The sequence below is a fragment of the Mustelus asterias genome, chromosome 24 (assembly GCF_964213995.1).
Source record: "Mustelus asterias chromosome 24, sMusAst1.hap1.1, whole genome shotgun sequence".
In the NCBI taxonomy this organism is placed as follows: domain Eukaryota; kingdom Metazoa; phylum Chordata; class Chondrichthyes; order Carcharhiniformes; family Triakidae; genus Mustelus; species Mustelus asterias.
Window position 1 is genome coordinate 58429567 of NC_135824.1, and position 70696 is coordinate 58500262.

General features: G+C 49.8%; 2 protein-coding genes and 1 pseudogene across 12 annotated transcripts in view; 1 reads left to right on the top strand and 2 right to left on the bottom strand.

The window, feature by feature from the left end:
• Positions 1–10827, top strand: part of LOC144511405 (serine/arginine-rich splicing factor 5-like) — a 17139-nt gene extending 6312 nt beyond the window's left edge. For 2 of the 9 annotated variants that reach the window (XR_013500812.1, XR_013500813.1), the window contains exons 3-8: positions 97–167; positions 1939–2043; positions 3843–3912; positions 5207–6660; positions 8003–8113; positions 9128–10827. Coding sequence is in view for 2 of the 9 variants with exons in the window: in XM_078241728.1 (XP_078097854.1) it covers positions 97–167; positions 1939–2043; positions 3843–3912; positions 6587–6660; positions 8003–8113; positions 9128–9425 (729 nt within the window). In the remaining 7 variants the exon portion in view is untranslated. The remainder of the gene's footprint in view (positions 1–96; positions 168–1938; positions 2044–3842; positions 3913–5206; positions 6661–8002; positions 8114–9127) is intronic. The other 7 variants (XR_013500816.1, XR_013500815.1, XM_078241728.1 and 4 more) reach the window with 5 other exon arrangements.
• Positions 10828–19195: 8368 nt separating this feature from the next.
• On the bottom strand, positions 19196–55657 carry LOC144511087 (dynein axonemal assembly factor 10-like). 3 transcript variants are annotated; one of them, XM_078241062.1, is made up of 8 exons: positions 55132–55657; positions 45639–45739; positions 40818–40948; positions 35786–35887; positions 34855–34970; positions 24967–25101; positions 21792–21889; positions 19196–19489 (listed from the first exon to the last, which is right to left on the bottom strand). In XM_078241062.1, exons 1-8 carry the CDS (start codon positions 55318–55320, stop codon positions 19282–19284), a joined length of 1080 nt encoding a protein of 359 aa, XP_078097188.1. In that variant the 5' UTR covers positions 55321–55657; the 3' UTR covers positions 19196–19281. The 3 variants fall into 3 exon arrangements, with proteins under 3 accessions (XP_078097188.1, XP_078097187.1, XP_078097189.1); XM_078241061.1 differs by having other exon boundaries at positions 19196–19492; XM_078241063.1 differs by lacking the exon at positions 24967–25101 and having other exon boundaries at positions 19196–19492.
• LOC144511579 (U2 spliceosomal RNA) lies at positions 42994–43195 on the bottom strand (annotated as a pseudogene).
• Positions 55658–70696: the final 15039 nt, after the last annotated feature.

Sequence of the window (70696 nt, forward strand, 5' to 3'; positions counted from 1 at the left end):
TTTGAACTCTTGCCCTCCGGGATGTAATAAACATTAATTTTCTGAAGCTGTTTACTAATTTTGTTTTAATAAATAGAATTTTGTATTCTTTTTCAGGAATTTGATGATGCTCGGGATGCGGACGATGCAGTTTATGAGCTGAATGGGAAGGAGCTGTTCCGGGAGAGGTAGGTGTTTCAATCAATAAATACTTAGAATTCTTTATTTAAGTTTATTGTGTTGAAATAGGAAATGCATCCAGTGGCTTTCCAAGGATGTTCACAATTATATTTTACTAGAACCAAAACATCTAAATGCCACTTGGATACTATTTGGCTAACATTTTAACAGTCCAACAAAGAACAATGTAGCACATGCACAGGCCCTTCGGCCCACCAAGCCTGTGTCAATATATGGTTTCTATCCCTCTGTTCATCTCCTGTTCGTGTGCATCAAGATGCATGTTGAACATTGCTAGTGTGCCTGCTTCCGCCACTTCCACTGGCAGTGCGTTCCATGCACACACCAGCCTCTGTGTGAAAAACATTCCCCGCACATCTCCCCTAAACTTACCACCCCTCACCTTGAACCTGTGCCTCTTGTAGTCGACCCTTCCACCTGGAGAAAAAGCCTCTGACGATCTCGCCTATCCATCATGCTTCTCATAATTTTGTAGAGTTCTGTCAGATCTCCCCTCAGCCTCTGTCTTTCCAGTAAAAATCCAAGTTTATTCAACTTCTCCTCATACCTGAAACCATCCAGACAATCTCCTGGTAAACTTTCTTTGCATCCTCCCCAAAGCATCCATTTCCTTCGCCATATGTGGCAACCAGAACTGCACGCAATATGCTGTCCAACTAAAGTTTTATACAGCTAGATATTGCCTGCATGAAGGTTAATGCACAATTTTCTCGCGCTCAGTGGTATCAGTTGGAAAGTATTGGATTCGATTCTCAATTTGTTGATTGCAGTTGAGGCAGCAATTGGGTTAAAGTGGGGAGTTTTATACCGCTTGATTGTGATGTAAACTGCGTGTGAAGATATCGGAATATGGCTAGAAGGTTCTCAGTGAGAAGAGGAAGAAAAGTATATCAAATCTTGCTGCAAATTCTATCAGCCTCCTGAACCCTTCAGATCTGTGCGAACTCTCCCGATTCATAATTTGTGTAGGGCCAGGCTTCAAACTTAAATAGTAACAGTAAACTTCATGGTGCCAAAACGTTAACATCTGTGAAAGATGACAAACCCTCAGTAACGGAAGTTGACTGAAGCACCTGCAGAATTTATCAGGAGACAGATTCACTTTGCAATAGATTGTTTATGTGGGTAAACATTCTGTAAGCATGGATTTTAAATAAAGGAATTAGTAAAGCAAGTTGATATTCTAAAGCTGCCCAAAACCTTCGCAGTTACCTCTCTCCACATTATTTTTCCACTCGTTCTGTTGCATCTGACCCTTGGGTTGCATTTCCACTTGTATCTTTAGTCACCATTTACAAACTTTAAGCACCATTTGTTATTCCAGCTCGGCTGAACCTGGGCAGGGTTTTTATTCACTCAGCCTCATAGCTGAGCCCAATTCTGAACTCTGTGCCATTGTGTTTTCTAGCCATGGGTCTAGTCCCATTGGCTGGAATAGGCACGCTATTGGGCACCTTCTCGTTTGTATAGTCTGTGGACCTGCTGATTTCACCTGAACTCTTGGGGCCACTTTCATTCGGAATATAATTGTTGGAAATGATTGAGGATATATCTTAACTGTAACCAGTATCCTTTTATCAGTTATAACTTATCTGTATTCTGCTGCAAACAGTGATTTTTCAGTAAAATGTGTCTCGTTTGCACTTGAGGATTATACTTGGAAAAACACACACTGTACAATTCTGAGGTTGTGGTGCTTGCAGCTAATACATTTGTAGCTTTTCTGGTTTCAATGAATTGCTTTTTAAAACTCTCCAGGATCACTGTGGAACTTGCTAAGGCACCACCTCGGAGAGGAGGGGGCAGGTTTGGTGGAAGATTTAACTATTACCGCCCCAGAAGTGAGCGAAGCAGCGGACTCAGGTAAACGAAATGGATTGGGGAGGGGTGAAGAAGAAATCGCGTTTAAAATTACTTCTCTCAGAGAATGCAGGGGTTGTGCAGCCTGTCTGGCTGGATGTCACGGTTATTGGTGCAGTCTCCAAATTCACAAACAATGCTTAAACATGAGACTAGTGCTTGTGTTCGGGAAGAGTACAGACGGCAAAGGAAATCCACACCCTGTAATCCAGCCGGCTTCCCCTCATGTTGCTGGGCCACAGGAACTTTCTCCTTTGCTACATTTACCAGGTTTCTGGCTAACATTCTGCTGTAACCATTGATACCTATCCAGCACCTCACTCCCAACTCACCTTTCATTATGATTCACTTTTACCTTACACAATTCCCTCTTCTCACCTATCACACACCTCTTCTTGCTTATTTTCAGCCCATTTTTTCCCTGCCTCGACTTAGTCTGTTGATCCCGTAACACCTTCCAGTTCTGATGAAAGATCATAGAATCCCTGCAGCACAGAAGTGGGCCATTCGGCCCATCTGGTTTTCACCGACCACAATCCCACCCTATCCTCGTAACCCCAGGTATTTACTCTGCGAGTCCCCGACTCTAAGGGGCAATTTAGCCTGGCCAATGCACCTAACCCGCACATCTTGGGAGGGTGGGAGGAAACCCCCGCAGACACGGGGAGAAAGTGCAACTTGCATACGGACAGTGACCCAAGGCCGGAATTGAATCCAGGTCCCTGGTGCTGTGAGGCAGCAGTGCTGAACACTGTGCTGCCCTTTCAAATCTTGCACCTTGTCTCATGCCTTCCCATCCTTCTTAAAGTGTGGGCTGAGAATTGGACACCGTCTCCAATTGAGGCTGAACCAATGTTGTTAAAAAGGTTTATTATAATTCTTGTGCATTTACTAATAAAGCCCAAGATTCCATATGATAACCACTTTCGCAACCTGCCCTACCAACTTCAACCGCTTGTCTGTCCATCCCCCCCCCCCCCCGCGCCCCACTGGCACGTGCGCGCACACCAGCCCCGCTGCTCCTGTATACTCTTCAGAATTTTTATTTTGCGCCTCCTCCTTTCTATCAAAATGAATAGTTCTGTATTAAATTTCACTGCCACGTGTCTGCTCCTTCACCAGCCTATGGCCTCTTGTTAATCACTATCCTCACAGTTCACAATATGGAGTAGCTTTGTGTCAGCCACTGGTTTTGAAGTTGTGCCCCATGTACCCAAGTCCAGATCATTAGTAGAAGAAGTGGCCCTGACACTGACCACTGGGAATCCCGTTCCCCTTCCTCCAGTCTGAAAAATAACCATTTTTTAAATTATGAAAACACTTTTTCTCCTCCATTATATCTTGGACAGCATCTTTCTTGGTAAAGACGGTTACAGAGGTAACTCAGTCATCCGCTCCGACTCCATGCACCTTTTGTGTTCTTCTGAACCACCTTCCAAGCCACATTTACTGTTTGTCCACAATCGCTGGGTCAAAATCCTGGAAGTCCCCCTTCATTACGGACTGTAGCAGTTAAAGATGTGACTCACTGTCACCACTGTACGAGCAATTAGGGTTCAGCCATAAATGATGGCCTTGACAGCCATGCGGATATCTCTTGAATTAATTAAAAAGCGAGCTGGCCTCACCATCACCCCAGTGGAGATAGTGGATTCAACACAGACCAGAATCAAACCTGCAACCTGTGCTCAAACTTAGTACCTTTGCATTTAGATTGGAGATTATTATTGTGCATTAAGACCACTGTTATATTGACATTGTTTTGCTTTCAATTAATGGCTTCCTTTTTCTGAAATTCTCAGATATGGGCCTCCTGTTCGTACTGACTATCGTCTGATAGTGAAGAATCTCTCTTCCCGTGTTAGCTGGCAGGTGGGTTCTGACATTCTAATGTAACAAATCTACATGAATTTAGCAAACTAAAAAAATATATTTCTCCTGGATATGTGTGCTTAAAAACACATGGGTCATAACTTCATAAATATAACCCATAGCCTGCGTTAACCTGCATGTGGACTCTGTCTATTCGTATGTACATAATTATTCTATGGATATTGGAGTGGGTCTATTGAGTGTGCTCTGGAAGTTTGTCAGTGGTGACCGCTCTTTACAATTTTTAACCCCAGTCTCTTGACTCTTGTTTCCCAAGCAATAATCTTTTTAAAAACTCTCCAGTCTTTGTATCTGTGGCTTCTGGGATAAGTATGCTTTACGTTGTGTGAACCAGTTTTCCTGGACACTTTCCCCTGGATTTTTAGGCGGGTGTTTGTGATCTGCACCAATGAAAGGTGAGAAATTCGCTGAGATTGTTGTTGAAGTTATCCTCCAGTGGTTTATGCGATACCTGACTGTAAAGCGTTTCCAAAATGGAGTGTGGATCTCAGCCCAAACTCCTGCAGCTGGGTACTGATACGGCAGATGAATTAGTCTTAATCCACCTTGTGACGTGATATGTTAAAGCATCATTGTACTTTGATTAATTGCATAACTGTGCCTTTTATCTCCAATGCATTCCTGCATGTGGTCATCTGTTCTCATGCTTCACAATGTTTTGACCTCTTAGTCAGCGTGAATGGTATTCTCTATCTTAAGATTGGGAATTTGAAGTGAGGAAATCGTCTTGGTATACAAGGGTCGCAGAGCAAGTTCCAGATGAGGGCAGATTATCTCTTAACTATTGCTTTTCATTCCCCTGTCCTCCCTCACACCCTGCCCCCCCTCCAAGCATCCCAATAGTAGTTCAGCTGTTTCTTGAATGATTCTAGAAATATTGCCTCTTGATCGGTCGGTCGGTCAGTGCTCGGGACCATGCACCCTGACCCGCACCATCCCCCTCGCCCACGTTGTCATTTATTAACTGCCAGGTGGGCAGTCCCATTTTCAGAACACAGCACGCAGGCGCTCCCCGCACAGAATGTTGCATGAAAATTTGTGTTTTTGGGTTATTTTTGTGAAAATATGATCGAGGGAGGCACATCTGATTTTAATTAGCACTTTTATGATGAAATCTAATGGTCTTCTGCACCGATGTAATAACCATTATATTTCTGATTTAAAATATTAATGGAAAGTCCAGTGTAACTATGATGAATGTAGACTGTATGTAAATCTGATGGCTTAATGTTTGGAAATGACCATTTGACTAAATTTGAAAACCTTTGTTTAGCAGCTTGTCGTGAGGTCATTCGCATTTTGACCAGGAGTTCCCTTTTCTCGTGTTGTCGCGTCCTGTATCTGGAAAAGGTCCCGTGTTGACTAATTTGCCATCGGCTCCCACGATTATTCAGGCAGCTGGACGCGGGTTCTGGGTTGTACTGATCCTAGGGTCACCGATGGCGTCGACACCTGTCGCATCCCCCGTCCTGGTGTAAGAAAAAAAACGTGTCGATCTCGCTTGGAGGCTTGACAGGAGATTGACTTGTGAGGTGGCCGAGCCTTCACACAACCCATGATTATTGGTGGCACTTAACCCAGGGTGGCAGGCACATTCGGTGCCACTGAGGGAGGGCCATGTCCCAAGAAGCTGTATCGAGAGGGTATTGTATTGAGTGGGTGCACCCTTTGCTTAGCTGCATCACGTAGGGCATGGTCGGTTGCCTAAAGTTGTAAATGTTTGGGTAACCCAGCGCTAATTTAAAATGTAATTGTGATATTTTTAATGTATGGGATAGGGATGTCATGATATTGTACATAATGTTCAGGGATGTTCCGCAGGGATCGGCAATCTCCCTCGATGACCTTCACATGCCTCACTGTTTTAGCGGCTGCCTAGACTGAGGCAAAAGAGGGCATTAATGTTTCTAAAACAAGCTGAAACGAGTAGCGTGCGTGAAATTGAGTCAGGGTGCTAAATAGCGACCTCCCCCCTTCAACCCTCGACAAAATACTAAATGAGGCAAGATGCTCCTGGTGATCCAGATAGCAGTAATGAAGGATCAGTGCACAACAAACACAATAGATTACACCGACCGTGTACTCGATCAACAAGTGGGAGGAGGAGGAATTCTTGGCCTCTTTCCCCCCCCGTGGCTGGTGAATGTTTGTAAGTGATTAGAGCTGTCAGTGACCCAAGTTATTGTCCTCACTTGGTCGAGCATGAATTGAAAAGTCTGGTGCCCGAGCGGCTGATGTGAAGATGATCAGTTTGGAATTTTGAGTCTATCACCGGAAGCGCACACTTTCAGCATGGAACAATAGCTGTAATTAATTCTCTCTGGCAGCCTGTAATGTGCCGGATTATTTGTTGGAGGAGGGCAGATTCTACCCTGTGCTCTGAGGAATGGTTAAAGGGGCAAGTTTTAGATCTGGTTTTGTCACCAGGCAGTTGCCACTTGTTTAGACTGATGGGTAGAGTCGCTCCTCTGGGTATACGATCAGTGAGCAGTAGACGTTTCATATGTAGCTGCTCACACACTCGCTGTCATTCACTTAAACTAAGCCCCATAGCATGACATCCCAATTCTGAGGCTTGTGTTGTAACTGATTGATTGTGCAGTGTTTTAAAACTTTGTCTGAACTGCATTTTAAAGGATTTTCCTGTTTGTAGGATCTGAAAGACATCATGCGACAGGCTGGTGAAGTGACCTTCACCGATGCTCACAGAGTCCACAATAATGAAGGGTAAGAGTTGGAAGCAATTGTCATGAGAGTGGCAACTCTACATGTGCGATCTTTAGTGCCTCCCTTGTGCATTTTCCATTCAGATTGTTGACCTGGAATCTAGCCATCTTAATGGGCCATTGTTTGCAGCACTGCTGCCTCACAGCTCCAGGAACCGGGGTTCGATTCCCGGCTTGGGTCACTGTCTGTGCGGAGTCTGCACGTTCTCCCAGTGTCTGTGTGGGTTTCCTCCGGGTGCTCCGGTTTCCTCCCACAGTCCAAAGACGTGCTGGTTAGGGTGCATTGGCCGTGTTGAATTCTCCCTCAGCGTACCCGAACAGGTGTCGGAGTGTGGCGACTAGGGGATTTTCACAGTAACTTCATTGCAGTGTTAATGTAAGCCTACTAAAAATAAACTTAAAACAATCCTGCTGAGCTCATTTAATGGTGAATTATATAATAATGACATATATTACAAAAACATCCAAAGATCCCTCAGAAAGGAGTTTGTTTTACCAGGTGCTGTCTGATATCAGATGGGGTGGCCAAATGCTTGGTCAAAGTGGGTCGGTTTTAAGAAGGACCTTGAGGATTAGTGGAAACTGGAAGTGCTGAGGGAATTCCATTTTAGTTTTCAGTTTACACCCCCACCAGGAAGGTTGAGTCTGGAGGTGATGGGTGGACAAGATTGCAACAGAGGACTGAAAAAGGATGATGCTTGGAATAGCCTGTCCTTGTGATGGAGAAAATATGGAGTTGGACACTTAGTTCAGTCGGTTAAGGCAGTGTGATCTCTGATGTACTGGCTCAGTCTGAGACTGTGACCAGGGCGGAGAATGGAGTCACACAAGAGTACAAAGTTTTTATCAAGGGCTGGTGACCAGCATTGGTGAAACCAAAGCCCAACTGGAGGAAGTTGTGGCTCATCAGAGACTGGCTGCGATAACACTGGGCAGTGGAGATGATGAGTGAGGTAGTGGTGCGGGAGAGTTGGGTGGTGGTAGTATAAGTGTGAAGCTCATAGATTCTGGGGGTAACTGGCTGGGAAGTCTTTGCTGGAAAGCTCTGGCCCTCGCACGCCTCTTCTGGCTATGGGTAGGGCTGTTAGTGCAGCACGAAGATGAAACCATAATTGGAGAGATCTGCGCGTGAAATTGTGGGGAGATGACAAAGGCTGAATGGATTTGGGGTGATTTTGGAGCATCTCATAAACTACCGCTGTAAACAGCCTGAAATGCTCATAAATGTATGAATGATTTTGCTGCAATGAGTTCCTCCAATGCTGCCCCCTCCTGTGTCTGCAAGATGATTGCTGCCGTGTCTTACTCTGCTGTTCTGAGATTCTTCTCCTTTGTTTCTGCAGTATTGTGGAGTTCGCTTCTTACAGTGACTTGAAAAATGCAATTGATAAACTGGATGGAAAGGAGATCAGTGGCCGCAGGGTCCAGCTTATTGAGGAGCCAAGGCGTCACAGGTAACCGGCGTGGGTGAAATGAGAATTTGGACTCTGCTTGGCTGGATTTAAGTTTCTGAAATGGATGTTCTGTGGTTTTATTTCAATAAAAGGATGTTTGGAGTGTGGGGGCGAGGACTGTAGATGCAAGTTTATTAGACTGCATGAATACCTACTTGTTTGTGAAATACCTTGCATGGAATAGACAGGCTGAGTCTGTAGACTGATCTACGCCTCTTTATTCTGCACAAATGAAGCTGATTTTATATTTTACCAACCAGTTGTTGCAATAACTAGACAGCATTACCAAGCTGTTCAATAACCCTGTGCTTTCAGTAGCTGAGGAACATAACCCCACATTGAGTGTAAATCATTCTGACATTGTGTTTGCGTGTTCCTAACTAATTCCACCGCCCTGTAATCCTGGTGGTAACACCTCTATCCTCCCTGCTATTTCAAATATATATTTACTCTTCACTTCAAAGTTCCAGTGGTTTTACCCATGGCCATTCTGTGGGAAGTCTGTTAATTGTTTTTTAAGTTTAGGAGCTGATTTATTAACAGTTGTCTCAGGATTAGGATTACATTGTTTTTCTGTCTCAGATGTTTTTAGAAACATTTTGGGCTTGTAAACACAAGCATCCAGCTAGGCCTGTGGCTGAGCCTGGTTTGTGTGAGACATCTTCACTCTATGATCACCTTTCATCCATGCTCTTAATGATTATTCCAGGCAGGTGGGGGTAGAACAGTCTGCAATGCAGTCTTTATTTTGAATTCTTGTCCCAGCATCATCATCTACAGGGCATATCGTGTAGAGATTAGAGAAAGCTAGGTGGGTTTGTACCTTGTTATGGTTCCACACTCCTTGTACATGTCCTATCTAGAGTCTCCTTGTTCTAAACTTGCTGCCAAACCTGATATCTTCCTGTAGTTGTGGCCTGGGTTAATGTGAGCCTAGCTCAATAACCACTGTGTAGGGGAAAACTCTAGAATGGTGGGATTTCTTTTTTTTGACTGCCTCTTTTGTCTTTCCAGGTCTTGGACCCGATCTCGCTCCAGAAGCTCTTCGAGATCCCGCAGCTACAAGGGTTCTAGAAGTGCGTCACGATCTGCCAGCCGCTCGCCGAGTCGCAGCAGGTCCCGTTCCCGCAGCAGGTCGCCGGCCCGCGATACCAAGCGGCAGAGGAATGAATCGCGCTCACTGAGCCGCTCGCCTGAGGTCAAACGCCGTCGGAAGCCAACCCAGTCGAGGTCACGATCGAATTCTCCTGTTAAATCGACTCGTTCCTGGTCCGGCTCTCGGGAGCAGTCCCCTGTCAACAGTGCAGAGTAACCGCCGTGTTGTAGAAGTGTTTTTATAATTTGCTAAAGATTTTCTATGAAAGGTTGGCCTCATTTTGAAAAATTTTTTTCTGTCTGATGCTGGGTTTGGGGTCTAAGTACTTCAACTTTTATTTCACACAAACTTTGAACCTTATCCCATTCAAATGCAGACACCTGGTTTAAATATATCTTTAAGAATAATTTGAATAGAAAGACTTTAAGCAACATAATTTTGTCTAGTATTTTTTAACAGACTGATGGAGTCCATTCCTGTGTTCTGAGGGGCTTCAACCCCTCCACGTTCTAACAACGTGCAGAGTTGATCGAAAGTTTCCTCGATTGGAGCAAATTAGGGCATCTAGACAATTTGCATGATGAATGTGGAGTTTCAAATAAAATTTGTGCACAGAGAGGATGACAGATTTTTCAGGCCCAAGTTTGGTTGCGTGCTCCTGTTATAGGACATTAACTAACTGAAATTTGTAATTTAGTGATCCAACTAATTGGCCAGTCTTATGAAGTGTGGTTCTAATGAAATGGGTCTGTTGTAACTGAGAAAGTGCTTCCATTCATTGAGAAAACTGCTGAAAACCAAAAGTATTTTAACTCCCGAACTAGCTGCATCTAAACCCAAATCAAGCCTCTGTTTTCACCAGCACAAACATTTAAAGCTTTGTACAAAACAGCTGAACCTGTCGTCCTTTCCACAGGGGGATGGAGGGGGTTAAAATATTAAAAATGTTTTACAGGAATCCTTTCCAGGTTGGGTCAGTTCCTTCTTGAGTTGCTACTGGTTCAGGGACAAATTTTATTTTTTTCCTCTCTTTAATTTGGTTTGTTTTTAAAGCAGTGGTTTAGTTATTTTGAATTTTTGTGCGAATAGCAAGCGGCTCACGGTTGCAATCCGGCCTTTAGAGAACCCTGCTGTACTTGCACTTGGAAGTGGCTTTTAATGTGAAGCCCTGACTCATGGTTGCAGAGTAATGTGGCTTTCCTGACCTGCACTCTGAGTGGAGGGAGGCAGCTTGTGGGAGGAGGGCTGAAGTGTAGCAGGGATAAAATGTATATATAGTTTTTGATTCACATGTTAATAGTTCATGCTTTATTTGGTTCATTTCACATTGTTTTAAAATATATATAAATTTATATTTAACATGACCCATTCTCTAGTTACTAGAGAACCAACCTGGAATGTTGCTCTGCATTGGAACTGAATTTGAAGGAACAACAACGTACACCAATTATAGATGTTTGTACTTAACAATTTTATACAGAAACTATATCGCCCGATGTTCCATGTACCTTTACTGTATCCTGCTAGTTTAGTCTATAGTGTACTACATACAGGCTGTGTATCGCTACCATTCCTTGTAGCAAGAAATGGTACTGCATTAAAAATTAGTTACAAGTGTCCTCTGCAGAGTCTGTGTGTTTATTTGACTGGAGGAGAATTTAAGAATGTCCACAAAATGGTTTAAACATTGTGGATTCAGCATCAATCAGATCTGACGGGACCTAGAGCAATCTGAGGTCCCAGGGAAACTAGTGCAAGGATTACAGCAAAGTGCAGAACCTCTCCTTCCTTCCCTGCGTGTACACACAGCTCAGCACACTGACATTCTCCCACTCGAGTAGTTTAAAAAGTACAATTAGGGTAAATAAGATTTTGCTTAAATGGAATCCTATTAGAAGTCAGACCAGGGTGTGGATTTGTCACATTATCTATGGGTAACAGTGTTAGACTTCTACTCTTCAGACTGAAGAATAACTCCGCTTGTGCCTAAGTCTGACTTGAAAATTTCTAATGGTAGGTTTCCAAAACTCTTAATTGTTTCTTTAGTTCTGTGTCATTTACAATATCAAGTCAATATTTAAATTACACTGCATGTTTCTTTAGTGTTGGCCATCAATTATATGCTTACTGATTGGAGGAATGAGAGACTGGTAAAGATGAATAGTCATTTATAGATAACCCTGCTTAAATGTTTAAAGGGCGTGGAGACAGTGTTATCACCAGAACAATCTTGGAACCACATTATTTAATGATAATCCTGACATGCCCTAATTTAGTTAGTAAGAACATAAGAAATAGGAGCAGGAGTAGGCCATCTAGCCCCTCGAGCCTGCCCCGCCATTCAATAAGATCATGGCTGATCTGACGTGGATCAGTACCACTTACCCGCCTGATCCCCATAACCCTTAATTCCCATACCGATCAGGAATCCATCCATCCGCGCTTTAAACATATTCAGCGAGGTAGCCTCCACCACCTCAGTGGGCAGAGAATTCCAGAGATTCACCACCCTCTGGGAGAAGAAGTTCCTCCTCAACTCTGTCTTAAACCGACCCCCCTTTATTTTGAGGCTGTGTCCTCTAGTTTTAACTTCCTTACTAAGTGGAAAGAATCTCTCCGCCTCCACCCTATCCAGCCCCTGCATTATCTGAAAAGTCTCCATAAGATCCCCCCTCATCCTTCTAAACTCCAACGAGTACAAACCCAATCTCCTCCGCCTCTCCTCATAATCCAAACCCCTCATCTCCGGTATCAACCTGGTGAACCTTCTCTGCACTCCCTCCAATGCCAATATATCCTTCCTCATATAAGGGGACCAATACTGCACACAGTATTCCAGCTGCGGCCTCACCAATGCCCTGTACAGGTGCATCAAGACATCCCTGCTTTTATATTCTATCCCCCTCGCAATATAGGCCAACATCCCATTTGCCTTCTTGATCACCTGTTGTACCTGCAGTGGGCCGGATTTTCCAGCCCCACTCGCCCTCAAACTGTAAATCCCCCGCCCCCCCCCACGGTCAACTGACCTTCCTGTTATCTGCCTCTCAGCCGCTCAAATGGTAAAATTGTGGCCAGTATCTCCCAGTCCAGTGGATATCCCTGTAGGGAAGGTCTTGTTCCTTTTAACCAATACGTCACAAATTTGAGAACACAGAAAGGAGGCATGTTGTCACTGGACTAGTAATCCAGGGACCCAGGTTCGAATCTCACCTTGGCAGATGGTGAAATTTGAATTCATTAAAAATCTGGAATCTTGAACTGATTGTCATTTAAAAAATCCATCACCATGGGAAAGGAAATTTGCCACCCCTTACCTGGTCTGGCCTACATGTGACTTGTGTCCTCTCAAACTGCCTAGCAAGCCACTCAGTTGAAGGATAAGGAGGGATGGGCAATGAATGCTGGCGCAGCCATTGATACCCACATCTCGTGAATGAATAATACAGACCAGTAATCACACGACCAAGGCTAGTAAGATGCAAGCTGAGGCAGAGCATTTGCTCCTGTTCTGCAAACTTCCCCCCAACACAAGAACAGCTTGTACATTAGCTCTGCTATTTGTTGGGATTGAGTTGTCAAATGTCGAGGAGGTAGAAGGTCAAAGGCAGCAGATGCATGGGATGGTCATCAAAATTCCGCAGCCACCAGATTACTGGGAGCATCTTCATGTTAATTACAGCAGTTCGAGAAGTTTCTTCACAATTGATGCTGTGATTCTTACATTCTGCGAATAATTTTTGAATGGATTAGGTTTCACTAGTGTCTGAGCTCCCATGATTCATTTCAGAGTTCTCCTGGCGGCACAGTGGTCAGCACTGCTGCCTCACAGCACCAGGGACCTGGGTTCAATTCTGGCCTTGGGTGACTGTTTGGAGTTTGCGCGTTCTCCCCGTGCCTGCGTGGGTTTCCTCCGCTTTCCTCCCACACTCCAAAGATGTGTAGGTTAGGTGGATTGGCCAGGCTAAATGTATGGGGTTACGGGGTATAGGGTGGGCGAGAGAGCCTGGGTAAGAATCTGTCCCAAGAGTCGGTGCAGACTCCATTCTGAGAAAAATCAGGCTTATTTGAATTGTATAATTTTTGTGTTATCTCCCTGACCTTTGGGGAACTGCCTGGCTGCATCTTGGCAAGGATCCGGGTGCTGTATTTAAATTCTGACATGTTGCAGGTTCAGAGCTCCATTTGTCGTATTGTTATCGGGATCAGCCTTCACCTCCAGACATTGTGACCACTGGCTAAAAAAGAAGAATCATTCATGTCTTTGTTACCCCTCGACTTGATTATTCCAATACACTCCTGGCTGACCTCCCATATTCTTACCTTTTGTAAACTCGAGGTCGTTCTGCCTGCCTGGGTTCCACCTCTGGGCTCTTTGACCAACATTGGCTCCTGACTGAGCAGAATCTTGATTTTCAAATTCCTCCATGGCCTCACCCACCCCATCTTTATATTTTCCTCTAGTCCCACAAGCCTCCAAAATATCTGCACTCCTCTAATCCTGGATGCTTGTGCGTTCCCAATTCTAATTGCTCCCCCACTAATGGTCGTGCCTTCAGTTGCCTTGGTTCCAAGCTCAAGCATTCCCTTCCTACATCTCTTGCCCCTCCACTTGCTTTCCTCCTTTGAAATCTACCTCTTTGACCAAGTTTTAACTCATCTTGTGTTTTATGATGCTCCCACAACATGCAAAGAAATATTAAAAGGTGTTACTGAGTCACTCTTTTGTGGGACATGGGTGTTGCTGGCTGACCAGCATTTATTGCCCACCCTTATAAAATATAAAGTTGTCCTTGGAGGGCAGTTGAGAGTCAACCACATTGCTGTGGCTCTGGAGTCACATGTAGGCCAGACCGGGTAAGGATTTCCTTCCCTAAAGGACATTAGTGAACCAGATGGGTTTTTTCAACAATGATTTCATGGTCATCAGTAGATTCTTAATTCCAGATTTTTTTTTTTGAATTCAAATTTCACTACCTGCTGTGGCGGGATTCGAACCCTGGTCCCCAGAGCATTAGCTGAGTTTCTGGATTAATAGTCTAGCAATAATACTACTAGGCCATCACCTCCCCGTGATGAATGGTAGAACTTGGTTATAGCTAGTCTTATAGCTTTAAGCCCGTTCGGCTCTTTGAGCCTGTTTCACTATTCAATAAGATGATGGCTGATCTGATTGTAACCTCAGCTCCACATTCCCTCCTACCCCTGATATCTTTTCACACCTAACTTTAGCATAAATTTATCCATCGATGTCTTAAAAATATCCAAAGACTCTGCTTCCCCTGCCTTTTGAGTAATTTTCCTATAGCCTAAGTGGGCGACCCTTTATTTTTTAAACAGTGTCCCCCTCGGATGAGATTCTCCCAGAAGAGGAAACATCCTCTTCCAAATCCACCCTGTCAACACCCCTCAGGATCTTGTATGTTTCAATCAAGTTACCTCTTACTCTTCTAAACTCCTGCAGCCTCAAACTGAGCCTGTCTAACCTTTCCCCATAAGACAACCTGCTCAATCCAGGTATTAGTAAACCTCTGAAATGATGCCAATGCATTTAAATCCTTCTTTATGTAAGGAGACCAATACTGTACACAGTAATCCACATGTGATCTCAGCCCATATAACTGAAGCATAACCTCTCTAAGTATTCAAATCTCACAATAAATGATAACATTCTATTAGCTTTCCTAACTATTTGCTGTACCTGATACTACCCTTTTGTGACTAGCCCATGAGGGCCTGTAGATCTCTTTGCAATTCAGAGCTCTGTGATCTCTTTAAAGTTAATTTATTAGTCACAAGTAAGGCTTACATTAACACTGCAATGAAGATACTGTGAAATTCCCCTAGTCGCCACATTCCAGTGCCTGTTCAGGTCAATGCACCCTAACCAGCACGTCTTCCAGACTGTGGGAGGAAACTGGAGCACCTGGAGGAAACCCACGCAGACATGGGGAGAATGTGCAAACTCCACACAGACAGTGACCCAAGTTGGAATTGAACCCGGGTCCCTGGAGCTGTGAGGCAGCAGTGCTAACCACTGTACCACTGTGCTGGCCCATTTTGCATTCTCGCCATTTAGGTATTTTTTTTTTACTTTTCCTGCCAGAGCGGACAATTTCCCACTTTCCCACATTATACTCCATTTACTAGATCTTCACTCAGTCACTTACCTATGTCCGTTTGTAGCCTCCTCATGTCCTCCTCATATCTTACTTTCCTACCTATCTTTGTATCATCAGCAAATTTAGCAACCGTTCTTTCATCGAAGTCATTTAGATAAATTGCAAAAAGTTAAGGCTCTGGCACTGACCCCTATGGTGCCCATCCCATTACAATTTACCAAAAAGAACCATTTAGACCTACCCTCTGTTTCTTGTTAGCCAGCTATCTTCAATCCATGTTAATATGTTAACCCCTATAACCTGAGCTTTGATATGGCACCTTATTAAATACCTGGAAATCTAAGTACAGTACATCCACCGGTTCCCCTTTATTCATAGCGCATTACTTCCTCAAATAACTCCACTAAATTGGTTAAACATGATTTCCATTTCACAAAGCCATGTTAACTTTGCCTGATTACCATGGCTTTTTCCAAGCCTCCCTACGATAATGTTTTTAATAATAGTTTCAACATTTTCCTATGACAGATGTTGAGCTCACTGACCTGTAAGTTCTTGCATTCTGTCTCACTTTTTGAATAAAAGAGTGTGGCGACTAGGGGATTTTCACAGTAACTTCATTGCAGTGTTAATGTAAGCTTACTTGTGACACTAATAAACAATAAATAAACTAAAGGAGTAATATTAGCTATTTTCCGATGTTTTTTATTCGTTAAGGGATGTGGGCGTCGCTGGCTAGGCCAGCATTTATTGTCCATCCCTAGTTGCCATTGAGAAGGTGGTGGTGCATTGGCTCTTGAATGGCTACAGTCAGGTGTAGGTACACCCACAGTGCTGTTAGGGAAGGAGTTCTAGGGTCTTGACTCAGTGATAGTGAAGGAATGGCTATATATTTACAAGTCATCAAATCTAATGGAGCCTTCCCTGAATCTTGGGAATTTTGAAAAGATTAAAAAGAACACATCATCTATCTCACTGGCCACTTCTTTGAAGATCCCAGGATAAAGTCTATCAGGACTGACAAGCTCACTGTTCCAACAATTTTCTCAGTACCACTTCCCTGGTGATTTCGGAGTTCCCCCCTCCCACTTCCTGATTTCTGGAATGTGACTTGTTTAAAATTAAAGCTTATTTATTAGTCACAAGTAGTCTTACATTAACACTTCCAGTGAACTTCCCCTAGTTGCCACACCCCAGCGCCTGTTTGGGTACGAAGGTGGGTGACAGGTCAGGAGATTGGACAGAATAAAAAGAACATAGAACATAGAAAGCCACAGCACAAACAGGCCCTTCGGCCCACAAGTTGCGCCGATCACATCCCCACCTCTAGGCCTATCTATAGCCCTCAATCCCATTAAATCCCATGTACTCATCCAGAAGTCTCTTAAAAGACCCCAACGAGTTTGCCTCCACCACCACCGACGTCAGCCGATTCCACTCACCCACCACCCTCTGAGTGAAAAACTTACCCCTGACATCTCCTCTGTACCTACCCCCCAGCACCTTAAACCTGTGTCCTCTCGTAGCAACCATTTCAGCCCTTGGAAATAGCCTCTGAGAGTCTACCCTATCCAGACCTCTCAACATCTTGTAAACCTCTATCAGGTCACCTCTCATCCTTCGTCTCTCCAGGGAGAAGAGACCAAGCTCCCTCAACCTATCCTCATAAGGCATGCCCCCCAATCCAGGCAACATCCTTGTAAATCTCCTCTGCACCCTTTCAATGGCAACAGCAGAGTGAGCAAAATATTGATATGGAAGGAAAAATTAGGGATGAGAGAAAGCTAGAAATATAAAGACAGATAGTAAAAATTTCTATAGCTCCGGTTTTCTCCCACAGTCCAAAGATGTGCGGGTTAGGTGGATTGGCCATGCTAAATTGCCCCTTAGTGTCAGGGGGATTAGCAGGGTAAAAACGTCAGTTGATGGGGTTAGGGCCTGGGTGGGATTGTTGGCGGTGCAGGGTCGATGGGTCAAATGGCCTCCTTCTGCACTGTAAGGATTCTATGAACATTAATTGCCTTAATTATCTCTCCAAGGTTTTCCTGCAGTTGCTGTCTTTCCAGCCTGAAGGAAAAAAAACAATTTCTTCAGACATTCCTCAGGATTCACTCTTGGCAACAATCTGCTGACAGATCAGCTACAATGACAACCCCAACCCCAACCCCACAAACAAGCTTGTGTCATTGAGGGAATGAACTGAAGAGGGACTTAGGAAATAGACCAGAGGAAAATTAATGGTTGTGAACTTGTATCACAAACTGTAGTTAGTGTAATCAGGATGGGAATTGTAGAATGAAGAAATAATTAAATGCCTATACAAAGAACAGTACAACACAGGAGCAGGCCCTCCGGCCCACCAAGCCTGTGCCGATCATGTTTACCTATCTAACCAGCCGCCTGTATCCCTCTCTTCCCTGTCTGTTCATGTGTCTATCCAGATAAGTCTTAAATGTGGTTAATGTAACTGCCTCAACCACTTGGCAGTGCATTCCAGGCCCCCCACCACCCTCTGTGTAAAAACCTTCCCCCCGCACATCTCCACTGAACCTTCCCCCCCCTTATCTTGACCTTGTGCCCCCTTGTAATTGTCATTTCTGCCCTGGGAAAAAGCTTCCAACTGTTCACCCTATCCACACCCCTCATAATTTTATAAGCTTCTATCAGGTCGCCCCCTCAGCCTCTGTCTTTCCAGGGAGAACAATCCCAGTTTATTCAATCTCTCCTCATAGCTAATACTGACCTTCTGAAAGAGCATCCCACATAGGAGAAAGTGTTTTTACTGGCAGAAGGCTCAGCGCTAGAGTTCATCTTTATAATCACTGGCAAAAACGACCAGGTTAAGATGAGAAATTATTTTAAACAGTGAGTTATGATCTAGAATACACTGAAAGAGTGGAGGTAGCAGATTTAGTTGCAACTTCAGTGGCAGAGTGATTAGCACTGCTGCCTCACAACACTGAGGGAGAATTTAGCACAGCCAACGCACCTAACCAGCACGTCTTTAGGACTGTGGGAGGAAACCGGAGCACCCGGAGGAAACCCACGCAGACACGAGGAGAACGTGCAAACTCCACACAGACCGTGACCCAAGCCGGGAATTGAACCCGGGTCCCTGGCGCTGTGAGGCAGCAGTGCTAGCCCACTGTGCCACCGTGCCGCCTAAGAGTTCAATCGTTGCTGCAATTTCAAGCTACTAGCTTTTGTTAATTATGAATCATTCATTTATATTCATTAGAAATCTCAGTGCAGTGTTTGAAACACTCTGTGACTAATGATAGTTCTGCTGCGGCAGCCTGCTAGAGTGGGGCTAGAATTCTCCAACCTCACCGCGGCTGGGATTCTCCGACTTCACCCGCAGCTGGGATTCTCCGATCCTGCCCGCGGCTGGGATTCTCCAGTCCTGCCCGCGGCTGGGATTCTCCAGTCCTGCCCGCGGCTGGGATTCTCCGGTCCTGCCCGCGGCTGGGATTCTCCGGTCTTGCCCGCGGCTGGGATTCTCCAGTCCTGCCCGCGGCTGGGCTTCTCCGACCTCAACCACAGCTGGGATTCTCCAGTCCCGCCCACGGTTGTGATTCTCCAGTCCTTCCCACGGCTGGGATTCTCCAGTCCTGCCCGCGGTTGTGATTCTCCAGTCCCGCCCGCGGCTGGGATTCTCCAGTCCCGCTGCAGTGAACTGAGATTTGGCTGAGCGCCAAATTCTCTGTTGTCGCTGGCTGCCGGGGTGGGGGTGAACGAGGTCGGAGCATTTCTTCACAGTCGCGTTTATTTTACCAAGAGATGGGTTTGACAATGAGATGAGCAATCCGACATTTTGCTTCCGTTTAAACTCGTGATAACAAAATATTTTAGACACACAGCCAGGTCTTTCCCTGATACGGCTCCTGGAGTGTCCGTAGGTTGCTGAGAAATTTCAAGTGGTGACGATCGCTGCCTCCTCGCTGCTGGGTTTATAAACCCTGCTGATTTGCAATGATGAGGATGTGAACTCTGCGATCGAAGGACGCAGCGATACACAGCCCTTGCTTATCCGCATTCCAGTCGAGGCTACCAATGGGCTGAGATGAGAGAGAGATGGTACTCAGGAGTCTGCTGGCGCTTGCTGAATCCCTGTCCTCTGGCTCCTGATCAGTCTTGTTGAGAAGTGCTGAAGATTCACTGCTGCTAAAAAACAATGATACATATGACATAGAAACAGAGAGAAACTAGAAGCAGGAGGAGGCCATTCGGCCCTTCGAGCCTGCTCCGCCATTCATTACGATCATGGCTGATCATCGAATTCAACATCCTGATCCCCCCCTTCCCCCACATCCCTTAATCCCTTTAGCCCCAAGAGCGATATCTCATTTCTTCTTGAAATCACACAACGTTTTGGCCTCAACTACTTTCTGTGGGAGTGAATTCCACACATTCACCACCCTCTGGGTGAAGAAATTTCTCCGCACCTCAGTCCCAAAAGGTTTACTCCTTATCCTCAAACTATGGGACGACACGGTGGCACAATGGTTAGCACTGCTGCCTCACAGTGGCAGGGATTCGGGTTCGATTCCGGCCTCGGATCACTGTCTGTGTGGAGTCTGCACGTTCTCCCCGTGTCTGCGTGGGTTCCCTCCGGGTGCTCCGGTTTCCTCCCACACTCCAAAGATGTACAGGTTAGGTGGATTGGCCATGATAAATTGACCCTAGTGTCAGAGGGATTAGCAGGGTAAATATATGAGGTTATGGGGATAGGGCCTGGATGGTATTGTGGTGGGTGCAGGCCAGATGGGCCAAATGGCCTCCTTCTGCACTGTAGGGATTCTATAATTCTATTCAATGGCTCCCCCACCATCGGGAACATTCTTGCAGAGTCTAATCTGTCGAATCCTGTTAGAATTTTATAAGTTTTTAAGACTGTGAATCGAAGAATGCTCCTGTTTGCCCAGTGAAGCCACTGTACCATAGGGTGGCACATACTGATGAGGCAGAACAGTGCCCCTGAGCCAGGAACATCCCTGGGGCTGCTGGTCACAGAGAAATGCTCTTGTGATGGAATAAAGACAGGGTCAGTTTTGAAGTCCCACCCAGAAGCTTGAAAAATCTGAAAATATCCACTTGAATGGAGCAACTGAAGTCAGCCAGGACCCCCTGAGCTTCACACGGCAAGAACGGGGAGGGAACAAAGGAGGAGAACTGAAAAGAATCATCTCTGATTGTTTTTATACCGCCCCCCCATTCGCCCCCCCCACCCCCGCCACCAACCACCACCATGAATCTTATCAAATGGGCTTTCTCCCCTTTACTTGTGTTCCTACAAGTGAGCTGACCAATCTGAGAGGATTCGAGCCCATTCAAGGAGTGGTCACCTCACTATAGGAAGGGCGTGATAGCACTAGCGGGGGTTCAGAGGAGGTTGACCAGGATGTTGCCTGGGATGGAGCGTTTGAGCTATAAGGAGAGACTCAATAGACTGGGATTATTTTCTCTGGAGCAGAGAAGGCTGAGGGGGGACATGATTGAGGTGTGTAAGATTATGAGGGGTCGGGACAGCTGTCCCCCTTGGTTGAAGGGTCAATCACGAGGGGGCATCATTTTAGGGTGAGGGGCAGGAGATTCAGAGGGGATTTGAGAAAAAAACTTTTTCACTCAGAGGGTGGTGGGAATCTGGAACGCTCTGCCTGGGCAGGTAGTGGAGGTCGGCAATCTTACAGCCATTAAAAAATATTTGGGAGAGCACTTGAATTATTTTTTCTCTATTCATTTGTGGGACATGGGTGTCGCTGGCTGGGCCAGCATTTATTGCCCATCCTTAGTTACCTGAGAGTCAACCACATTGCTGTGGCTCTGGAGTCACATGTAGGCCAGACGGGGTAAGGATGGCAGATTTCCTTCCCCAAAGGGACATTAGTGAACCAGATGGGGTTTTCCAACGATGGTTTCATGGTCATCAGTAGATTCTTAATTCCAGATATTTTTTATTGAATTCAAATTCCACCATCTGCCGTGGCGGGATTCGAACCCGGGTCCCCCAGAGCATTAGCTGAGTTTCTGGATTAAATAATCTAGTGATAATGCCACTAGGCCACTGTCTCCCCTAAATATCCTAACATTCAAGGATATGGGACAAGTGCAGGAAAATGGGATGAGCGTGACTTTAATGGTAGTTATTGTCAGTGTAGACTCGATGGGCCGAAGGGCCTTTTCTACACCGTGTGGCTCTATGGGGGGACCTTTCCTGTCCTGCCCGACCATGGAAAGGTCCGTTGACCTCAGGCGGGATTATCCGGCTTTGGGGTGAGCGCGGCTGGAAAATCCCACCCTGTGACTCCATGAATGGAAGCAGACAGCACAACGAGCTTATTCACCTCCCAAGGACAAGCATTAACTGCAGCCAAACGGCCAACGCCACACTGGGCCAGCACACTGCTGGATTAGTAACAGGCATCAGCACTTGCTAAAACTCCAAGACACATTCACTCACTGTTTCCACAGGTGCAGGCAGCCAGCTCCTCCACTTGTAATGAAGATATTTCCATTCTGAGGCAAATGTCGCACTGTCCAAGCTGTAAATTTGTACGGCTTTCAAAAGAGAATGAAAATACACAAGTTATTGGCCTTTGATGTGTCTGTTCGAAATCTCCAATGGGAAATAAACTCCCTGAGCTGCTGTTCCTGAGGGCTGAACCTTGCCCTTCCACAGACCTGAAATTAAAATAAAGATGTTTATTTCTCTCAGCTGAGAAAGGTTGTGTGATGAAGGGTTTGCTCTGCACAGCTCTGAGCAGTTCATGGAAACAGATAGGAGGATGCCAGTTCGACAAACATCACTGTGATCACCTGTACCTTACAACAAGAACCCTGAAGGATAGGGGGAGACCTCTGCATGGCAGCATAGTGCTTAGGACTGCTGCCTCACAGCACCAGGGATCCGGGTTCAATTCCCTGGTTGGGTCACTGTCTGTGCAGAGTCCGCACGTTCTCCCCGTGTCTGCGTGGGTTTCCTCCAGGTGCTCCGGTTTCCTCCCATAGTCCAAAGATGTGCGGAAAGGCGGATTGGCCATGCTCAATGGCTCCTTAATGTCAGGGAGATTAGGAGGGTAAATACGTGGGGTTACGGGGATAGGGCCTGGGTGGGATTGATGGACTGAATGGCCTCCTTCTGCACTGTAGGGATTCTATGATAATTGCGCAGGTCAACCCTGAGACTGAGGACTCATAATAACTGAAGCAGTAATGATGATTAAGGCAAGCTTGGATTTTGAAAATTCCCACAGATTATAAGAGGAAGGAGTGACGGAGGAAACTCAGGAGTGACGTTCTGGTGAAGACTGAGTTGGAGGCTACAGTTCTTGATTTTAGCAGCACAGTTACAGGGAAACATTGCATGGTGTAAATGTGAGGTCATGCATTTTGGGCGGAAAAATGGGAAGGCGACTTATTATCTAAATGGGGAGAGACTTCGGGGTGCTCTGGTGTAGAGGGATCTGGGTGTCCTCGTTCATGAGTCACAGAAACCTAGCATGCAGGTACAGCAGATAATAAAGAAAGCAAATGGACTGTTGGCATTTGTAGCTAAAGGAATAGAATATAAAGATAAGGAAGTATTGTTGCAACTATACAAGGCATTGGTGAGGCCGCACCTGGAGTATTGTGCACAGTTTTGGTCCCCTTATTTGAGGAAAGATGTAGTGGCATTGGAGGCAGTTCAGAGGAGGTTCACTAGATTGATTCCAGAGATGAGGGGTTTGTCGTATGAAGAGAGATTGAACAGTTTAGGCCGATGCTCTCTGGAATTTAGAAGAATGAGGGGAGATCAAATTGAGGTATACAAGATGATAAAAGGTATGGATAAAGTAGACGTGGAGCGGATGCTCCCTCTTGTGGGACATTCTCGGACGAGAGGTCATAATCTTAGGATAAGGGGCAGCAAATTTAAACCAGAGTTGAGGAGAAACTACTTCTCCCAAAGGGTTGTGAATCTATGGAATTCGCTGCCCCAAAGTGCGGTGGATGCTGGGGCAGTGAGTAAATTTAAGGAGGAGTTAGACAGATTTTTAATTGGGAATGGGTTGAAGGGTTATGGGGAGAAGGCAGGAAAATGGGATGAGGAGCATATCAGCCATGATCGAATGGCGGAGCGGACTCGATGGGCCGAATGGTCTAATTCTGCTCCTATATCTTATGAACTATTATGAATCCTACATAATTAAGTACTAACTCTGTGCTGTCTAGGTGTGTAAAGCATTGTGAGCTGAGGCTGTCCGTATGGTTATTAATCCAATGTAAAAAAAACACACAGGATAACTTATGAAATTGGCAGTGTTAGACCCATTGCTGCTCATCTTATCTATGGGACTAGTCTAACTCCCTGAGCAATCAGTTTATTTCAAAGTTTGTGTGAGGAAGTGCTTCCAGACATCCCCCTGTTTTATTATTATGCCGTAAGAAGTTTAACAACACCAGGTTAAAGTCCAACAGGTTTATTTGGTAGCAAAAGCCACACAAGCTTTCGAGGCTCTAAGCCCCTTCTTCAGGTGAGTGGGAATTCTGTTCACAAACAGAACTTATAAAGACACAGACTCAATTTACATGAATAATTGTTGGAATGCGAATACTTACAACTAATCCAGTCTTTAAGAAACAAAACAATGGGAGTGGAGAGAGCATCAAGACAGGCTAAAAAGATGTGTATTGTCTCCAGACAAGACAGCCAGTGAAACTCTGCAGGTCCACGCAACTGTGGGAGTTACAAATAGTGTGACATAAACCCAATATCCCGGTTGAGGCCGTCCTTGTGTGTGCGGAACTTGGCTATCAGTTTCTGCTCAGCGACTCTGCGTTGTCGTGTGTCGCGAAGGCCGCCTTGGAGAACGCTTACCCGAATATCAGAGGCCGAATGCCCGTGACCGCTGAAGTGTTCCCCAACAGGAAGAGTTCGATTCCGGCCTCGGCTCACTGTCTGTGTGTGTGGAGTTTGCACATTTGCCCCGTGTCTGCGTGGGTTTCCTCTGGGTGCTCCAGTTTCCTTTCACAGTCCAAAGATCATAGAAATCATAGAAACCCTACAGTGCAGAAGGAGGCCATTCGGCCCATCGAGTCTGCACCGACCACAATCCCACCCCACATATTTACCCGCTAATCCCTCTAACCTACGCATCCCAGGACTCTAAGGGGCAATTTTTAACCTGGCCAATCAACCTAACCCGCACATCTTTGGACTGTGGGAGGAAACCGGAGCACCCGGAGGAAACCCACGCAGATACGAGGAGAATGTGCAAACTCCACACAGACAGTGACCCGAGCCGGGAATCGAACCCGGGACCCTGGAGCTGTGAAGCAGCAGTGCTAACCCACTGTGCTACCGTGCCGCCCTGTGGGTCAGGTGCATTGGCCGTGCTAAATTGCCCCTTAGTGTCAGGGGATTATGTGGAGTTATGGGGACAGGCCTTGTGGTCGGTGCAGACTTGATGGGCCGAATGGCCTCCTTCTGCACTGTAGGGATTCAGATAAGGATTCTAACTATTCTGGTGACCTGCACCCTGTCCAAAGCCGATACATCCTGGGGTGTGATGTCCGTATATCATTTCCATTACTCCAGATGGGGTCTGACCCAGAGCTCTGCGTGATTGTATAAATTCCACTCCTCAATATCTCACCTTCTCACTCCGGGAGGTAAAGCCATTGTCCGTGTGGAACCCCTGCATGTTGAAGACATGGATCCTTCCTTCCAGCGTTGTTGCAACTAGTTTATTCAAGCTCGTGTCCCTTCCATCAAACTCCACGCAGCATACCTACCCCAGAATTCGGGTAATAAAACACAGACTCGAGTCAGCTTCAGTGGACATTTCCTCATCAGAGAGATTGAATAGGTTGGGACTTTATTCCCCTGGAGCGTAGAAGATTGAGGGGAGATTTGATAGAGGTGTATAAGATTTTGATGGGTATAGATAGAGTGAATGCAAGCAGGCTTTTTCCGCTGAGGCTAGGGGAGAAAAAAAACCAGAGGGCATGGGTTAAGGGTGAAAGGAGAAAAGTTTAAAGGGAATATTAGGGGGGGCTTCTTCACGCAGAGAGTGGTGGGAGTGTGGAATGAGCTGCCGGATAAAGTGGTAAATGCGGGGTCACTTTTAACATTTAAGAAAAACTTGGACGGGTTCATGGATGAGAGGGGCGTGGAGGGATATGGTCCAAGTGCAGGTCAGTGGGACTAGGCATAAAATGGTTCGGCACAGACAAGAATGGCCAAAAGGCCTGTTTCTGAGCTGTAATTTTCTATGGTTCTATCAGAAACCACAGCAACCACCGGCAAAAAGACCACTCGGTCCAGGAGGCTTTCCCATCCCTGCCAATTCGATATTTGATGTGGAGTTGCCGGCGTTGGGCTGAGATAGGCAGTAAGAAGCCTCACAACACCAGGTTAAAGTCCAACAGGTTTATTTGAAGGCTGCTCCTTCATCAGATTCCAAATAAACCTGTTGGACTCTAACCTGGTGTTGTGAGACTTCTTACTGTGCCCAATTCTATACTTCTTAGATGTCCAGAAATGTCAGTAATAGAAAGAACTGGCATTTATATGGCACCTTTTACAACATCCCAAACTACTTTGCAGCCCACTAAGTGCTTATTGAAGTGTAGACACTGTTGTAATATCAGGAACACAGCAGCTCATTTGTACACAGCAAGTTCCCGAAAGCAGCAACATGATAAAGAACGAATTATCTTTTGTTTTTAAGCGATACTGCGTTGGGAATAAATATTGGGGGAGAATTTCGCTGCTCGCCTTCAAAACAATGTTGCGAGAGCAAACAAGCCTTGGTATAACATCTCATTCAAAAAAACAGCACCTCCAACAGTGCAGCATTCCCTCAGTGCGGCACGGCGCTCCCTCAACGTGGCACAGCGCTCCCTCAGTGCCGTGTGGCGTTCCCTCAGTGCGGCGCGGCACTCCCTCAGTGCGGTGCGGCACTCCCTCAGTGCGGTGCGGCACTCCCTCGGTGCCCCGCGGTGCTCCCTCAGTGCCCCGCGGCGCTCTCTCAGTGCCCCGCGGTGCTCCCTCAGTGCCCCGCGGCGCTCCCTCAGTGCCCCGTGGCGCTCCCTCAGTGCCCCGCGGCGCTCCCTCAGTGCCCCGCGGCGCTCCCTCAGTGCCATGCGGCACTCCCTCAGTGCCCTGCAGCACTCCCTCAGTGCCCCGCGGCGCTCCCTCAGTGCCCCGCGGCACTCCCTCAGTGCCCCGCGGCGCTCCCTCAGTGCGGTGCGGCGCTCCCTCAGTGCGGTGCGGCGCTCCCTCAGTGCGGTGCGGCGCTCCCTCAGTTCGGTGCGGCGCTCCCTCAGTGCGGTGCGGCACTCCCTCAGTGCCTCGCGGCGCTCCCTCAGTGCCATGCGGCACTCCCTCAGTGCCCTGCAGCACTCCCTCAGTGCCCCGCGGCGCTCCCTCAGTGCCCCGCGGCGCTCCCTCAGTGCGGTGCGGTGCGGCGCTCCCTCAGTGCGGTGCGGCGCTCCCTCAGTGCGGTGCGGCGCTCCCTCAGTGCGGTGCGGCGCTCCCTCAGTGCGGTGCGGCACTCCCTCAGTGCCTCGCGGCGCTCCCTCAGTGCGGTGCGGCGCTCCCTCAGTGCCCCGCGGCGCTCCCTCAGTGCCCCGCGGCGCTCCCTCAGTGCCCCGCAGCACTCCCTCAGTGCGGTGCAGTGCTCCCTCAGTGCGGTGCAGTGCTCCCTCAGTGCGGTGCAGTGCTCCCTCAGTGCGGTGCAGTGCTCCCTCAGTGCGGTGCAGTGCTCCCTCAGTGCGGTGCGGCGCTCCCTCAGTGCCCCGCAGTGCTCCCTCAGTGCCCCGCAGTGCTCCCTCAGTGCCCTGCAGCGCTCCCTCAGTGCGGTGCAGTGCTCCCTCAGCGCGGTGCGGCGCTCCCTCAGTGCGGTGCGGCGCTCCCTCAGTGCGGTGCGGGGCTCCCTCAGTGCGGTGCGGGGCTCCCTCAGTGCCCCGCAGCGCTCCCTCAGTGCCCCGCGGCGCTCCCTCAGTGCGGTGCAGTGCTCCCTCAGCGCGGTGCGGCGCTCCCTCAGCGCGATGCGGCGCTCCCTCAGTGCGGTGCGGCGCTCCCTCAGTGCCCCGCAGCGCTCCCTCAGTGCCTCGCGGCGCACCCTCAGTGCCTCGCGGCGCTCCCTCAGTGCCCCGCGGCGCTCCCTCAGTGCCCCGCGGCGCTCCCTCAGTGCCTCACGGCGTTCCCTCAGTGCGGTGCGGGGCTCCCTCAGTGCGGTGCGGGGCTCCCTCAGTGCAGTGCGGCGCTCCCTCAGTGCCCCGCAGTGCTCCCTCAGTGCCCCGCAGCGCTCCCTCAGTGCGGTGCAGTGCTCCCTCAGCGTGGTGCGGCGCTCCCTCTTTGCGGTGCAGCGCTCCCTCAGTGCGGTGCGGGGCTCCCTCAGTGCGGTGCGGGGCTCCCTCAGTGCCCCGCAGCGCTCCCTCAGTGCGGTGGGGCGCTCCCTCAGTGCTGTGCGGCGCTCCCTCAGTGCTGTGCGGCGCTCCCTCAGTGCGGTGCGGCGCTCCCTCAGTGCGGTGCGGCGCTCCCTCAGTGCCCCGCGGCGCTCCCTCAGTGCCCCGCGGCGCTCCCTCAGTGCCCCGCAGCACTCCCTCAGTGCGGTGCAGTGCTCCCTCAGTGCGGTGCAGTGCTCCCTCAGTGCGGTGCAGTGCTCCCTCAGTGCGGTGCAGTGCTCCCTCAGTGCGGTGCAGTGCTCCCTCAGCGCGGTGCAGTGCTCCCTCAGTGCGGTGCAGTGCTCCCTCAGCGCGGTGCGGCGCTCCCTCAGTGCGGTGCGGCGCTCCCTCAGTGCCCCGCAGTGCTCCCTCAGTGCCCCGCAGCGCTCCCTCAGTGCGGTGCAGTGCTCCCTCAGCGCGGTGCGGCGCTCCCTCAGTGCGGTGCGGCGCTCCCTCAGTGCGGTGCGGCGCTCCCTCAGTGCCCCGCAGCGCTCCCTCAGTGCCTCGCGGCGCACCCTCAGTGCCTCGCGGCGCTCCCTCAGTGCCCCGCGGCGCTCCCTCAGTGCCCCGCGGCGCTCCCTCAGTGCCTCACGGCGTTCCCTCAGTGCGGTGCGGGGCTCCCTCAGTGCGGTGCGGGGCTCCCTCAGTGCAGTGCGGCGCTCCCTCAGTGCGGTGCAGTGCTCCCTCAGCGCGGTGCGGCGCTCCCTCTTTGCGGTGCGGCGCTCCCTCAGTGCGGTGCGGGGCTCCCTCAGTGCGGTGCGGGGCTCCCTCAGTGCCCCGCAGCGCTCCCTCAGTGCCCCGCGGCGCTCCCTCAGTGCGGTGGGGCGCTCCCTCAGTGCGGTGCAGTGCTCCCTCAGTGCGGTGCAGTGCTCCCTCAGTGCGGTGCAGTGCTCCCTCAGTGCGGTGCGGCGCTCCCTCAGTGCCCCGCAGTGCTCCCTCAGTGCCCCGCAGTGCTCCCTCAGTGCCCTGCAGCGCTCCCTCAGTGCGGTGCAGTGCTCCCTCAGCGCGGTGCGGCGCTCCCTCAGTGCGGTGCGGCGCTCCCTCAGTGCGGTGCGGGGCTCCCTCAGTGCGGTGCGGGGCTCCCTCAGTGCCCCGCAGCGCTCCCTCAGTGCCCCGCGGCGCTCCCTCAGTGCGGTGCAGTGCTCCCTCAGCGCGGTGCGGCGCTCCCTCAGCGCGATGCGGCGCTCCCTCAGTGCGGTGCGGCGCTCCCTCAGTGCCCCGCAGCGCTCCCTCAGTGCCCCGCGGCGCTCCCTCAGTGCCTCACGGCGTTCCCTCAGTGCGGTGCGGGGCTCCCTCAGTGCGGTGCGGGGCTCCCTCAGTGCGGTGCGGGGCTCCCTCAGTGCAGTGCGGCGCTCCCTCAGTGCCCCGCAGTGCTCCCTCAGTGCCCCGCAGCGCTCCCTCAGTGCGGTGCAGTGCTCCCTCAGCGCGGTGCGGCGCTCCCTCTTTGCGGTGCGGCGCTCCCTCAGTGCGGTGCGGGGCTCCCTCAGTGCGGTGCGGGGCTCCCTCAGTGCCCCGCAGCGCTCCCTCAGTGCCCCGCGGCGCTCCCTCAGTGCGGTGGGGCGCTCCCTCAGTGCTGTGCGGCGCTCCCTCAGTGCTGTGCGGCGCTCCCTCAGTGCGGTGCGGCGCTCCCTCAGTGCCCCGCGGCGCTCCCTCAGTGCCCCGCGGCGCTCCCTCAGTGCCCCGCAGCACTCCCTCAGTGCGGTGCAGTGCTCCCTCAGTGCGGTGCAGTGCTCCCTCAGTGCGGTGCAGTGCTCCCTCAGTGCGGTGCAGTGCTCCCTCAGTGCGGTGCAGTGCTCCCTCAGCGCGGTGCAGTGCTCCCTCAGTGCGGTGCAGTGCTCCCTCAGCGCGGTGCGGCGCTCCCTCAGTGCGGTGCGGCGCTCCCTCAGTGCCCCGCAGTGCTCCCTCAGTGCCCCGCAGCGCTCCCTCAGTGCGGTGCAGTGCTCCCTCAGCGCGGTGCGGCGCTCCCTCAGTGCGGTGCGGCGCTCCCTCAGTGCGGTGCGGCGCTCCCTCAGTGCCCCGCAGCGCTCCCTCAGTGCCTCGCGGCGCACCCTCAGTGCCTCGCGGCGCTCCCTCAGTGCCCCGCGGCGCTCCCTCAGTGCCCCGCGGCGCTCCCTCAGTGCCTCACGGCGTTCCCTCAGTGCGGTGCGGGGCTCCCTCAGTGCGGTGCGGGGCTCCCTCAGTGCAGTGCGGCGCTCCCTCAGTGCGGTGCAGTGCTCCCTCAGCGCGGTGCGGCGCTCCCTCTTTGCGGTGCGGCGCTCCCTCAGTGCGGTGCGGGGCTCCCTCAGTGCGGTGCGGGGCTCCCTCAGTGCCCCGCAGCGCTCCCTCAGTGCCCCGCGGCGCTCCCTCAGTGCGGTGCGGCGCTCCCTCAGTGCTGTGCGGCGCTCCCTCAGTGCTGTGCGGCGCTCCCTCAGTGCGGTGCGGCGCTCCCTCAGTGCGGTGCGGCGCTCCCTCAGTGCCCCGCAGCGCTCCCTCAGTGCCTCGCGGCGCACCCTCAGTGCCTCGCGGCGCTCCCTCAGTGCCCCGCGGCGCTCCCTTAGTGCCCCGCGGCGCTCCCTCAGTGCCTCACGGCGTTCCCTCAGTGCGGTGCGGGGCTCCCTCAGTGGCCCGCGGCGCTCCCTCAGTGCCCCGTGGCGCTCCCTCAGTGCCCCGCGGCACTCCCTCTGTGCCCCGCGGCGCTCCCTCAGTGCCCCGCGGCGCTCCCTCAGTGCCCCGCGGCGCTCCCTCAGTGCCCCGCGGCGCTCCCTCAGTGCAGTGCGGCGCTCCCTCAGTGCGGTGCGGGGCTCCCTCAGTGCGGTGTGGGGCTCCCTCAGTGCCCTGCAGTGCTCCCTCAGTGCGGTGCGTGGCTCCCTCCATGCGGTGCGGCGCTCCCTCAGTGCCCCGCAGCACTCCCTCAGTGCGGTGCGGCACTACCTCAGTGCGGTGCGGCGCTCCCTCAGTGCGGTGCGGCGCTCCCTCAGTGCGGTGCGGCGCTCCCTCAGTGCCCCGCAGCGCTCCCTCAGTGCGGTGCGGCGCTCCCTCAGTGCGGTGCGGCGCTCCCTCAGTGCGGTGCGGCGCTCCCTCAGTGCGGTGCGGGGCTCCCTCAGTGCAGTGCGGCGCTCCCTCAGTGCGGTGCAGTGCTCCCTCAGCGCGGTGCGGCGCTCCCTCTTTGCGGTGCGGCGCTCCCTCAGTGCGGTGCGGGGCTCCCTCAGTGCGGTGCGGGGCTCCCTCAGTGCCCCGCAGCGCTCCCTCAGTGCCCCGCGGCGCTCCCTCAGTGCGGTGCGGCGCTCCCTCAGTGCTGTGCGGCGCTCCCTCAGTGCTGTGCGGCGCTCCCTCAGTGCGGTGCGGCGCTCCCTCAGTGCGGTGCGGCGCTCCCTCAGTGCCCCGCAGCGCTCCCTCAGTGCCTCGCGGCGCACCCTCAGTGCCTCGCGGCGCTCCCTCAGTGCCCCGCGGCGCTCCCTTAGTGCCCCGCGGCGCTCCCTCAGTGCCTCACGGCGTTCCCTCAGTGCGGTGCGGGGCTCCCTCAGTGGCCCGTGGCGCTCCCTCAGTGCCCCGTGGCGCTCCCTCAGTGCCCCGCGGCACTCCCTCAGTGCCCCGCGGCGCTCCCTCAGTGCCCCGCGGCGCTCCCTCAGTGCCCCGCGGCGCTCCCTCAGTGCAGTGCGGCGCTCCCTCAGTGCGGTGCGGGGCTCCCTCAGTGCGGTGCGGGGCTCCCTCAGTGCCCCGCGGCGCTCCCTCCGTGCGGTGCGAGGCTCCCTCAGTGCAGTGTGGGGCTCCCTCAGTGCCCTGCAGTGCTCCCTCAGTGCGGTGCGTGGCTCCCTCCATGCGGTGCGGCGCTCCCTCAGTGCCCCGCAGCACTCCCTCAGTGCGGTGCGGCGCTACCTCAGTGCGGTGCGGCGCTCCCTCAGTGCGGTGCGGCGCTCCCTCAGTGCGGTGCGGCGCTCCCTCAGTGCCCCGCAGCGCTCCCTCAGTGCGGTGCGGCGCTCCCTCAGTGCGGTGCGGCGCTCCCTCAGTGCGGTGCGGCGCTCCCTCAGTGCGGTGCGGCGCTCCCTCAGTGCGGTGCGGCGCTCCCTCAGTGCGGTGCGGGGCTCCCTCAGTGCCCCGCGGCGCTCCCTCCGTGCGGTGCGAGGCTCCCACAGTGCAGTGTGGGGCTCCCTCAGTGCCCTGCAGTGCTCCCTCAGTGCGGTGCGTGGCTCCCTCCATGCGGTGCAGCGCTCCCTCAGTGCCCCGCAGCACTCCCTCAGTGCGGTGCGGCGCTACCTCAGTGCGGTGCGGCGCTCCCTCAGTGCGGTGCGGCGCTCCCTCAGTGCAGTGCGGCGCTCCCTCAGTGCGGTGCGGCGCTCCCTCAGTGCCCCGCAGCGCTCCCTCAGTGCGGTGCGGCGCTCCCTCAGTGCCCCGCAGCGCTCCCTCAGTGCGGTGCGGCGCTCCCTCAGTGCCCCGCAGCACTCCCTCAGTGCGGTGCGGCGCTCCCTCAGTGCGGTGCGGCGCTCCCTCAGTGCCCCGCAGCGCTCCCTCAGTGCGGTGCGGCGCTCCCTCAGTGCGGTGCGGCGCTCCCTCAGTGCCCCGCAGCGCTCCCTCAGTGCGGTGCGGCACTCCCTCAGTGCGGTGCGGCACTCCCTCAGTGCCCCGCAGCGCTCCCTCAGTGCCCCGCAGCACTCCCTCAGTGCGGTGCGGCACTCCCTCAGTGCGGTGCGGCACTCCCTCAGTGCCCCGCAGCACTCCCTCAGTGCCCCGCAGCACTCCCTCAGTGCGGTGCGGCACTCCCTCAGTGCCCCGCAGCACTCCCTCAGTGCGGTGCGGCGCTCCCTCAGTGCCCCGCAGCACTCCCTCAGTGCGGTGCGGCACTCCCTCAGTGCGGTGCGGCACTCCCTCAGTGCCCCGCAGCACTCCCTCAGTGCCCCGCAGCACTCCCTCAGTGCGGTGCGGCACTCCCTCAGTGCCCCGCAGCACTCCCTCAGTGCGGTGCGGCGCTCCCTCAGTGCGGTGCGGCGCTCCCTCAGTGCCCCGCAGCGCTCCCTCAGTGCGGTGCAGCGCTCCCTCAGTGCGGTGCGGCACTCCCTCAGTGCCCCGCAGCACTCCCTCAGTGCAGTGCAGCGCTCCCTCAGTGTGGTGCGGCACTCCCTCAGTGCCCCGCAGCGCTCCCTCAGTGCGGTGCAGCGCTCCCTCAGTGCGGTGCGGCACTCCCTCAGTGCCCCGCAGCGCTCCCTCAGTGCCCCGCAGCACTCCCTCAGTGCCCCGCAGCACTCCCTCAGTGCCCCGCAGCACTCCCTCAGTGCCCCGCAGCACTCCCTCAGTGCGGTGCGGCACTCCCTCAGTGCGGTGCGGCACTCCCTCAGTGCGGTGCGGCACTCCCTCAGTGCCCCGCAGCGCTCCCTCAGTGCGGTGCGGCACTCCCTCAGTGCGGTGCGGCACTCCCTCAGTGCCCCGCAGCGCTCCCTCAGTGCCCCGCAGCACTCCCTCAGTGCCCCGCAGCACTCCCTCAGTGCGGTGCGGCGCTCCCTCAGTGCGGTGCGGCGCTCCCTCAGTGCGGTGCGGCGCTCCCTCAGTGCCCCGCGGCACTCCCTCAGTGCGGTGCGGCGCTCCCTCAGTGCCCTGCGGCGCTCCCTCAGTGCGGTGCGGCGCTCCCTCAGTGCCCCGCGGTGCTCCCTCAGTGCGGCGTGGGGCTCCCTCAGTGCCCCACAGCACTCCCTCAGTGCCCCGCGGTGCTCCCTCAGTGCCCCGCGGTGCTCCCTCAGTGCCCCGCGGTGCTCCCTCAGTGCCCCGCGGTGCTCCCTCAGTGCCCCGCGGTGCTCCCTCAGTGCGTTGCGGCACTCCCTCAGTGCGGTGCGGCGCTCCCTCAGTGCCCCACAGCACTCCCTCAGTGCCCCGCGGTGCTCCCTCAGTGCCCCGCGGTGCTCCCTCAGTGCCCCGCGGTGCTCCCTCAGTGCCCCGCGGTGCCCCCTCAGTGCGTTGCGGCGCTCCCTCAGTGCGGTGCGGCGCTCCCTCAGTGCGGTGCGGCGCTCCCTCAGTGCCCCGCGGTGCTCCCTCAGTGCCCCGCGGTGCTCCCTCAGTGCGTTGCGGCGCTCCCTCAGTGCGGTGCGGCGCTCCCTCAGTGCCCCGCGGTGCTCCCTCAGTGCCCCGCGGTGCTCCCTCAGTGCGGCGTGGGGCTCCCTCAGTGCCCCGCGGTGCTCCCTCAGTGCGGTGCGGCGCTCCCTCAGTGCCCCGCGGCGCTCCCTCAGTGCTCCGCGGTGCTCCCTCAGTGCGGTGCGGTGCTCCCTCAGTGCCGCGTGGGGCTCCCTCAGTGCCGCACTGTCAGCCTGGATTATGTGCTTAACTGCCTGGAGTGGGACTTGAATCCCCAACCTTGTGACTACTCACCAAACTCTAACTGACACTGGAGAGAAATCCCGCGCCCCTGCAGACTTAGAATCAGAGAATCCCTACAGTGCAGAAGAGGCCATTCAGCCCATCAAGTCTACACTGACTCTCTGATATTTGGGCGGCATGGTGGCACAGTGGTTAGCACTGCTGCTTCACAGCGCTAGGGACCCGGGTTCAATTCCCGGCTTGGGTCACTGTCCGTGTAGGCACGTGAAAGACGTGCTGGTTAGGGTGCATTGGCCATGCTAAATTCTCCCTCAGTGTTACCCGAATAGGCGCCGGAGTGAGGCGACTAGGGGATTTTCACAGTAACTTCATTGCAGTGTTAATGTAAGCCGGCTCGTGACGCTAATAATAAATAGATTATCTTACCCAGACCCTTTCCCCCACCCTATCCCCGTAACCCCACACATTAAACAGGGCCAATCAACCTAACCTGCACATCTTTGGACTGTGGGAGGAAACCGGAGCACCCGGAGGAAACCCACGCAGACACGGGGAGAATGTGCAAACTCCACACAGACAGTGACCCATGCCAGGAATTACACCCGGGTCCCTGGAGCTGTGAGGCAGCAGTGCTGACCACTGTGCCACCTTAACTGAACTGAGTAGCTGGGTTCAATTACAGCTGGCTTCGACCTTCGCTGCTGCCCCAACTGAGATCCTCTAGCTGAGCTCAGACGAGGAGCTGACACTGGTCTGTCTCAGCTTCACCGCAGCCCTGGACTTCACTCCGTGAAAATCCACTCCAAACTCACCCCACTCTTGACGTTTGTCTCCCATCGCACTTCCATGTTTCGCAAATCAAATAGTTTAATATCCCCATTGTCATATCCGGCACAAACACAGCGATCCCACGGGGTACAAGCGTGTCCTGAAAACCAGTCCAAGACAAACATACTTTAAACACAAAAAAACATACTTTAAACATTTGTGTGTAAATGTGTACCTTCATGTGTGTTTGCGTGTATATGTATGTGCGTATGTGTGTGTGTGCTGAGTGTGTGCACGCATGTGTTTGTGTGTGTGCATGTATGAGTGTGTGTATGAGTGTGTATGTGTGTGTGCAAGTGTGCGTGTGTGTGTGCATGCGCGTGTGCAAGGATGTATGTGTGTGTTTGCGTGAGTGTGTGTGCATGTGTGCATGCATGTGTGTGTGTGAATGTGAGTGCGTGTGTGTGTGTGCATGTGTGTGCGTGTGAGTGCGTGTGTGAGTGCGCATGTGTGTGCGTGAGTGCGCATGTGTGTGCGCATGTGTGTGCGTGTGAGTGCGCATGTGTGTGCGTGTGAGTGCGCATGTGTGTGCGTGTGAGTGCGCATGTGTGTGCGTGTGAGTGCGTGTGAGTGTGCATGTGTGTGCGTGTGAGTGCGCATGTGTGTGCATGTGAGTGAGTGTGTGTGTGTGTGCGTGTGTGTGTGTGAGTGTGTGTGCGTGTGTGCATGTGAGAGTGTGTGTGTGTGTGTGTGTGTGTGCGTGCGTGTGCGTGTGAGAGTGTGTGAGTGTGTGTGCGCGTACGTGCGAGTGAGTGTGTGTGCGTGAGTGCCTGTGTGAATGTGAGTGTGTGTGTGAGTGTGCGCATGTGTGTGTATGTGAGTGTGTGAGTGTGTGAGTGTGTGTGTGTGCGTGTGTGCGTGTGCATGATGTACATTATGTGCAGCGATGCAGATCATACACGTGCTCCAACTCACCGAAAGCAACTGTCCAGCAGTCCCTCCTGTTGATCCCGGCTGCAGGCTCCATGTTGGCCACAGGAAGATCCTTCTGTCGTGAATCCCAGACTTTGACCGTACCTGGAAGGAAAGGTACAATGTTGAGGAGGTCACAAGTAATCCTCATTTGGCTCTAAGCAGCTTATTCCCCTCTGTGATAACTCCCAGGCTTGCACGGGGAATCACTGACTGATCTCCCTGTCGGACCCATCGAATATGAGCTCCCTGGGAATTGGTAATGAACTCACCAGGTAGAGCTCTGAGGGAGGGTAGTATAAAACTTCCAGTGTAAAAGCCCTCATTTTCCATTTACTATAATGGCTTAAGGTGAAGGTTACAAAGTGCCTTCTATATAGGGTAAGGATTCTCCACGTGCCTAACGCAATATATGCAAAGATATTGTCCGTATAACCACAAGTTAACCAAGTATTATGAAATTAAACTGTATTCTTAACGTCTGCCTTATGAACCTTGGCCTACCGACGATCTAACTGCTCAGCATGATGGGAAGTAGACAGTAGCAGGCAGACCGAATTTGTTTGGACAAAGGGGCATAGAGAGAGCAGTTCTCCTTATCAGCTTGAACAAAGAACAGTACAGCACAGGAAACAGGTCCTTTGGCCCTCCAAGTCAGGCAGCTGCAAGTTAACCAGAGCTTTGGAATGTACGGGAGTGAATTCGCTGATGGTTAGCGAGGTTGCTGGAGTTTCTGATGCTGATAATGGGGTTAGGCTCAGGCGGGGGAACTGATTCCTTTTACCAATTAAAACTGACATAGCTTTGAATCTACCGGATTTACATGGGTTAGGTTGTTTAGTAATGAGGAAGGGACTTTCAGGTGCCATGGACTAATGAGCTCCTAATCTTGCTGACAGGTGGAGCGTTATTGGCTAAGGTAATAATGTGTAATATTGTAATTGGACTCTCCAGTTTGGGCGGGAGATCTAAGTGCTCAGAAAAAGTCACACATGTCCTGTTACGTCAGAGAGGGTATTCGGCACTCATTGACTATCTTTCTCTCCTGATGCATGCATTAGCAATAAACTTCCTTTTGTTCTTTAACCACATGCTGTCTTTCATGGTTTCTGTATTGGCTGAGTGAGATCAGCTGAGACTCCTCCCTCGCAAAGGGACACCCTGGAAAATTCCTCTTAGAAGCTCAAATACCGAACTTTATATAAAGCAAGAGAGATGCCAATGTGTGTGAGAGAGAGAGATGCGAGTGTGTCAGAGAGAGAGAGAGATGTGAGAGTGTGAGAGTTCAGTTACAAGTGGTGTACCGCAAGGATCTTTTTTGGGGCCACTGCTGTTTGTCATTTTTATTAATGACTTGGATGAGGGCGTGGAAGGATGGATTAGTAAATTTGCGGATGACACTAAAGTCGGTGGAGTTGTAGACAGTGCAGAGGGGCGGCACGGTAGCACAGTGGTTAGCACTGCTGCATCACAGCTCCAGGGACCTGGGTTCGATTCCCGGCTCGGGTCACTGTCTGTGTGGAGTTTGCACATTCTCCTCGTGTCTGCGTGGGTTTCCTCCGGGTGCTCCGGTTTCCTCCCACAGTCCAAAGATGTGCGGGTTAGGTTGATTGGCCATGCTAAAATTGCCCCTTAGTGTCCTGAGATGCGTAGGTTAGAGGGATTAGAGGGTAAAATATGTAGGGATATGGGGGGAGGGCCTGGGTGGGATTGTGGTCGGTGCAGACTCGATGGGCCGAATGGCCTCTTTCTGTACTGTAGGGTTTCTATGATTTCTATGATTTCTATGAAGTGGCAGGTTACAGAGGGACATAGATAAGCTGCAGAGCTGGGCTGAGAGGTGGCAAATGGAGTTTAATGCGGAAAAATGTGAGGTGATTCACTTTGGAAGGAGTAACAGGAATACAGAGTACTGGGCTAATGGTAAGATACTTGGTAGTGTGGATGAACAGAGGTATCTGGGTGTCCATGTGCATAGATCCCTGAAAGTTGGCACCCAGGTTGATAGGATTGTTAAGAAGGCATACGGTGCGTTAGCTTTTATTGGTAGAGGGATTGAGTTTCGGAACCAGGAGGTCATGCTGCAACTGTACAAAACTCTGGTGCGGCCGCATTTGGAGTATTGCGTACAGTTCTGGTCGCCGTATTATAGGAAAGATGTGGAAGTGTTGGAAAGGGTGCAGAGGAGATTTACCAGGATGTTGCCTGGTATGGTGGGAAGATCGTATGAGGAAAGGCTGAGGGGCTTGAGGTTGTTTTCGTTAGAGAGAAGAAGGTTAAGAGGTGACTTAATAGAGGCATACAAGATGATCAGAGGATTAGATAGGGTGGATAGTGAGAGCCTTTTTCCACAGATGGTGTTGGCTAGCACGAGGGGACTTAGCTTTAAATTAAGGGGTGAGAGATATAGGACAGATGTTAGAGGTAGGTTCTTTACTCAGAGAGTAGTAAGGGCGTGGAATGCCCTGCCTGCAGCAGTGGTGGACTCGTCAACGTTGAGAGCGTTCAAGTGGTTATTGGATAAACATATGGATGATATTGTAATAGTGTAGATTAGAGGGGCTTTAGATTGGTACCACTGGTCGGCGCAACATCGAGGGCCGAAGGGCCTGTACTGCGCTGTAATGTTCTATGTTCTATGTTCTAAGACCCTGAGAGAGTCCATTATCTTTTAGTTCCGGTTGGGACCTGTTGGTTATTGTTTATTTTCAGTTGTGCAATAAAAGCACGGTTCCTTGACAGCCAACTCCATCCTTCCCAATTGATGAGAATCCAATGGGATATCAGCGCTTGAATCAGCCCGAGCCAGCTTGGCTCAGTTGATAGCATTCTTGTTTCAGAATGAACAGGTTACCGAGTTAAATGGAAACTTGGCATTTATTGCAAAAGTAAAGAAGTGTTATTACAATTGTCTAAGGCGTTGGTAGAACCACATCTGGAGTATTGTATCCAGTTTTGGTCTCCTTATTTGAGGACGGACGTGGTGGCAGTGGAGGAAGTTCAGAGGAGGTTCCCCAGATTGATTCCGGGGATGAAGGGACTATTGTACGAGGAAAACTCGCTGGAGTTCAGAAGAATGAGGGGGAATCTGATCGAGGAATATAAAGTACTAAGGGGGATTGATAAGATGGAAGTTGAACAGATGTTCCCCCTTGTGGGACAGTCTAGAACAAGAGGGCACAGATTAGGGGTGAATTTTCCTGTTCCACCCGCCACGGGAATCGTAGCGGGCAAGGGGTGGACAATGGGAAGGTCTGTTGACCTCAGGCGGGATTTTCCGGTTTCAGGATGAGTGCAGTTGGAAAATCCTGCCCTCAGAATGAGAGGAGGTAGGTTCAAAACTGAGATGAGGAGAAAGTAGTTCTTTCAGAGGGTTGTGAATCTGTGGGACTCCCTGCCCCAGAGTGCAGTGGGGGCAAAATTAATCAACAGGTTGAAGAAAAAGATGGATATGTTTCTGATGGAAATCGGGATAAAGGGTTGTGGGGAGCAGGGGGTGGATTGGCCATACTAAATTGTCCCTTCGTGTCCAAAGATGTGTAGGTTAGATGGATTGGCCATGCTAAATGAGTGGGGTTACAGGGATAGGGCGGGGGAAGATATTCTGAATATCTACACTGGGTAAGATATTCTGTCAGAGGGTCGGTGCAGAATCGATGGGCCGAAAGGCCTCCTGCCCCACCGTAGAGATTCTCTGAACTGCGGAGGTTGGCATGGCTAAGGACTGGAGATTCTGAGTGAGCTGTGATTGACGGAAGGTGGCAGTGAGGTGACTGGGTCAGTGAATAGCAGAGACTGACGATGTAGAGAAGTGGATTACACTCCCAGTGCTAAAGCTGTATTAGCGATGGAACATCTGGCATCGATTCATGTAATATTCAGATGGACATCGTCACCACATAAATAATGCAGATTTGCATAAGTGGTGGGAACATCATTTACTCTGCGGTCAACCAGACAGCTTTCTCTCGTCAGCTGTGACCTCCATGTGCTTTGGTTTAATAATGAGGCCTTATTTTTGAAGCATTTCTCTCGAACGGACAGATCTTCTGAGTCCTCAGCCCCTTTGCTCAAACCTTTCAAAATCTTCGGCTTGTTGGAGGTAGGGAGTAAAAGGGCGACCTAGTTCGACAAGAGGTCGTTAGTCCGGGTGAGATTCTCCAACCTTCCAGTCACCTGTTTCCCGCCAGTGGGAGGTGGCGCATTGTTTGCTCGTGGCAGGATTCTCCAGTCCCGCCGCTGTCGATGGGAATTCCCACTGACGTCACCCTAGGCTGGCAGGAAACCCGCGGGCGGGGCTGCGCTGCCAGCGGGACTGGAGAATCCCACCGGCGTGAAGAGCTGGAGAATTCCGGCCATTGATTTGGTTTTTCTCTCCACGTTGCCTGGCCTTTCAATATTTTCTGTTTTTATTTTGCATTTCTAGTATCCGCAGCATTTACGGGTGGTTTGAGATCCTGGGTTAGAAAGAAAATAGCGCCAAGTCTCGGTTTCATAGAACAATAGTGCTGAGAAGGAGGCCGTTCAGCCCATCAGGACTGTGTCAGCTCTTTGAAAGAGCCATTCAATCTCTCCCGCTTCTTTTCATGTGCTTTTCCAGTTCCCTTTTGGAAGTTACTAGCCAATCTGCTCCCAACATAGAATCCCTACAGTGCAGAAGGAGGCCATTCGGCCCATCAGGTCTGCACTGGCCACAATCCCACCCAGGCCCTATCCTCATAGCCCCATGCATTTACCCTAGCTAGTCCTCCTGACACTAAGGGTCAATTTATCATGACTAGTGCACCTAACCCGAACATCTTTGGACTGTGGGAGGAAACCGGAGCACCCGGAGGAATCCCACACAGACACGGGGAGAATGTGCAGACCCCACACAGACAGTGACGCAAGGCCTGAATTGAACCCGGGTCCCTGGTGCTGTGAGGCAGCAGTGCTAACCACTGGGCCACCGTGCCATCCTGCTTTCCAATTCCAGCAGCACAGTAAAACATGAACCTCCTGGTTCATTTGCCAAACTGTCTGTACGGGTACTCACCATCCCTGCTGCCAGTGACTATCTCTGGGGCCCCCTGTCCAATTCCAAGTCCACCTACGCCATCGATGCAGTTGATGATTTCTCGATGTGCCTTGGCTGAGTAGAGGGGAGCTTCAGGTGCCTCCAGGTTCCTGTGGGATGACAACAGGTGAGTTGATATACTTGCATTTTCATTGAGCAGCATTGGGAGAGCGATGTGTGTGTGTGCATCCATATCCCTGTTGGGTCAACATCCCTTTATTACAGTAAAGAATAGAATAGAATCCCCACAGTGCCGAAAGAGGCCATTCAGCCCATCAAGTCTGCACCGACTCTCCAACAGAGCATCTTACCCAGGCCCTCTCCCCCGCTCTATCCTTGTAACCCTACGTATATTTAGCATGGCCAATTCACCTAACCTGCGCATCTCTGGACAGTAAGGGGTAATTTATCATGGCCAATCCACCTAACCTACACATCTTTGGAGTGTGGGAGGAAACCGGAGCACCCGGAGGAAACCCACGCAGACACGGGGAGAACGTGCAAACTCCACACAGACTGTGATCCGAGGCTGGAATCGAACCCAGGTCCCTGGCGCTGTGAGGCAGCAGTGCTAACCACTGTGTCGCCCAAAAGGTGCTACATAAATGCAAGCTGTTGTTATTATTGGACCGTAACCCAGGAGTTCACACAACCTCCCACCCCCTCACTGCCCAGAATGCCAAGGCAATGGTGGCCACAATACCCACAATCCTCCAGAAGCTTCAACATTCATCCCATGGTTTTGCAGAGTCCCGCTGCAGCCTGGATGCATTCTGGTGCTTCCATTGTTGCATGTCGGTCTGCGGCAGCCACTGGCAGGAGCGTTCCCAGGTGATTATTCTCTGTTTCTGGGAGAATCCAGGTGAGTCTGGGAGGGATTTCCAGCTGAGTCAAGGGAGCCAGTTCCTGTAAGTGCCTGGACTCTGCTTTTAACAATGAATTCTAACCTGCTGGAGCTGATTCTGCCCCATTCACAAAACGGAAACCATCTTCCGCGCCCTGTTTACAGCAATGCCAAGCCTCGGCTAAAATGGTCTGTATTACTCCTGTCCTCAGCCTTATGCATGCCTGCAGTTTGCACGGCTCCTTAACCCTGAATGGAACTTGTCACACGGTGAACTGCTAACCACTGTGCCACCCAAACACTTTGGTTCGTTTTATGACTCTTTCTTGGGAATGTGCAAGATCTTCGGCAGTAAATTAATCAAAGCCTCTTCAAACCCTTTCCAGAAGAAACGGTCCAATTAGAATCAAAAACAGAAAATGCTGGAAATTCTCAGCAGGTCTGGCAGCATCAGGCTGTGTGGAGAGAATCGAACCAACGTTTCGAGTTGGGCACTGACGAAGGGTCATCCAGACTCGAAACGTTGGCTCGATTCTCTCTCCACAGACGCTGTCAGACCTGCTAAGATTTTCCAGCATTTTCTGTTTGTATTTCAGATTCCAGCGCCCGCAGTATTTTGCTTTTTCAAGGACAGGGCTATGTCTTTATACAGCGTTGCTCACAATCACGGGACAGCTCAAGTGCTTTACAACCAATGAAGTTCCGGGAACCTAACTCCATATACCTACTTTTGTCCCACATCCCTTTGATTAATACAAATCTACCTATCTCAGTTTCAAATTCAACAACTGATTTTTTAAAAATTCATTCATGGGACATGGGCATCGCTAGCTGGGCCAGCATTTATTGCCCATCCCTAGTTGCCCCTTGAGAAGGTGGTGGTGAGCTGCCTTCTTGAATCGCTGCAGTCCACGTGCTGTGGGTTGATCCACAATGCCGTTAGGGAGGGAATTCCAAGATTTTGACCCAGCGACTGCGAAGGAACGGCCGATATATTTCCAAGTCAGGATGGTGAGTGGCTTGGAGGGGAACTTGCAGGTGGGGGTGTTCCCATGTATCCGCTGCCCTTGTCCTTCTAGATGGAAGTGGTCGTGGGTTTGGAAGGTGCTGTCTAAGGATCTTTGGTGAGTTGCTGATCTAGTGTCAATTGTCGTTCATGGAAGAGAATTCCAAACTTCTCGCACCCTTTGTGCTTTTCCAATTCAATCAAATCAAGTCCAATTCAGAGTCTCAACAAGTTGAGACATTTCCGATCCAGGCTGGCAAGACAGGGCAAGCGACCAAATTACCCTGTCCTGGGCCTGATCTACATGAGCCAAGCTGATTGGAGGAGGGAAAGCAATACCTCCTCCAAGACTTGAGCTCATCTGCATCTCAGCCAAAAGGCCGAGATACCGCTTTTAAAAATTGCTTCATATGAAACATATGAAGCTTCAATGTAACCTAATGACCTCAACCAAGTGCAGCATCCGCATAACTACACTTGATCTTAGCCAAAAGGCCGAGAAGCGATGTTACCTTTACCTTCAACACCCTTTGTGTGTGAAGGTGGTTCCTAATTTCACTCCAGGCTTTGCCCCTTAGCCCCGGAGACCCTAAGCAGCAGAACTACTTTCTCTCTATCTACCCGATCAATTACCCGTAATACTTTGAAAGCTTTGTTCACATCGCCCTTCAAGTGCCTAAATTCCAGGGACTACCACCCTCGTTGGTGCAATCCCTTATTATAATTTAACCCTTACAGTCCAGGTATCGATATAAATAAATGTTGCTGTGGCTCTTTTGCTATCACTCTGGTCTCTAAGTGACAAAGTTCCAGGTTCAAGCGCCCTGGAGCTTGAGCACAATAAGAAAATCAAGGCTGGCAATTCACTGCAGTACTGAGGGTGTGCCGCACAGACAGAGGTGCCTTCTTTCAGACCAGATATTACAGCTGAGACCACATTTGCCTGCTGGGTTTAGATGTAACAGTTTCCATGGTAAAGAACAAAGAAATTCTCCCTGGTGTCCTGGACAATATTTATCCCTTAAACAACATCGCAGAGAAGAGATTTTAAGGTCATTATCAAACTGGTGTTTTAGAGGATTTGCAATGTGCAAATTAGCTACATGGCTTCCTACTTGCTAACCGCTTCTACGAAGTGTTTTACTGGCTGCAAAAGTGCTTTGAGACATCAAGGCATTGTGAAAAGCATAATAGAAATGCAAGCCTCTCTTTCTATCCCTCCAAAGGCAGCGCTGTGCCAGAACTGAACGCTGTACTCCAGGATAAAAGCAAATTACTGCGGATGCTGGAATCTGAAACCAAAAGAGAAAATGCTGGAAAATCTCAGCAGGTCTGGCAGCATCTGTATGGAGAGAAAAGAGCTGACGTTTCGAGTCCAGATGTCAAAGCTTTGACTCGAAACGTCAGCTCTTTTCTCTCCTTACAGATGCTTCCAGACTGCTGAGATTTTCCAGCATTTTCTCTTTTGCTGTACTCCAGGTGTGGCATCACCAGGGCTTTGTATTCTCATTCACTGAGTTCCCGTATCGATTTTAGCTTTGATTCCTAGTCTGTATAAAGTTAACTGATTTCAGCCTGGGGGATGGGCAGGGGAAATTACAGGCGGCCCTTTGTTAGGGAAGGCAGGAACTTTGGTTCCTCAGCACCCTTTGGTGACCCCAGTAATGTGATACAGTGAGAGGTCAAAATTGAGTTCGACTGCCATGCCTTCCCGAGTCAATCAGCTAACACTAGGCTTACAGAAGAAAATTGGTCATTTGGTGAGGTTCTAGAAGGCTGGGAGCAAATTCCCCAAGTGTCTTAAGGAGGAAATATTCAACAAACAGATTGGAGAAGTTGGGACTGTTTTCCTTGGAAAGAAAGATTTGACAGCAGACCTGATAAAGACATTCAAAGTCATGATGAGTCTGGGGAGAGTAGATAGGAAGAAATTGTGCCTATTGATGGAAGGATCCAGAACCAGAAGACACCAAAGTAAAGCAATGATCAAAAGAAGAAATGGCGACATGAGGGAAACCTTTCACCCCTGGTGAGTGATCAGGATCTGGAATGCAGTACCTGAGAGTGTGGTGGAGGCAGATTCAATCAAGGCTTTCAAATGGGCCAAAAGGGTGGCACAGTGGTTGGCACTGCTGCCTCTCAGCGCCAGGGACCCGGGTTCGATTCCTGGCTTGGGTCATTGTCTGCGTGGAGTTTGCACGTTCTCCCCGTGTTACATTTGTTACAGCTCCATATTCTGGAGCAAAAAAGTGCAGGTTCTTCTGTTCCCCTCTACATGTTTTCACATGGTTGTTAATTGTATCGGGTGCGACAGACCCAATTCTTATAAGACCATTATGCCGGATGAATATGGTGTCGCAAGTCAGATTGCCATGGATGATGGAAGGATCACAGGAATGGAGGTAGCTCAAGGCAGACAAAATCTGGGGGCACCATTTTTTCCAAGCCTTTTCATTCAGAGGCTTCTGGGTTGTGGGTAGTTTAGTGTGCGTGAGTTTCCTCCCACATTCCAAAGATGTGTGGGTTAGGTGGATTGGCCATGCTAAATTGCCCCATAGTGTCAGGGGGATTAGCGGAGTAAATGTGTGGTGTTACGGGAATAGAGCCTGGGTGGGATTGCAGTCAGTACAGACTCAATGGGCCAAATGGCCTCCTACTGCACTGTAGGGATTCTATGAAAAGGGAATTGGATTATCATCGGAAGAGGAAAAATGTGCAGAGCTGCAGGGAAAAGGGAGTTGCACGAGGTGAATTGTTCCTTCAGAGGGCCAGCACAGACACAGTGGGCTAAATGGCCTCTTCCTGGGCTGTGACCATTCTGTGATTCTGAAAAGTTAGATTTCAGGCTGGATTTTGGAATTAATGAAAGTCCTTTCTATTTTCAAGTTTTACACGAGAGATTGAGCTCAAAATTTTAATCAACTTAACGAATCCCAGCTACATTTATTACCAGACGTGAAGATTGCCTTCAAAGTCTCCTGTTGCCAGGTGCCTCTGTTGCAGACTGGTAGCTCCGAATGTGCCACATCTGAAGGCTCTGGGCTTTTCAATCTACAAAGTGAAAGAAATAAGGTTTCCTGAGTATTGCTGCAGGGTGTCTGAGCTCTGCAGAATTAGGTAAGTAACTGCACTAACATAGCCGTATAACCAACACCACCGTAGTGGGTTGGATCTCAAACAACGACGAGACAGAGTACAGGAATGAGATAGAGAATCTGGTGAGCTGGTGCGGCAACAATAATCCCTCCCTCAATGTCAACAAAATGAAGGAGATAGTCATTGACTTCAGGAAGCATAGAGGAGGACGAGCCCCTGTCTACACCAGCAAGGACAAAGTAGAAAGGGTTGAGAGCTTCAAGTTTTTAGGTGTCCAGATCACCAACAAACTGTCCTGGTCCCCCCCATGCCAACACTATCGTTAAGAAACGCCTCTACTTTCTCAGAAGACTAAGGAAATTTGGCATGTCAGCTACGACTCTCATCAACTTTTCCAGATGCACCATAGAAAGCATTCTTGGTATGGCTCCTGCTCTGCCCAAGACCACAAGAAATTACAAAGGGTCGTGAATGTAGCCCAATCCATCAGGCAAACCAGCCTCCCATCCATTGACTCTGTCTACACTTCCCGCTGCCTCAGCAAAGCAGCCAGCACAATTAAGGACACCACACACCCCGGACATTCTCTCTTCCACCTTCTTCCGTTGGGAAAAAGATACAAAAGTCTGAGGTCACGTACCAACCGACTCAAGAACAGCTTCTTCCCTACTGCTGTCAGACTTTTGAATGGACCTATCTCGTGTTAAGTTGATCTCTACACCCTAGCTATGACTGTAACACTACATTCTGCACTCTCTCCTTTCCTTTTCTATGAACGGTATGCTTTGTCCGTATAGCACGCAAGAAACAATACTTTTCACTGTATACTAATACAGTGTTTACCAGGATGCTGCCTGGTTTGGAGGGTAGGTCTTATGAGGAAAGGTTGAGGGAGCTAGGGCTGTTCTCTCTGGAGCGGAGGAGGCTGAGAGGAGACTTAATAGAGGTTTATAAAATGATGAAGGGGATAGATAGAGTGAACATTCAAAGACTATTTCCTCGGGTGGATGGAGCTATTACAAGGGGGCATAACTATAGGGTTCGTGGTGGGAGATACAGGAAGGATATCAGAGGTAGGTTCTTTACGCAGAGAGTGGTTGGGGTGTGGAATGGACTGCCTGCAGTGAAAGTGGACTCAGACACTTTAGGAACATTTAAGCGGTTATTGGATAGGCACATGGAGCACACCAGGATGATAGGGAGTGGGATAGCTTGATCTTGGTTTCAGATAAAGCTCAGCACAACATCGTGGGCCGAAGGGCCTGTTCTGTGCTGTACTGTTCTATGTTCTATGTGACAATAATAAATCAAATCAAATCAAATCAAGCTTGATGGAGTCCCAAAACCCTACTCATGCTGGGTTATCATCCTGTCCACATCATTGTTGAGATGTAAAATGTTCAAATCGTGGCCACTTGAATCGAGGAAAATCAAATGGAATTATAGAAACAGTCTTTGCAAATTCCAGCTGTGTCTGGAGAGATCTCTGAGCTACATTAACACTAGGTCAAAAACTGATCCCTGGAATTCCCATTCCAAACACTTCAAGTTCAAATCTCGGCTGTCAGTGCCGCTGCAGTACTGAGGGAGTGCTGCAGTGCCTTTTACACAAGATGTTAAACTAAGAGCCCGTTTGCCCCTCAGGTGGTCACAAAAGGTCACCTCAAAGAAGACTGGGGGGAATCCTGGCCAATATTTACTTTTCCCTCAACCAGCATCCGATTACCTGTTTCTTAACTTCAATATTCGAGCAATCTGCAAGGGAACTATGAAGACAAAGATTCATGTCTTCAAGCAGCGGTCTATACCAACCCTCTGCAGAAGCATCCTACCTAGGCCGTATTGCTCACCCGACCTCTATAACCCCCACGCATCAATCACTGCCAATCCACCCAACCTGCACATGCTGGACACTAAGGGGCAATTTAGCACGGCCAATCCCCCTAAGCTTTACATCTTTAGACACTAAGGGGCAATTTAGCATGGCCAATCCACCTAACCTGCACATTTTTGGACATTAAGGGGCAATTTAGCATGGCCAATCCACCTAACCTGCACATCTTTGGACATTAAGGGGCAATTTAGCATGGCCAATCCACCTATCCTGCACATCTTTGGACACTAAGGGACAATTTAGCAAGGCCAATCCACCTAACCTGCACATCTTTGGACACTAAGGGACAATTTACCATGGTCAATCCACCTAACCTACATATCTTTGGACACTAAGGGACAACTTAGCATGGCCAATCCACCTAACCTACACATCTTTGGACACTAATGGACAATTTAGCATGGCCAATCCACCTAACCTACACATCTTTGGACAGTAAGGGGCAATATAGCATGGCCAATCCACCTAACCTACACATCTTTGGACACTAAGGGGCAATTTAGCATAGCCAATCCCCATAACCTTTACATCTTTGGACACTAAGGGGCAATTTAGCATGGCCAATCCACATAACCTGCACATCTTTGGACACTAAGGGGCAATTTAGCATGGCCAATCCCCCTAACCTTTACATCTTTGGACACGAAGGGGCAATTTAGCATGGCCAATCCACCTAACCTACACATCTTTGGACACTAAGGGACAATTTAGCAAGGCCAATCCACCTAACCTGCACATCTTTGGACACTAAGGGACAATTTAGCATGGCCAATCCACCTAACCTACATATCTTTGGACACTAAGGGACAATTTAGCATGGCCAATCCACCTAACCTGCACATCTTTGGACATTAAGGGGCAATTTAGCATGGCCAATCCACCTAACCTGCACATCTTTGGACACTAAGGGACAATTTAGCAAGGCCAATCCACCTAACCTGCACATCTTTGGACACTAAGGGACAACTTAGCATGGCCAATCCACCTAACCTACATATCTTTGGACACTAAGGGACAATTTAGCATGGCCAATCCACCTAACCTACACATCTTTGGACACTAATGGACAATTTCGCATGGCCAATCCACCTAACCTACACATCTTTGGACACTAATGGACAATTTCGCATGGCCAATCCACCTAACCTACACATCTTTGGACACTAAGGGGCAATTTAGCATGGCCAATCCACTTAACCTGCACATCTTTGGACACTAAGGGGCAATTTAGCATGGCCAATCCACCTAACCTGCACATCTTTGGACACTAAGGGGCAATTTAGCATGGCCAATCCACCTAACCTGCACATCTTTGGACACTAAGGGGCAATTTAGCATGGCCAATCCCCGTAACCTTTACATCTTTGGACACTAAGTGGCAATTTAGCATAGCCAATCCACCTAACCTGCACATCTTTGGACTGTGGGAGGAAACCGGAGCCCCAGTCGGAACCCTTGCTGACAGTGACCCTGGGAATCGAACCCAGGTCTCTGGCGCTGTGAGGCAGCACTACACTTCAAAATCCTTGCCTTGTCCAGTGAATGAATTCAAGAAAAAATTGGATGATTATACTTTCTTCAACAGCTAAAGAAGGACTAGTGTATAGATAGCACCTAATCACACTACCCAGAAATCTCTCAAATTACTTCATATTAGCATGCATTACAAAGATCCAAAGTGTGAAGGGTACCTCGTGCATCGGAGAGATGAGACGAGTTTACCATAACATAGAAATACTTGCATTTACATATCTTTCGTGGCCTCAGAACATCACAAAACATTTCGCGGCCAGTGAGGTGCATTTTCAGGTGCAGTTACTGTTGTAATGCAGGAAATGTGGCAGCCAAAGTGTGCACAGCAAGATCCCACAAACAGCAATCAGGTAATCTGGTTTTAGTGATGTCGATGGAAGGAATAAATATTGGCCAGGCAACAGGCTGTTCCTCAAGAGCCACACAGCACCTCCAATAATGTAGCATTCCCTCAGTATGGCACTGGTGTGTACACCTTGGTAAAATTCATTCTGGGATCTGGGCATAGCTGATTAGGCTAGTATTCATCACCCATCTCTAATTGCCCTTGAAAAGATGGTGGTGAGCTGCCTTCTTGAACCATTGGCGGTGGCACAGTGGTTAGCACTGCTGCCTCACAGCGCCAGGGACCCGGGTTCGATTCCCGGCTTGGGTCACTCTCTGTGCGGAGTTTGCACGTTCGCCCCATGTCTGCGAGGGTTTCCTCCGGGTGCTCCAGTTTCCTCCCACAGTCTGAAAGTGGCTTTTAAGGGGCGTCTTGACAAATACATGAATAGGATGGGAATAGAGGGATATGGTCCCCGGAAGGGTAGGTGGTTTTAGTTAAGTCGGGCAGCATGGTCGGTGCAGGCTTGGAGGGCCGAAGGGCCTGTTCCTGTGCTGTAATTTTCTTTGTTCTTTGTATTGGGATACAGTGAAAAGTATTGTTTCTTGCACGCTATATAGACAAAGCATACCATTCACAGAGTACATAGGGGAGAAGGAAAGGAGAGGGTGCAGAATGTAGTGTTACAGTCATAGCTAGGGTGTAGAGAAAGATCAACTTAATGTGTGATAGGATCATTCAAAAGTCTGATGGCAGCAGGGAAGAAGCTGTTCTTGAGTCACCTACATGATGTTTTTTAAAACTCTTGTATATATAACTCTGTAAAGATGGATTGTAGAAACCGTGCAGTTTCAGGAATGTTAATACAGAAGATGAGACTAAATGTCCCAAAACAAACACCATAAGATCATCACCACCCACAACATCCACGGCCCCTAATTCAGTGGAAATGGGAGGGAAAATGCCTCAGTCAATACTTACTCCTTTAAATCATCATCACCCCTTTAAATTAGAACTGAGGCAAATCTGCAGAACAATGAGAAGTATAACCACGACACATTTTGAGCTATTTAATCATTTGTTATCTTTGTCTTTCCTCCAGCCGTAGTATCTTTTCCAGGAACGTTCCAAAAACAAATTCGGAAACAGATGTATGAAAAATTACAAATCTCTCATTTGACAGGAAAGGCAGATCATATAAAACTTGCCACCCTCCGATGAGAGGGTGCACAGTGCATCAATTTTATCGATATTTATGGGCAGTGCAATCTTCTCCCACATGTTTCTGCGCCAATGTAACAGTTGGAAGCAATCCGATACGGTCGCCGTTGTAACAATTCTACTGCAAGTAGAATATGTGACCATTCTCTCCTGAGAATGTGTTGAGCTCCGAGTGTTTTAGACACGATTCCTAATGCCCTATCGAGTCAACAATGGTGGAAGATTGAATATTTTGACTGGTGGATGAATTACTAAACAAATGTTCTGGATGGTAGAACATAGAACATAGAAAAACTACAGCACAAACAGGCCCTTCGGCCCACAAGTTGCGCCGGTCATGTCCCTACCTACCTAGGCCTATATGTAGGCTTACCTATAACCCTCAATCCTATTACGTCCCATGTACTCATCCAGAAGTCTCTTAAAAGACCCTATCGAGTTTGCCTCCACCACCATTGACGACAGCCGATTCCACTCACCCACCACCCTCTGAGTGAAAAACTTATCCCTGACATCTCCTCTGTAGCTACTCCCCAGCACCTTAAACCTGTGTCCTCTCGTAGCAGCCATTTCAGCCCTGGGAAAAAGCCTCTGAGAATCCACCCGGTCTATACCTCTCAAGGTATCAAGCTTCTTGAGTGTTGTTGGAACAGAACCCATCCAGGCAAGTGGGGAGTATTCCATCACACTCCTGTCCAGTACCTTAGAATCCCTACAGTACAGAAGGAGGCCATTGAATGTCTTTTTAAACTCCAAAGATGTGTAGGTTAGGTGAATTGGCCATGCTAAATTGCCCCTTAGTGTCCCAAGATGTGTAGGTTAAGTGAATTAACCATGGGGTTACGGGGATAGGGTTGGGGAATAGGCCTGGGTAAGGTACTCTGTCAGAGAGAGTCGGTGCAGACTCGATGGGCTGAATGGCCTCCTCCTGCACTGCAGGCTTCTATGGTTCTTGCCACACAAAACTGCCCTCCAACCATCAATATCCACGGTGATCCCCTGGACAATGTGGATAATTTCCCAAACCCCAGGAGCCTGCTCGCGGCACAAGCAGACATCGACAATGAAATCCGGCATCGACTCCAACGCGCCAGTGCAGTCTTCGGACATCTGAGGAACAGAATGTTTAAAGACCGAGACCTCAAATACAGCAGCAAGCTCCTGGTCTACAGAGCAGCCGTGGTCGCCGCCCTCCTGTATGCATCAGAAACGTGGACAATGTGGAGCAGACACCTCAAATCCCTGGAGAGAATCATAGAATTTATAGTGCAGAAGGAGGCCATTTGGCCCATAGAGCCCGCACCAACAACAATCCCACCCAGGTCCTATCCCCGTAATCCCCCCGACAATAAAGGGCAATTTAGCACGGCCAATCCATCTAACCCGCACACCTTTGGAGTGTGGGTGGAAACTGGAGCACCCGGAGGAAACACGGGGAGAATGTGCAAACTCCACACAGACAGTCACCAGAGGCCGGAATTGAACCTGGGTCTCTGGTGCTGTGAGGCAGCAGTGCCAACCACTGGACCACCCCAATATATCACCAACGTTGCCTTAGCGAAATCCTGCAAATCCACTGGCAGGATAGGCATAGCGATGTGACTATCTGCTCCCAGGCTGATATCCCCAGCATTGAGGCGCTAGTTATGCACAACCAGCTGCGATGGGCGCACCACACTGTCCGCATGCCCGACACAATACACCCAAAACAAATGCCCTACTCCGAGCTCCGCAATGGCAAGCGAGGGCAGAGGAAATGCTACAAGGACACTCTGAAAAACTCCCTAAATAAATGCAACATCCCCATCGACAGGTGGGAATCACCTGGCTTAGAGCACACAAACTGGAGAAGAAGCATCCACGAAAGGGTCCATCACCTCGGGCGTCACCGGGTGGGACACGCGGAGGCCAAGTGTAAACAGCGGAAAGAGAGCGCAGAATCCAGAGCGTCTCACCCACCTCATCCAACACCCCCTGCCAAACCTGCGGCAGAGTCTGCGGCTCAGGCGTTGGGCTATTCAGCCACTGCAGGACCCACCTCTCTGGAGTGGAAGCAAGCCATTCTCAATCCTGAGCGAGTGCCAAAGAAGAAAAGGAGAAGGTACCACTATTGATGCTCCCACTCCATTGCTGTGCTGAGGGAGAGCAGACGGAGTGGGCCAACTGGTAATTGGTTGGGATGACGTTTTCTGTGTACACAATCTCCCTGGGCGATTTTCCACATCACTGGGGAAGATGCCAGTGTTGTTCTGCTGCACTGAAACAGCTTGACTAGAGGGATGTAGCTTGTTCCGAGCCACAGGTCTACAGTACCACAGCCAGAACATTGCTGCCGTAGTATCTGGAGCTACTTAGTCTCACTCCCCGTATCGCAATCAGGAGCCTTGGACCTTCTGGCATGGCCTGCAATCCCAAGCTCAGGCTGGGTGTGTCCCGTATGCCCCAAATCCCAGCTCCGGTCCTGTCAAATTCACCGGATCTGGAGTTCCACCCACATTGGTGCCCCCTCCCTGACACACAAACACACCTTCCACCAAACCCACTGAGCAGGGAATGGCAGGGCCTGTGCAGGAGTTAACCTGGCAGTGAGTTAATAACAGAACATTGCCGTGGGGACAAACCTCTGGGAGAAAAAGAGATAAACAAGATCCAGAAACATTGGTCAGTTTCGTTCTTTATTCATTCATGGGACATGGGCTTCTGGCTGGGCCGACATTTATTGCCCATCCCTATTTGCCCTTGGAGGGCAGTTCAGAGTCAACCGCATTGCTGTGGCTCTGGAGTCACATGTAGGCCAGACCGGGTAAGGATGGCAGATTTCCTTCGCTAAAGGGAACCAGATGGGTTTTTCCTACAACCGACAAGGGTTTCATGGTAATCAGTAGATTTTTAAAATTGAATTCAAATTCCACCATCTGCCGTGGCGGGATTCGAACCCGGATCCCCAGAACATTAGCTGAGTTTCTGGATTAATAGTCTGGCGATAATACCACTTGGCCATCGCCTCCCCTTTCTGAGTAACCCACTTGCTTGTGCAAGTGGGAGTTGGCAAGATGCATTGGTGACAATGTCACAGCGGTGGAACTCAGGGCTGGCTGTCTGAATCCTCCCAGTTCTGATCGACTTGAAACATTAACAAGTCTCATTTCTCTCCCTGCAGGTGCTGCCTGGCCGGCTGAGTGTTTATCGCATTTCCCATTGCCAGCTTCTGTTGTACTTTTCCTCCTGTATAATTAAGCTGATCTTTCTCTACACCCTAGCTATGACTGTGACACTACATTCTGCACTCTCTCCTTTCCTTCTCTATGAACGGTATGCTTTGTCTGTATAGCGCGCAAGAAACAATACTTTTCACTGTATGTTAATACATGTGACAATAATAAATCAAATCAAAAATCTCTCGCTTGGCACCCATTAATTGCACCAATTCTACTCTGAAAAGTCCGACTGAGATCCGGTTCTCACCAAATGTTGCAGGGCCAGTGAATCCATTGCGCCAAGGAAGTGGTGGCCCAGTGGTCAGCACTGCTGCCTCCCAGGGACCTGGGTTCAATTCCAGCCTCGGGTGACTGTGCGAAGTCTGCACGTTCTCTCTGTGTCTGCGGGGGTTTCCTCCGGTTTCCTCCCACACTCAAGAGATTTGTTTATTAGTGTCATAAGTAGGCTTGCATTAACACTGCAATGAAGTTATTGTGAAAATCCCCTACTCGCCACACTCCAGCGCCTGTTCGGGTACACTGAGGGAGAATTTAGCACGGCCAATTTACCTAACCAGCACGTCTTTCGGACTGTGGGAGGAAACCGGAGCACCCGGAGGAAACCCACGCAGACACGGGGAGAATGTGCAGACTCCACACAGACAGTCAGAAGGAATTAGATATAACTTTTGGGGCTAAAGGGATATGGGAAGAAGTGGGGGGATCAGAATATTGAATTTGATGATCAGCCATGATCATAACGAATGGCAGAGCAGGCTCGAAGGGACGAATGGCCTGCTCCTGCTTCTAGTTTCTATGTTTCACCCCGAGGAAACCCACGCAGACACGGGGCGAATGTGCAGACGCCGCACAGACAGTGACCTGAGCGTGGGAATTCAACCCCGGTGAGGCAGCAGTGCTAACCACTGTGTCACCTCACGTGGGGTTACAGGGATAGGGCCTGGGTGGAATTGCTGTTGGTGCAGGCTTGATGGGCCGAACGGCCTCCTTCTGCATGGATGATGAATCATTGGTTACAATATTGTAGCTATGTGTTCCCTGGCAAATTGCAACTTTGAATCTGTGATATTTCTCCACTGTAACATTCTCCATCGCCCTGTTACATATCCTTTCCAGCATTGGTTATAGAAAATACAAAACAGAATAAAACAGTTACCGTGTGCACGTCTCTGATCTCCCCGCTCGTTGTACTGTACACCCCGATGATCCCCTTACTGGGTGGCCCGGAGCCTGTCCCCAGGCAGACGAACCGGTTGCTGCAGGGGATCCACAGACACCCGAAGGGGGTGAGAGGCACTTTCCGATGAGACAGAGACACCAGGCGGGGCTGGAGGCTGCTGGACATCGCCCGGGGAGGCTTCCCTGTTCCGCAGATAAATAATGGGGGATTACAGATTAATTATGGATTTAAAAAGGATTTAATTCAAATGATGCAGAATGCCCTTCGTGTACAACCGATCAGAACCTAAATTCCATTCTATTAAAGAACCCTAAACTCCTCTCTTCTTCTCAAAGGTCTGCTCCAAACTAACAAAAGACAAGTCAAACTCTAACTCGCCGTTGTTCACATTTTGAAACAAATGCTGTGACCCATTTCTGATTTCAGGGGGTTTCTATTTTTTCAATAGGGGCTAAAGATTTAAAGTTTCGAGCAGAATAAATCTCGGACCAGATTTCAGATGAAACACCGGACTGCAACTGGATCAGAAAGTGAAAGCGAAGTTTCTGGGAGGTGGAGTTTTATGGGCCTTTTGCCGCCCAGAGACAGACTGGAAAAAACGCCATCAGCCGGCCGAGCGAGAAATATCCCCCCATTATAGAGACTTGCATTTATATATCGCCTTTCGGGACGTCCCACAGCGCCTGAATAGGATACTGAAGAGAAGTCACTGGTGTAATGGAGGAAATGTCAGAGTCAAGTTGCAAACAGCAATGATCTGATTAATCTATTTTTCAGTGATTTATTTATTAGTGTCACAAGTAAGGCTTACATTAACACTGCAATGAAGTTACTGTGAAAATCCCCGAGTCGCCACACTCTGGCGCCTGTTTGGGCACACTGAGGGAGAATTTAGCATGGCCAATCCACCTAACCAGCACATCTTTCGGGCTGTGGGAAGAAATCGGAGCATCTGGAGGAAACTCACGCAGACATGGGGAGAACATGCAGACTCCTCACGGACAGTGACCCAAGCCGGGAATCAAACCCGGATTCCTGGCACTGTGAGGCAGCCGTGCTAACCACTGTGCCACCGTGCTGACCCACTGGTGTCACTGATGTAATGTAGGAAATGTCAGAGTCAAGATTGAAACAACAATGTTAATATTGATCTGATTAACCTATTTTTCAGTGATTTATTTATTAGTCACAAGTAAGGCTTACATTGACACTGCAATGAAGTTACTGTGAAAATCCCCTCGTCGCCACACTCCGGCGTCTGTTCGGGTCAATTCCCCCTAACCAGCATATCTTTCAGACTGTGGGAGGAAACCGGAGCACCCGGAGGAAACCCACACAGACATGGGGAGAATGTGCAAACTCCACACAGACAGTGACCCAAGCCGGGAATCCTGATCCCTGGTGCTGTGAGGCAGCAGTGCTAACCATTGAAGGATGAATATTTGGCCCTGACACCAGATAAAGCTAAAACACAAAATGCTGGAAAACCTTAGCAAGTCTGACAGCATCTGTGGAGAGAGAATAGAGCCAATGTTTGGAGTCTGGATGACCTTTTGTCATAGCAGGGTCAGTTGAGCACCGACGCGTCCTGACGCGAAACATGTCAGGATGCCCAAGATGCCCTAACCCAAGATGTGTAAGTGAGTGGATTTGCAGGGTAAATACATGGCGTTATGGGGGTAGGGCCATAATGAGAGTTGGTGCAGACCCGATGGGCTGAATGGCCACTTTCTGCACTGTAGGGATTCAGACCTCCAGGCAAATGAAATTTAAACAGGAAGTAACAAATATAAACACAAACAGACCTGTGGATATGCGGTCTATAGTTGGCCAGTGCTGTAGAATCATAGAAACCCTTACAGTGCAGATGGAGGCTATTTGGTCCATCAAGCCTGCACTGACAACAATCCCACCCAGACCCTATCCCCATAATCCCATGCATTTGCCCTGTTAATCCCCCTGACACTAAGGGGCAATTTAGCACGGCCAATCCACCTAACCTGCACATCTTTGGAGTGTGGGAGGAAACCGGAGCACCCGGAGGAAACCCACGCAGACACGGGGAGAAGGTGCAAACTCCACACAGACAGTGACCCGAGGCCGGAATTGAATCCAGGTCCTTGGCGCTGTGAGGTGCTAACCACTGTGCCACCGTGGCGTCCCAGGTCATAGGAGGAAGGGAAGGAATTGCTTGCGAGCAAGCCATGACTTTTAGGGTAGAATGGGAGGGTGATGTTAGTGGCTGACAGATCAGGTGTCAGGGGTCAGAGAGTGTGTGTGTGTGAGAGTGTGTGTGTGTGTGTATAAGTGTGTGTGGGAGGGGGGGAATGGGAGTTGAGGGGATGGGGAGAATGGCCACTGTTACCCATTCTTGATGGTAAGGAGGCCTGAGTCAGTTTCTGTTGGTGCATGGGAACATCGGGTTCTGGGATGGCGGAGAATCAGTGGGGCACAAAATGATGGCGTTTGTTCCTTCTGCATCTTATCTGTGTTCCGTTTCTTGTGAATGGTTTTAGGCAGGTCACAAAATAGCGAGTCCCGAAGCACTGGCGAAGTGCTAATTAACTCCAGTCTGTTGTTGTTTTTAATTATAGTGCTCTTGTACTGTGGAGCTCTCATTAACACCTGCAGCAATAATTATTACTGATCAGTCGCACAACAGAAATACAGCTAAACAGGGAGGAATATTTCCAAACTTGTGGAACTAGCAGCCCACAACTGTCAGCAATCACCATGTGAGCACTGTTCATTTTCCCCTGCTCTGTGGTTCCACCAAGGATAGTAAGGGCGGCACAGTGAGCACTGCTGCCTCACGGTGCCAAGGACCCGGGTTCGATTCCCGGCTTGGGTCACTGTCTGTGTGGAGTTTGCACATTCTCCCCGTGTCCGCGTGAGTTTCCTCCGGGTGCTCTGGTTTCCTCCCACAGTCCAAAGATGTGCAGGTTAGGTGGAATGGCCATGCTAAATTGCCCCTTAGTGTCTCAGGATGTGCAGGTTAGGTGGATTGGCCATGCTAAATTGCCCCTTAGTGTCTCACGATGTGCAGGTTAAGTGGATTTGCCATGCTAAATTGCCCCTTAATGTCCAAAGATGTGCAGGTTAGGTGGATTGGCCATGCTAAATTGCCCCTTAGTGTCTCACGATGTGCAGGTTAAGTGGATTTGCCATGCTAAATTGCCCCTTAATGTCCAAAGATGTGCAGGTTAGGTGGATTGGCCAAGCTAAATTGCCCCTTAGTGTCCCAAGATGTGCAGGTTAGGTGGATTGGCCATGCTAAATTGCCCCTTAGTGTCTAAAGATTTGTAGGTTAGGTGGATTGGCCATGCTAAATTGCCCCTTAGTGTCGCAAGATATTTAGGTTAGGTGAATTTGCAGGGGAAATATGTAGGGTTACAGCGACAGGTCTGTCTGTGTAAGATGCTCTGCTGGAGAGTCAGTGCAGACTCGATGGGCCGAATGATTCTATGATCGTAGCATCTCCCTGCTCAGTAACCCTCTACTTTTAATTCAATGATGTTAGATTGGGAAATGTTGATATACAAGGGAACCTGTGTATCCATGTAAACCAGTCACTGAAAGCAAGTATGCAGGTTCAGTAAGAAGTTACAAAGGCAAAACTTATCCAATACCAATTCCTTGAGTTCAATTCTAACTAGTGAGTGCCTGCAGAAAGTCCAGGGAAATCTTGATGGAAGCGTTCAAAGTTGTGATGGTTTTTTTTCGCCAGAGAAAATAAGAAGATGTTCCCATTGGCAAGTGGGTCAGTAACTCGATGAGACAGATTTAAGGCAATTGGCAAAAACACCCAGAATGGTGGTGAGGTAATTTTACGTAATATAATCTGGAATGCGTGGTCAGATTATATAGTGCTTTGTAAAAGGCAATTGGATTGATACTTGAAGGAAAGGAGGCTGGAGTCAGTTTTACTGACTATCTGAAGGAAGATGTAAAGAGGGTTCAAGATGATTTAGACAAGTTGAGAGAGTGGGCAAATACATGGCAGATACAGTATGATGTGGATAAGTGTGAAGTTATCCACTTTAATAAGAAAGTGATGTGCAGATTAGGTGGATTAGGATGCTAAATTGCCCCCCAGGGTGGGATTTTCCGGCCACGCTCGTTCCAATACCGGAAAATCCCGCCCGAGGTCAATGGATCTTTGCGTTGTCCATGTCCTGCCCACTATGGTTCCCGTGGCGGGCGGGACGGGAAAATTCCACCTTTAGTGTCTGAAGATGGGTAGGTTAGATGGATTAGCCGTGGTAAATATACAGGGTGAACACGGTAAGAAGTCTCACAACACCAGGTTAAAGTCTAACAGGTTTATTTGGTAGCAAATACCATAAGCTTTTGGAGCACTGCTCCTTCGTCAGATGGAGTGGAAATGGGTTACAGGGATAGGGCAGGGAGAAGGCCTGGGTAAAATGCTCCATCAGAGAGTCCATGCAGACTCCATGGGCTAAATGGCCTCTTCTGCACTATATTCTATGAAAAACAGAATGACAGAGTATTGTTTAAACGATGATAGATTGGTAAGTACACAAGGGGACCTGAGTCTTCATTGAAAGAGGACTTGAGTATAGCAGCAAAAATGTCTTACTGCAGCTGTACAGAGCCTTGGTGAGATCACAGTTGGAGTATTGTGTGAAGTTTTGGTCTCCCTACCTAAGAAAGGATATATATGCCATAAAAGGAGTGCAGTGAACATTCACCAGACTGATTCCTGGGATGGTAGGATTGTCATTTGAGGGGAGATTGGTTCAACTGGGCCCGTATTCATTGGAGTTTAGAAGAATGAGGGGATATCATTGAAATGTATAAAACTGAGGGTTGGACAGATTGGAAGCAGGGATAATGTTTCCCTGGTCTGGGCAGTCTAGAACAAGGGGTCACAATCTCAGGATACGGGGAAGGCCATTTAGGTCTGAGAATGAGGTGAAATGTCTTCACTTAGAGGATGGTGAACCTGTGGAATTCTCTACCACAGAAGGCTGTGGAGGCCAAGTCACTGAACATATTTAAGGAAGAAATAGATTTCTAGACACTAAAGACATCAAGGGATATGGAGAGAGAGAGCTGGTGTATGCTATTGAGATAGAGGCCAGAATTTTCCCGGCACGCCCGCCCGAGGCTTTTAAGATCCTGCCCAAGGCCAACGGAGAATGCCGTACTGCGAGCCTCGCCCACCCCGATTCTGGGGCGGGGAGTGCTGGTAAAATTCCAGCCAGAGATTCAGCCATGATTCATATTGAACGGTGGACCAGGCTCAAAGGGCCGAATGGCCTACATCTGCTCCTATTTTCTATGTTTCTCTGAAAGATAATGGAGTGTGGGTCTAACTGGATAGCTCGTTCAAGAAGCCAGCACAGGCATGATGGGCCAAATGGCTTTCTCCATACTATTATTTCTATCCGTGCCCTCCTCCCCCATCACATGCCATAGGATGCTGGGACAAGTCCCTCCATTGCTTCCTCAGCTGAGGTCAATTAATTGATTGCAGGGCTGGATTTAGCTAACATAATCCTAACCTCTGGAGCCAGAGAGGTACATGGTGTCACAATCTCACTGAATGTTTCTTCCCAAAGAACAACAATGTGGCTTGCTTTATTTATTGTTTGTTGAATATAATAATATTTTGAAAGAGTTTGTTTTAATGTTGCATTAAGTTGAAAGTAAGTATTCATATATATCATTAAAGAACATTCTGGATTTTCAAGGGAACTCAGGACACATATTCCACCTAGTGGTCATTGGGTGTAGAATTATTTCAGCTAACTCCATTAGAACATCAAATCTAACGATGCACTAAAGTGATAGACATGTGCTTTCCTTCATTCTCTTCTTCCTTCCATCTTTCCTTCCCTGTCTCATCTCTTCATTTATTTTCTAAAACCGGAATGCAATGTGATTACAAAATATCAAGAGGTGGTGCATTTTTGACGATCAAACCAGGGCAGGACTTATTCAGTAATGGTAGGGCGTTGGGGGAGAGTTATAGAACAAAGAGATCTAGGGGCACAGGTTCAAAGCTCTTTGAAAGTGGAGTCACAGATGGACAGAATGGTGAAGAAGGTATTCGGCATGCTTGGTTTCATTGGTAAGAACATTAAATACAGGAGTTGGAATGTCTTGTTGAAGTTGTACAAGACACTGGTAAGGCCACACTTCAAATACTGTGTACAGTTCTGGTCACCCCCATTATAAAAAGGATGTTATTAAACTAGAAAGAGTGCAGAAAAGATTTACTAGGATGCTACCGGGACTTGATGGTTTGAGTTATAAGGAGAGGCTGGATAGACTGGGACTTTTTTTCCTGGAGCATAGGAGACTTAGGGGTGATTTTATAGAGGTCTATAAAATAATGAGGGACATAGATCAGTTAGAAAGTCAACATGTTTTCCCAAAGATAGGGGAATCTAAAACTAAAGGGCATAGGTTTAAGGTGAGAGGTACAAAAGGGTCCAGAGGGGCAATTTTTTCAAACAGAGAGTGGTGAGTGTCTGGAACGAGCTGCCAGAGGTAGTAGTAGAGACGGGTACAATTTTGTCTTTTAAAAGGCATTTAGACAGTTACATGGGTAAGATGGGTATAGAGGGATATGGGCCAAATGCGGGTAATTGAGACTAGCTTAGTGGTTAAAAAAAAGGGCAGCATGGATAAATTGGGCCAAAGGGCCTGTTTCCATGCTGTAAACCTCTATGACTCTAACTCTGCTCTATATCTTTCTTCTGTGAAATGTGTCCCAGGCACGCGATGGGGTTGTGATGAGGGTGTACGTGTGAATGGCCTGGTTGTGGGGTGGTGTGGCTGTGTAGAGATTCTTATGCTATGTCTGCCTCTGACTTGTGGGTGCTTGATGACAGCCACCCCTCACCATATCTCAGTGGATGAATGAGTTTTAAAGTTTATTTATTAGTGTCACAAGTCGGCTTACATTAATGCTGCAATGAAATTACTGTGAAAATCCCCTAGTCACCACACACCGGCGCCTGTTCGGGTACACTGAGGGAGAATGTAGCACAGCCAATGCACCCTAACCAGCACGTTTTTTGGAGTGTGGGAGGAAACCGGAGCACCTGGAGGAAACCCAAGCAGACACGGGGAGAGCGTGCAGACTAAGCTCGATTCCCAAGCTGGGAATCGAATCCAGCAGCAGTTCTAACCACTATGAATGTAAAATTATGAGAAGCCAGCACCCTATTCTGTACTAAAATCTGAAAAATGCCCCTTATAATTCTGAACGGAATTGAAGTGGTGTGAAATAGCAGAATGCAGGTACACTGAGCATTAGAAGCTGGATTGTAGCTGAAGAAAGGACAAATGGCATAATTAAGCAAATATTGAATGCAAAATACGCCAATAATTATGTTTTAAGAATTGTGTGCAGATTTGGGCACCCCTTTGTAGGAAGGATATGAGAATCACAGAACAGTGCAAAATGAGTTCACTCATGGATATGAGAAATAGTGTGAAATGGTTTCACTTGCCAAATAGGGCGGCATGGTGGCACAGTGGTTCGCACTGCTGTCTCACAGTGCCAGGACCCAGGTTCAATTCTGGCCTTGGGTCACTGTCTGTGTGGAGTTTGCACATTAGAACATAGAACATAGAACATTACAGCGCAGAACAGGCCCTTCGGCCCACGATGTTGCACCGACCAGTTAAAAAAAAACTGTGACCCTCCAACCTAAACCAATTTCTTTTCGTCCATGAACCTATCTACGGATCTCTTAAACGCCCCCAAACTAGGCGCATTTACAACTGATGCTGGCAGGGCATTCCAATCCCTCACCACCCTCTGGGTAAAGAACCTACCCCTGACATCGGTTCTATAACTACCCCCCCTCAATTTAAAGCCATGCCCCCTCGTGCTGGATTTCTCCATCAGAGGAAAAAGGCTATCACTATCCACCCTATCTAAACCTCTAATCATCTTATATGTTTCAATAAGATCCCCTCCCCGTATCTGTGTGGGTTTCCTCCAGATGCTCCGGTTTCGTCCCACAGTCCAGAGATGTGCGGGGTTAGGTTGATTGGCCATGCTGAATTGACCTTAGTGTTAGGGGGATTAGCAGGGTAAATATGTTGGGTTATGGGAATAGGGCCTGGGTGGGATTGTGGTCAGTGCAGACTCGATGGGCTGATTGGCCTCCTTCTGCACTGTAGGGATTCTTTGAATATAATTGGAATGAAAAATGTAAAGGGAAATTTAATTGTGCTCAACATTTGAGAATAAATATTGATGGATTATTTCCATTGATCAGTGAATCGGGAGGCAAAAGGGAAAGATGTAGGGTATTTTTAATACAAAAAGTTACGAGGATATGGAATACATGCTCCCAAGTTTTGCATGCAATTATTTACATGGAATGCTGTCACTGTTATTAAGAACATTTCTTTTAAGTTTATTTATTAGTGTCACAAGTAGACTTACCTTGCAATAAAGTTATTGTGAAAATCCAGCTCCTTTTCGGGTACACTGAGGGAGAATTTAGCACGGCCAACACGGCTAACCAGCACGTCTTTCGGACTGTGGGAGGAAACTGGAGCACCCGGAGGAAACCCACGCAGACTCTGCACAGACAGTGACCCAAGCTGGGAATTGAACCCGGGTCCCTAGACTGTGAGGCAGCAGTGTTAACCACTGTGCCACCGTGTAACATATGTAAATGACATAAGAAAGAGCAGCAGTAGACCACACATCCCATCATGCCTGCTCTGTCACTCACTATGATCATGGCTGGTTTTCAGTTTCAACTCCACTTTCCCGCCCTTTTACCATATCCTTTAATTCCCTGAGAGACCAAAAACCTGTCCATCCCACTCTAAAATGTATCCAATGATGGAGCTTCCATGGCCGAGTGGTATTGTCACTGGACTATTAATCCAGAAACTCAGCTAACGTTCTGGGGACCCGGGTTCAAATCCCGCCACGGCAGCTGGTGGAATCTGAATTCAATAAAAAAATCTGGAATTAAGAATCTACTGTTGACCATGAAACCATTGTCGGAAAAACCCATCTGGTTCACTAATGTCCTTTAGGGAAGGAAATCTGCCGTCCTTACCTGGTCTGGCCCACATGTGACTCCAGAGCCACAGTAATGTGGTTGATTCTTAACTGCCCTCGGGCAACTAGGGATGGGCAATAAATGCTGGCCAGCCAGCGACGCCCATGTCCCACGAATGAAAAAAAGTGATTGTTAAATAGGAAGACAAAGCTGCAATTTAGTACTTAGCAAGATCTGAGAGGCATTAGGGATGGACAGTAAATGCTGGCCTCGCCAGTGAAGCCCACATCCTGTAAATTAATTTTTAAAAATCCAACAATCCATCATAAATTTGAGCAATGGGCAGAATGACCAGTTAACCCTAATCGACCAATAATACTGTAACAAAAATAGAAAATGCTGGAATATTTCCGCAGGCTGGGCAGCATCTGTGGAAAGAGAATAGAGCCAACCTTTGGAGTCTGGGTGACCCTTTGTTATCCAGACTCAATAATAGTGTAACCTTGCTCGGCCTATTTTCTAGATGGTAATTAACCTGCTGAATACTTCCAGTGGTTCTGCTTTTACCTGGGATTTTAAAAAAGACTGGTGGCAGAAGTGTGATGGACCAAATGGCCTCATTCTGCATCAAAATGGTTGTGATTTTTGTGTGTACATTAGGCTTATGTGCCTGTGTTTCCTATGTGTGGAGCTTGTGTTGTGTATTGTGTCTGCAGGTAAGCTTATTTCTTAGTGTCATGAGTAGGCTTACATTAACACTGCAATGAAGTTACTGTGAAAATCCCCTAGCCGCCACACTCCGGCGCCTGTTCAGGTACACTGAGGGAGAATTTAGCACGGCCAATGCACCCTAACCAGAACGTCTTTCAGACTGTGGGAGGAAACCAGAGCATTCGGAGGAAACCCATGCAGGCACGGGGAGAACATGCAAACTCCACACAGACAGTGACCCAACCTGGAATCAAACCCGGGTCCCTGGCGCTGTGAGGCAGCAGTGCTAACCACTGTGCCACCGTGCCGCCCAAGTATTCATAATTTGATTTCTCTCCATTTCTGAGACTGTGCCTACACCCCAGCCAGTCAAATCAGGCACATTATGTCATCAGCACTGGCTGGCTGACGATCCCATTTTGGTTTCTTGAATCAACAGAAAAAAAGTAAAATAAGAAAATTGAGTTGAAAATATTTATCATCCTTTCTTAAGTCTGAATGTTTCTGAGGTGGGGGAGTGCTGAGGGTGAGACTAGTTCAGTAAACAGGCTGGACTGACCGTAATAGAGGTCTCTCTCTGAAGACCACAGTGTTGAAGGTACAAAAATAGTCCTGTTGTCCAGAGCCACGTGGTTCATTGCCAAATGGGCAGCCCATTGAAACCAGGAATTTCTAACCTCCTGAGCCAGAAATTCCTGCAGACGACTTTCCTTTAAAACACTGCACATTTCAGACAGCTTTAAGAATTTTTGTGACGCTCCCTCAGGAGATCATTATGTTCCATGGTTAATTCTGTAAATGCCGTTCCCCGGCGCAGTCTGCCATTTCTGCTCATGTTCTAGCCTTGAGGCGCTGCTCAATCAATCCATTCTCCAGACTCCCAGAATCCTCGCAGACTTTTAGATGCTTCCTTCTGAAAAACATTGTGAGAAACAATTTGCAGTTCGCAAGGAGCATCATTCAATGAAGTGATACTTTCCTTGTGGTTTCGAGTGCTGTGGTGCCTTAGGACGGAGAAAAGGCTCTTTTAGTTATTTTTACGTTAACACAGGTTCCTGTTAAAATTCTTAGTCCAGTACTTACCTAGTCACTAAGGATAGTCAAGTTTGCTGTTTTTTCCCTCAGTTTTCTAAGGTACATGGTGGGCCAGTCTCCAATACTTTTGCTAAATGGCCATTCTCCATGTGTGAGCACAGGCAGTGAATGTCAATCAACAAAGATGTGCAGGTTAGGTGGATTGGCCATGCTAAATTGCCCCTTAGTGTCCAAAGATGTGCAGGTTAGATGGATTGGCCATGCTAATTTGCACTTGAGTGTCAGGGGGATTGGTAACCTGAGCCCATTGGGTCTGCAGTGACCACATTCCCACCCAGGCCCTATCCCCGTAATCCCACATATTTACCCTGCTAGTTCCCCTGTCACTAAGGGGCAATTTATCATGACCAATCCACCTAACCTGCACATCTTTGGACTGTGGGAGGAAATCGGAGCACCCGGAGGAAACCCATGCAGACACGGGGAGAAACATGCAAACTCCACAGAGACAGTGACCCGAGGCCGGAATTGAACCTGGGTCCCTGGCGCTGTGAGGCAGCAGTGCTAACCAGTGTGCCACCATGCCGTCAGTAGCTATTTGATTTGATTTATTATTGTCACATGTATTAGTATATAGTGAAAAGTCTTGTTTCTTACGCGCTATACAGACAAAGCATATTGTTCATAGAGAAGGAAAGGAGAGAGGGCAGAATGTAGTGTTACAGTCGTAGCTAGGGTGTAGAGAAAGATCAACTTAATGCGAGGTAGGTCCATTCGAAAGTCTGATGGCAGCAGGGAAGAAGCTGTTCTTGAGTCGGTTGGTACGTGACCTCAGATTGTTAGTCAAGCACATGGTGGTGGTTGTGTAAACCCCCATGTAAAAAATTACACTTGGAATGAAGTGAGTTGTCTCTGCTGGCGAATCATCCTAGGCACTGCAGGTTGTGCTGACAAGATGCTCTGTTTTATAGCAATGGAGCATTATTAGCAAACAGTGATTGAGGGAAGTGTGTGGTGGGAAGAGTAAGATCCTTTGGGGGTAGGTACAGTGGGAATGTCACTGCACGAGCAATGTTCTGCGAACACAGGTTCAAACCCCTACTACAGCAGCTGGATAATAAATCTGAAATTACAAAGCTAGTCTAATGGTAACAACAAAACCATCGTTCATCATAGAATCCCCACAGTGCTGAAGTAGGCCAGCCGGACCATTGAGTCTGCACCCACTCTCTGACAGAGGGTCCACTCAGGCCCTATCCCTGTAACCCTATCTACCCTGCTAATCCCGCTGACACTAAGGGGCAATTTAGCATGGCTAATCCACCTAACCCACACATCGTTGGACTGTGGGAGGAAACTGGAGCACCCGGAGGAAACCCACGCAGGCGCGGGGAGAACGTGCAGACTCCACACAGACAGTCACCTGAGGCCGGGATTGAATCCGGGTTCCTGGAGCTGTGAGGCAGCAACGCTGCCAGCGTGCCAACAGAATTGCAAGAAAATGCCCCCTATTTCGCCAACAATTCAGTGCTAACCACTGTGCCACCGTGCTGCCCATTGTTGTAAGAACCCATCTGGTTCTCTAAGTCCTTGGCTATGAGGAGAGGTTGAATAAACTAGGATTGTTTTCACTGGAAAGACGGAGGCTGAGGGGAGATCTGATAGAGGTCTACAAAATTATGAGAGGCATAGACAGGCTGGATAGTCAGAGGCTTTTTCCCCAGGGTGCAAGTGTCAATTACAAGGGGCCACAGGTTCAAGGCGAGAGGGGGAAAGTTTAAGGAAGATGTGCAGAAGTTTTTCACGCAGAGAGGGGTGGGTGCCTGGAACGCGCGGCCAGAGGAAGTGATGGAAGCAGGCACATTAACAACATTTAAGAGGCATCTGAATAGGGAGGGAACAGAGGGATATGGACCAAGTAAGGGCAGAAAGTGTTTTTTAAATTAGGGCATCATGTTCAGCACAGGCTTGAAGGGCCGAAGGGCCTTCCTTGTGCTGTACTTTTCTTTGTTCTTTCCTTTAAGGAAGGAAATCTGCTGACTTTACCTGGTCTGGCCTACATGTGATTCCAGAGCCACAGTAACATGTTTGACTCTGAAATGGCAGAGCGAGCCACTCAAACCATGACAAAGTCCAACAGGAATGAAAACACCTTGGAACTTCCTTCCAAGCAGCACAGTGGATGTTCCGACAAGATCCTCTGGTTGGTCCTGACCCACACAGTTGTGAGACATTATTAAAGCATTTTCCACCCCACCCCAAACCAGGCGGTCCCCTCGGGGAGGCAAAGAAAGGATACAAACCAAGAGTAAGAAACAATCTGGGAAATTTCTCTCTCACCCACTTAGCTGATCGAATCTGAATCTGATGATGACATTGAGTGAAGTGACACGCACCCCTGACAGAAACCGATCCAGTTCTCAGTTGAAGGAATTCAGTGTCCATTGTACAGCCTGTTCCAGAGGTCCACCATTCTCTGGTTTGCATTGCACACATCTCCTGCAACGCTCATTCTTTCTTCCTGGAACAACATCCCCATCACCCTTGGTTACTGATATCTCCGTTGTTGTAAAACTGTTTATCTTTGCCATGGGGAGATCTGTTGGTAATATTGTGAAGACATGTTATTAGCTCCTGTACCCCATTTTCATCACATTGCAAACGTAGAATCATAGAATCCCTACAATGCAGAAGGAGGCCATTCGGCCCATCGAGTCTGCACCGACCATAGCCCACACAGGCCCTATTTCCCTAACCCCACACATTTACCCTGCTAATCCCCCGACACTTGGAACAATTTCGCACGGCCAATCCACCTAACCAGCACGTCTTTGGACTGTGGGAGGAAACCGGAGCACCCGGAGGAAACCCATGCAGACACAGGGAGAACGTGCAAACTCCACACAGACAGTGACCCAAGCCGGGAATCAAACCCGGGTCCCTGGCGCTGTGAGGCAGCAGTGCTAACCACTGTGCCGCCTTTCATGCTGCATTTGTGAAAAAGTGTAAAGTGATGAAGGAATGTGCAAACAACACAAGTTATCGCAACTGCAGAGTCTCCCACCTGTGTGTGTAACATCACTCAGTATTTACATAATATTTGTTCCGTCCTGTAATTTTAAAGGACACACACTTACACTTAATATCAAAATAATTGGTAATTTACGTGATTTGGCAGCATTTATTCAATGTATTTGTTGATGGGAAGTGGGTGGCCAGCACTTATTGCCCATTCCTAGTTGGAGAAGGTGGTGGTGTGCTGCCTTCCTGAATCGCTGCAGTCCGCGAGGTGTAGGTACACCCACAGTGCTGTGAGGGAAGGAGTTCCGGGGTCTTGAACCAGCGACAGTGAAGGAACGGATATGGCGAAGATTTTCCAAGTCAGAATGGTGAGTGGCTTGGAGGTAAACTTGCAGGTGGTGGTGTTCCCCATGTGTCTGCTCAGAGCAGAAGGAACCATTCAGCACCCCCCCCCCCCCCCCCCCCCCCAACGCCCCCCCACAGCTTATTTCCCCATCCGATGGCGTAGCTGTATCTTAACTCCAACTGTTCTTTCATTGAAGTCACTGATGAATTTAGTGAAAAGGTGAGGGCCCAGCTCCCTCTGGACACCCCTGTTCACGTGCTGCTATTTGAGGGAGGCCCATTGTCCCCATTCTCTATCCCCGTAGCCTATCTCCTAGCTCTGACATTGTGGGGACCCACCCCCAAGTGGGTAGTGGGGTCACAACCACCATTTCCCCGCCCTCACCCATGAACATGTCTGCTGCTGTGGTTGAAAAGGGGAAAGAGAGGATGCCTCCTTATTCAGACAGGTAGAAATGTTTATCTCTGTGCCAGGGTCAAGCAGATTGGAGGGGTAACCCCTCCAGCAGGAGGCAGCATCGTCGCCAAGGTCTCCTCTCGTTGGGGCATACAGCTTCTGAAACACCAGGGCCCGCACCCCACAGGAACCCATGGGGAGACCAGCTCCAAGCAGCCAGGGACTTATCCCCAAAGCGGCAGAAACCAATTGACCTTTACACTGCCTGCCTGCCCCCAGTCAGTGTGACTGAGCCACTGCTTTTCCTGTCACTGGGAATATCCCCTGCCAGTGTAAGCCTGGTGTCGTTCACGACCGTTTCCCCACCCTTTACCCCCGTCTCTAATGGGCATTGTGAGCAATGCCAGAGAAGGTCAGCATTTAATAACCATTGGGTATTATAATATTTGGGGGAGGCGGGGGGGGGGGGGGGGGGAGGTGGCGGGGTGGGGGGGGGCGGAGGCGCTGTGAGGAGGGTGTGCAGCACAGTTTGGAATGCATTTAATGTCAGCACCATACTTTAGGGTTAACACCGGTTAGCATTGCTGACTCACAGCGCCAGGGACCCGGGTTCGATTCCCAGCTTGGGTCACCGACTGTGCGGAGTCTGCACGTTCTCCCCATGTCTGCGAGGGTTTCCTCCCACAGTCCGAAAGATGTGCTGGTTCGGTGCATTGGCCGTGCTAAGTTCTCCCCCAATGTACCCGAACAGGCACCTGAGTGTGGCAACTAGGGGAATTTCACAGTAACTTCAGTGCAGTGTTAATGTATACCTACTTGTGACACTAATAGATAAACTGAAAGCTAAACTTAAACCCCGATTCTAGGCTGATCCTTAGTGTTAAAGGACCGAGTTACGAGGGAAAGGAAGAGAAACCTTCACTCCTCTGTCTGAAAAGGAATCGGAATTTATTCTGAGACAGAAAGTTGAGAGTCCAAGTTTCACTCATAAGAACAAAAGAACATAAGAACATAAGAAATAGGA

Bases quoted from the DNA above. Each gene is read 5' to 3' on its own strand.
- LOC144511087 (XM_078241061.1), bottom strand. From the start codon at position 55,320: ATGTCCAGCAGCCTCCAGCCCCGCCTGGTGTCTCTGTCTCATCGGAAA. The intron at 45,740-55,131 runs GTAACTGTTTTA...TTCACTTTGTAG, and splicing joins AGATCAGAGACGTGCACACG to ATTGAAAAGCCCAGAGCCTT. The intron at 21,890-24,966 runs GTGAGATATTGA...CTCTTTTGAAAG, and splicing joins TTACCTCCCGGAGTGAGAAG to CCGTACAAATTTACAGCTTG.